The sequence below is a fragment of the Bos indicus genome, chromosome 29 (genome assembly GCF_029378745.1).
Source record: "Bos indicus isolate NIAB-ARS_2022 breed Sahiwal x Tharparkar chromosome 29, NIAB-ARS_B.indTharparkar_mat_pri_1.0, whole genome shotgun sequence".
Lineage (NCBI taxonomy): Eukaryota > Metazoa > Chordata > Mammalia > Artiodactyla > Bovidae > Bos > Bos indicus.
This window is the reverse complement of record NC_091788.1, coordinates 41,122,558-41,194,422: the sequence shown is the minus strand read 5'-3', so window position 1 is coordinate 41,194,422 and position 71,865 is coordinate 41,122,558. Positions and strand designations below refer to the sequence as shown.

The 71,865-nt window shown below is 43.4% G+C and overlaps 2 protein-coding genes and 1 non-coding gene across 4 annotated transcripts; 1 reads left to right on the top strand and 2 right to left on the bottom strand.

Annotated features, from left to right (window-relative positions):
• Nucleotides 1-37,497: 37,497 nt before the first annotated feature.
• Nucleotides 37,498-40,951, bottom strand: LOC109554230 (mammaglobin-A-like). 2 transcript variants are annotated; one of them, XM_019954550.2, is made up of 3 exons: nt 40,805-40,951; nt 38,789-38,979; nt 37,498-37,689 (listed from the first exon to the last, which is right to left on the bottom strand). In XM_019954550.2, the coding sequence occupies exons 1-3, from the start codon at nt 40,857-40,859 to the stop codon at nt 37,657-37,659; spliced, it is 279 nt and encodes a 92-aa protein (XP_019810109.1). In that variant the 5' UTR covers nt 40,860-40,951; the 3' UTR covers nt 37,498-37,656. The 2 variants fall into 2 exon arrangements, with proteins under 2 accessions (XP_019810109.1, XP_070638869.1); XM_070782768.1 differs by having other exon boundaries at nt 38,793-38,979.
• A 15,480-nt stretch (nt 40,952-56,431) lies between these two features.
• LOC109554717 (secretoglobin family 1D member) lies at nt 56,432-59,279 on the bottom strand. The gene is made up of 3 exons (XM_019955385.2): nt 59,124-59,279; nt 57,270-57,457; nt 56,432-56,563 (listed from the first exon to the last, which is right to left on the bottom strand). Exons 1-3 carry the CDS (start codon nt 59,176-59,178, stop codon nt 56,498-56,500), a joined length of 309 nt encoding a protein of 102 aa, XP_019810944.2. The 5' UTR covers nt 59,179-59,279; the 3' UTR covers nt 56,432-56,497.
• A 4,587-nt stretch (nt 59,280-63,866) lies between these two features.
• Nucleotides 63,867-63,939, top strand: TRNAW-CCA (transfer RNA tryptophan (anticodon CCA)). The gene has a single exon. It is a non-coding gene; the product is annotated as a tRNA-Trp (tRNA).
• The last annotated feature ends 7,926 nt before the right edge of the window (nt 63,940-71,865 follow it).

The following is a 71,865-nucleotide window of genomic DNA, read 5'->3' as shown; positions in this document are numbered from 1 at the left end:
TCTGGAGAGACTATTTTAGACAGATATTTCTAAAGAATAATTATTCTTATTAGAGTGTATATAAAAGCTCATATCTCATTTACATTTTTTAGAAGTTTCTTCACTCGAGGTAATTTCCTTATTGAGAAACTTGTAACAGATATAATATTTAACTTATATTAAACCTAGGTACAATGAAAATATTCTACTTAATGTTAACTACTCTAAGACATGTCTATATTAGATAGGTCAACAAACAAACATTAATATTAGGTATTTAATACTGAATATTTCCCAGTTCACATGAACCTGGAATTTATTGTTTAATTTAGAATTATTTGATTTGTAAGCGCTTATCTTTTTTAAGCCAGTTAAATAGAGCTCATTTACAAAAACCTCAAAAATATTACCCAGAGACAAAGACATACCAAGACATATTTAGACAGACACAGTGCAAGATGTAGCTTCATTTTCTAAGTTTAGTCATGAATTAGATATTCAGTTCAGTTCAGTTCAGTTCAGTCGCTCAGTCGTGTCCGACTCTTTGCGACCCCATGAATCACAGCATGCCAGGCCTGTCTGTCCATCACCAACTCCTGGAGTTCACCCAGACTCACGTCCATCGAGTCAGTGATGCCATCCAGCCATCTCATCCTCTGTCGTCCCCTTCTCCTCTTGCCCCCAGTCCCTCCCAGTATCAGAGTCTTTTCCAATGAGTCAACTCTTCGCATGAGGTGGCCAAAGTACTGGAGTTTCAGCTTTAGCATCATTCCTTCCAAAGAAATACCAGGGCTGATCTCCTTCAGAATGGACTGGTTGGATCTCCTTGCAGTCCAAGGGACTCTCAAGAGTCTTCTCCAACACCACAGTTCAAAAGCATCAATTCTTTGGCGCTCAGCTTTCTTCACAGTCCAACTCTCACATCCATACATGACCACTGGAAAAACCATAGCCTTGACTAGATGGACCTTTGTTGGCAAAGTCATGTCTCTGCTTTTGAATATGCTATCTAGGTTGGTCATAACTTTCCTTCTAAGGAGTAAGCATCTTTTAATTTCATGGCTGCAGTGACCATCTGCAGTGATTTTGGAGCCCAAAAAAATAAAGTCTGACACTGTTTCCACTGTTTCCCCATCTATTTCCCATGAAGTGATGGGACCAGATGCCATGATCGTAGTTTTCTGAATGTTGAGCTTTAAGCCAACTTTTTCGCTCTCCTCTTTCACCTTCATCAAGAGGCTTTTTAGTTCCTCTTCACTTTCTGCCATAAAAGTGGTGTCATCTGCATATCTGAGGTTATTGATATTTCTCCCGGCAATCTTGATTCCAGCTTGTGTTTCTTCCAGTCCAGCGTTTCTCATGATGTACTCTGCATATAAGTTAAATAAGCAGGGTGACAATATACAGCGTTGACGTACTCCTTTTCCTATTTGGAACCAGTCTGTTGTTCCACGTCCAGTTCTAACTGTTGCTTCCTGACCTGCGTACAAATTTCTCAAGAGGCAGGCCAGCTGGTCTGGTATTCCCATCTCCTTCAGAACATTAGTGACCTTCAAAAAAATGTTTACGTTTCTATCCAGCAAAACAACTGCAAGATACTGATAGATTAGTGCCATGAACCACTATATTATTGTGTAAAATAGTGGCAAAAGCTCACAGGGCCTGAAGCTTTGAATTAGAGGAAGAAATATGGGGGAGCGGGGACTGGGGGTGGCGGCATTATGCAGAGAGATCTCAGCTCTTTTCTAAGTCCTGGTTTTTCTCAGACCAGGCCAGAAGGTGTCAACAACCAAAGTTATATTATTGACTTTCTGACCTCTGTGGCTAACACAACCCCACATCTAGCAATTGTTATTTATGCAATTCCCCCTAGGCAGCTATTAAGCTGTGAGAGTTCTCTCACTAACCTGCTGTTTTACACACAAGGCACTCTAGAAGCATCTTCCTGTCTCTCCTGGTTGTAGAATATGTGTCATACTCTCAACTGTGGCTTATCTGCAGCTACGTTGAATCCCAGCCTACATCGTTCTATCACTGGGGTACCTCCAGTTTGCCAGCACAAGCCAGGGGATGAATTCAATATCAGATAAAAGCCAAGGATGTGGAAAGGAAGCCTGCTTCAGCCATAAATGTGCTATGCCATAACCTCGACTAGGAAACCTTCAGTTCTTCCTGCTACAATTGTAATTTGCCTAAATTCACCTGTTGAGAAAAGAAATTAAGGCTTCAGTATGATAGAATAACCTAACACTATAGTTGCTTTTCTTCCCCTTCCATGGAGGCTAGATGGTTCAAATAGTGAGTACATTTTGGCTGAAAATGCAGTGTGAATCAAAGCATGTGGGTCAGCAAGACCCAGTCATACATGTAATAATTTCTTTCTTTTTTAAAAACTACATATTTATTGATTAGGTTGGTGCAAAAGTCATCGCAGTTTTGCATTGTTGAACTTTGTTGTTTGATATTGGACTACATTCTTAAATAAATATGGTTATATTATACACCATTTTAATGTGCATTTCTCACTTTATATTTTTGCTAATGACATCACTTGCTGTTTGTATCGTATTTATTTTAGACTAGGGAAATGATGTTAGACAAAAAGCAAATTTGGGCAATTTTCTTATTCGAATTCAAAATGGGTTATAAAGCAGCAGAGATAACTTGCAACATCAACAACACATTTGGCCCAGGAACTGCTAACAAACGGACAGTATGGTGGTGGTTCAAGAACTTTTGTAAAGGAGACGAGAGCCTTGAAGATGAGGAGCGCAGTGGGTGGCCATCAGAAGTTGACAATGACCAATTGAGAGGATCATCGAAGCTGATTTTCTTACAACTGCGCGAGAACTTGCTAAAGAACTCAGTGCCAACCATTCTACTGTTGTTCAGCATTTGAAGAAAATTGGAAAGGTGAAAAAGCTTGATAAATGGGTGCCTCATGAGCTGACTGAAAATCAAATAAATCAGCCTTTTGAAGTATCATCTCTTATTGTACGCAACAACAGTGAACCATTTCTCAATCAAATTGTGGTATGTGATGAAAAGTGGATTTTACGCAACCAGTGATGACTAGCTCAGTGGTTGAACTGAGAAGAAGCTCCAAAGCACGTTCCAAAACCAAATTTGCATCAAAAAAAGGTCATGATCACTATTTGGTGGTCTGCTGCCTGTCTGATCCACTACAGCTTTCTGAATGCCGGGAAAACCATTACTTCTGAGAAGTATGTTCAGCAAATCGATGAGATACACCACAAACTTCAAGGCCTGCAGCCAGCACTGATAGACAGAATGAACGCAATTCTTCTTCACGACAATGCCCGACTGCATGTTGCACAACCAACGCTTCAAAAGTTGGATGAATTCGGCTATGAAGTTTTGCCTCAACCGCCATATTCATCTGAACTCTTGCCAACTGATTACCACTTCTTCAAGCACCTCGAAATTTTTTGCAGGGAAAATGCTTCCACAAGCAGCAGGAGGCAAAAAAATGCTTTCCAAGAGCTCGTCAAATCCTGAAGCATGGATTTTTATTTTTTGAATTTATTTATTTTTCTATTGAAGGATAATTTCTTTACAGAATTTTGTTATTTTCTGTCAAACCTCAATATGAACCAGCCATCAGATCAGATCAGATCAGATCAGTCGCTCAGTCGTGTCTGACTCTTTGCGACCCCATGAATCACAGCAGTGGAGGCCTCCCTGTCCATCACCAACTCCCGGAGCTCACTGAGACTCACGTCCATCGAGTCAGTGATGCCATCCAGCCATCTCATCCTCTGTTGTCCCCTTCTCCTCTTGCCCCCAATCCCTCCCAGCAACAGAGTCTTTTCCAATGAGTCAACTCTTCGCATGAGGTGGCCAAAGTACTGGAGTTTCAGCTTTAGCATCATTCCTTCCAAAGAAATCCCAGGGCTGATCTCCTTCAGAATGGACTGGTTGGATCTCTTTGCAGTCCAAGGGACTCTCAAGAGTCTTCTCCAACAACACGGTTCAACAGCATCAGTTCTTTGGTGCTCAGCTTTCTTCAGTCCAGCTCTCACATCCATACATGACCACTGGAAAAACCATAGCCTTGACTAGACAAACCTTTGTTGGCAAAGTCATGTCTCTGCTTTTGAATATGCTATCTAGGTTGGTCATAACTTTCCTTCCAAGGAGTAAGCATCTTTTAATTTCATGGCTGCAGTCACCATCTGCAGTGATTTTGGAGCCCCAAAAATAAAGTCTGACACTGTTTCCACTGTTTCCCCATCTATTTCCCATGAAGTGATGGGACCGGATGCCATGATTGTAGTTTTCTGAATGTTGAGTTTTAAGCCAACTTTTTCACTCTCCTCTTTCACCTTCATCAAGAGGCTTTTTAGTTCCTCTTCACTTTCTGCCATAAGGGTGGTGTCATCTCCATATCTGAGGTTATTGATATTTCTCCCAGCAATCTTGATTTCAGCTTGTGTTTCTTCCAGTCCAGGGTATCTCATGATGTACTCTGCATAGAAGTTAAATAAACAGGGTGACAATATACAGCCTTGATGAACTCCTTTTCCTATTTGGAACCAGTCTGTTGCTCCATGTCCAATTCTAACTGTTGCTTCCTGACCTACATACAGATTTCTCAAGAGGCAGGTCAGGTGGTCTGGAATTCCCATCTCTTTCAGAATTTTCCACAGTTTATTGTGATCCACACAGTCAAAGGCTTTGGCAGAGTCAATAAAGCAGAAATAGATGTTTTTCTGGAACTCTCTTGCTTTTTCCATGATCCAGCAGATGTTGGCAATTTGATCTCTGGTTCCTCTGCCTTTTCTAAAACCAGCTTGAACATCAGGAAGTTCACGGTTCACATATTGCTGAAGCCTGGCTTGGAGAATTTTGAGCACTACTTTACTAGCGTGTGAGATGAGTGCAATTGTGCGGTAGTTTGAGCATTCTTTGGCATTGCCTTTCTTTGGGATTGGAATGAAAACTGACCTTTTCCAGTCCTGTGGCCACTGCTGAGTTTTCCAAATTTGCTGGCATATTGAGTGCAGCACTTTCACAGCATCATCTTTCAGGATTTGGAATAGCTCAACTGGAATTCTATCACCTCCACTAGCTTTGTTCGTAGTGATGCTTTCTAAGGCCCACTTGACTTCACATTCCAGGATGTCTGGCTCTAGGTCAGTGATCACACCATCGTGATTATCTGGGTCATGAAGATCTTTTTTGTACAGTTCTTCTGTGTATTCTTGCCATCTCTTCTTAATATCTTCTGCTTCTGTTAGGTCCATACCATTTCTGTCCTTTATCGAGCCCATCTTTGCATGAAATATTCCTTTGGTATCTCTGATTTTCTTGAAGAGCATAGGTATACATATATCTCCTCCCTCTTGCAACTCCCTCCCATCTTCCTCCCCATCCCAACCCTCCAGGTTGATACAGAGCCCCTGTTTGAGTTTCCTGAGCCACACAGCAAATTCCCCTTGGCTATCTATTTTACATATGGGAATGTAAGTTTCCACCTTGCTCTTTCCATACATCTTACCCTTTCCTCCTCTCTCCCCATATCCGTAAGTCTGTTCTCTATGTCTGTTTCTCCATTGCTGCCCTGTAAGTATGAAGCATGGATTTTTACATTACAGGAATAAACAAACATTTCTCATTGGCAAAAATGTGTTGATTGTAATGGTTCCTATTTTGATTAATAAAGATGTGTTTGAACCTAGTTATAATGATTTAACATTCATGGTCTGAAACCGCAATTACTTTTTCACCAACCTAAATATGCACTCATCTCACATGCTAGTAAAGTAATGCTCAAAATTCTCCAAGCCAGGCTTCAGCAATATGTGAACCGTGAACTTCCTGATGTTCAAGCTGGTTTTAGAAAAGGCAGAGGAACCAGAGATCAAATTGCCAACATCTGCTGGATCATGGAAAAAGCAAGAGAGTTCCAGAAAAACATCTATTTCTGCTTTATTGACTCTGCCAAAGCCTTTGACTGTGTGGATCACAATAAACTGTGGAAAATTCTGAAAGAGATGGGAATACCAGACCACCTGACCTGCCTCTTGAGAAATCTGTATGCAGGTCAGGAAGCAACAGTTAGAATTGGACATGGAGCAACAGACTGGTTCCAAATAGGAAAAGGAGTTTGTCAAGGCTGTATATTGTCACCCTGCTTATTTAACTTCTATGCAGAGTACATCATGAGAAATGCTGGACTGGAAGAAACGCAAGCTGGAATTAAGATTGCTGGGAGAAATATCAATAACCTCAGATATGCAGATGACACCACCCTTATGGCAGAAAGTGAAGAGGAACTCAAAAGCCTCTTGATGAAAGTGAAAGAGGAGAGTGAAAAAGTTGGCTTAAAACTCAACATTCAGAAAACTACGATCATGGCATCCGGTCCCATCACTTCATGGGAAATAGATGGGGAAACAGTGGAAACAGTGTCAGACTTTATATTTTTGGGCTCCGAAGTCACTGCAGATGGTGATTGTAGCCATGAAATTAAAAGATGCTTACTCCTTAGAAGGAAAGTTATGACCAACCTAGATAGCATATTCAAAAGCAGAGACATGACTTTGCCAACAAAGGTCCATCTAGTCAAGGCTATGGTTTTTCCTGTGGTCATGTATGGATGTGAGAGGTGGACTGTGAAGAAGGCTGAGTGCCAAAGAATTGATGCTTTTGAACTGTGGTGTTGGAGAAGACTCTTGAGAGTCCCTTGGACTGCAAAGAGATCCAACCAGTCCATTCTGAAGGAGATCAGCCCTGGGATTTCTTTGGAAGGAATGATGCTAAAGCTGAAACTCCAGTACTTTGGCCACCTCATGCGAAGAGTTGACTCATTGGAAAAGACTCTGATGCTGGGAGGGATGGGGGCAGGAGGAGAAGGGGACAACAAAGGATGAGATGGCTGGATGGCATCACTGAGTCGATGGATGTGAGTCTCAGTGAGCTCTGGGAGTTGGTGATGGACAAGGAGGCCTCCACTGCTGTGATTCATGGGGTCGCAAAGAGTTGGACACGACTGAGCGACTGAACTGAACTGACCTGAAAGATTATTTATTTGGCTGTGCTGGGTCTCAGTTGTGGCACATGGGATCTTCCATATTCATTTTGGCATGTGCAATCTTTAGTGACAGCATTCGAACTCTTAGTTGTGGCTTGTGGGATCTAGTTCCCTGACCAGGGCTTGAACTTGGGCACCCAGCATTGGGAGCTCAGAGTCTTAGCCACCGGACCACCAGGGAAGTCCCCATGTAATGATTTTTTATACTGGCCTCCCCAAGAAGACAAGCTGGCTGTGTCAGTGATAGTCTCAAGAGGTTTGAGAAGCAAACGGCACTGAATATAGGTCCCTTGTTTTCTTTTGTGTCAGCCTTGACAGCAATAAGCAATCAGTTCTGCTCTGATAGATAAGGTGGGAGGAATTTTGTGAAAGTCAATGTTAGATCTATCTTGGAGGATGGTGGCCCTAATCCTGAACCCTAACCCTGGGCCCCTTCCCATGATGGAAAGGGTGCTAGTCATGACTGAGCCATGGCCTCATTTTACTATCAGAGTCACCTGGAGGTGAAATACAGATTGCTGGGCCCCACTCCAAATGTTTCTGACTCAGCAGGTCTTTCGGGGAGTGGAGTGTGAGGTGAGGGGTGAGGTGGGGAGGTGGGGGCGGGGGGTGGGTGGAAGCCAGGAATTTGCCTTTTTAAAGAGTTCTTAGGTGATGCTGCTGTTGCTGATCTGGGGATTACCACTGTCTGGAAGGAACCATTGAGATCTTGTCCTTTGTCAACTCATCCACCCTGGGACTGATGACAGTTTTCTTCGTGGGATCTAGAATGGGGAATTAGAAGGCTGGGAAATTTGTGCCGTTTTTGGTTTTCCTTTTTCTTCAAGCATTCCATGAATGATGAATGAGCCTTTGTTTCTTAAGAGCCCAGAGTCAGAGTGCTCAGTTCAGTTCATCTGGGTGGGTAGGCTGGGGGTAATTGAAATTGGTTGGGAATGATTAAAATTATTACTCCCTCTTAACATTTCCTTCATCCTTATATATATTGGTAAATTTTGACCTAAACTTTTAAAGAGTTAATAAAAGAAATAGGACCATATTTTATCATACCAGACTCTTCAGGCTCATCACTTTATCTCTCTGGTCCAGTGTAGAGCCTTAAAAACCATGTAACTTGCTTCGGGGGTATTGCTAACTCCCAGCGCTAGCAACCAGTTCTCTGACTCTCCGGATGCCAGCAGGGTGGCCAGCAATTCAGTTCAGTTCTGATACTGTCTACCTGGAGTTAGTGCCAGATCTACAAGTTAAAGGTCTCAAATTAAAGGTGAATTTGAGTTAAGTTAATGGGGTCACACAGGGTTGGACACGACTGAAGTGACTTAGCAGCAGCAACAGCAAAGGTTAAAATTAGGCCCCCTAAATACATTTGCAGCTCTCATAGCAGTTCTCAATGAACAGGCAGCTATTTGAAGAGGGGTTTATCTGTTAAGCTTCCTGCCATGGCATTGCCACATCTTCACAGAAGTTCCCAGCACTGAGTATAGTCCTTTGAGGGACTTTTCTGCCACAGACTAAGCTATGAGCATCTTATGAATAGTTCTATTTGTAACATGAGGCCAGAACAGTGCCTCGCTCTCAGAAGGTCTTCAAGAACATTCGTTGGATAAAAAACAACTGGTTCAGAAACTCAAAAGAGCAAATTTCCAGAAGTCTGAGACAATAGGTCTTGGGAAGAATGAAACTGGCATGGTCTGGGTATTTGTGAACTGATCAGTGAGCATGACTTATTGCCATGGGAGGAAAACACTGGGCTTCATTCAGATGGAGGTGGCCGGAATCTACTTTCCGGGTAGAATCACATCGGTGCCCACTTGGGGGCTGTGTCCTAGAGGTAGTGACAGCTCCATAATGGGTAACAATTGGGTTGTTGTATTCAGTGCTTTATATATATATTATTTTCCATATCATAGCCTTCCTCTAGGCAGATTGTATCTGTATTGTTGTGTATCATTGTACACAACCAGAAACTTTGACTAATACAATCGATCTGGTCTCTACAGCTAGGTAGTAATTTCCCTACAGTCAGTGTGGATCTTTGAGAGCTTTTATATTCCTTGGAGCAATTCCCAGCTCCTCCCTGGGCCTGGCACAGAGGCTGGTACACGGTAACTGCTCAAATGTTTATTGAATAAAAAATGGGCCAACTTCATTCAGATAGGGGGTCTTCAGCATTGCACAGCAGTTGGGCTGAGATTTGGAGTCCTGAGGATTCTGATGGTTGGTAATTATAATTTAAACTCAACATTGGAACAAAAGAACATACTTATTTTACTTGCATAACGGAAGATTCTTCTTTAGACTAATCAACCATGGGAATCCTAAATTGGATGCAAAAATACATTTTCAGGTAAGGGGTGTATTTATTATAGACAGAGAATGGGAAAGTAAAAAGAACCAAATGAAAATGGCTATAATTCTGACCCCTGGAGCTACTCACAGTTAAATTTTTTGATGTATTCTCTCTCTACTAGAATGCTGTATTTTGCACTTTTTTCACCCAGGTAGCATTTGTGAAGGCAATGACAACCCACTCCAGTGTTCTTGCCTGGAGAATCCCAAAGATGGGGGAACCTGGTGGGCTGCCGTCTCTGGGGTCGCACAGAGTCGGACATGATTGAAGTGACTTAACAGCAGCAGCAGCATTATTTGTGAGCATTTCCATGCTATTAAATGTTTTCTATGTTGTGCTATTAGCAATAATACTCAGTGAACATTTTTATACATAAATCCTCATGTGCATTTTGATTAATCCTCTAAGAAAAATCCATACAGTAGGTTTTTGGGGTCAAAGGTTATGATACATGTGGGAGGTGAAGCAGGAAATAAGTTATGTTGCAGGAGTATCCATGAATTATGACTTTCTTTCTACCAAGAATTCACAAAAACTTATGAGAATTGTTTCTAAATAGTTTTGGGGAGCCATAGATTTTAAATGGAGTTTAGAGCTGTGTTACTGCCTTGGACAAGAATCTAGTCATTGGTCCCTTTGGAATGTTTCCCTGTGTCAAATGCACACAGCATTCAAATTGCCGAGTCCAGGAAGGAAGCAGCAAATAAATACACACTTCTGAAATGTGAGACGCTTTAAGGAACCAAGTACACTGCACAATACTTGCTGGAAGTAGGAAACTCTGCAAGGCATGCTGGGTAAATCCTGAAGATGACAAGCTGCTAAATTGTTTTCCTAGGGACAAGAAGGGACCCTGCTTGGCCCCCATTTGGGGAGAAGTGGAGAAAGCACATAGGAGGCAACCAGCCAAAAGCTTTGGTGCCTCATTGGAATTCAGCTGGGGTCTGTTGGGCATCTGCCTTTGGGCTGTTTGTTCACTGTTTGTCCCTGGGCTTGGCAAGGAGCAACAACACCACACTTTAGGCTTCACGACCCTACACCCTCCCCTGACTATGTGCCCCTAATTCCTCTGGGCACAAACCTGATATAGCATGGTCTGCATGGTCTGTGCTTAGAGGAATATAAAAGCTCTCAAAGATCCACACTGACTGTAGGGAAATTATTAACTAGCTGTAGAGACCAGACCACTTGTGTTAGTCAAAGTTTCTGGTTGCAAACAATGATACCCATCTGCCTATATGCAAGTTGTGATATAAAAGGTAATACATATAAATATTGGTCTCTGTCCCTGATTCCTGATTCAAAGCTTCTAAAACAGATGTAGATCCCTAAGTGATAAGAACACTAGGAGAATGTTTTGTTCTAGTCAAGTGACTCTGGGTGGGCTCCTGGGTGTCACCAGAAAGACCAGGCTGTGATGTGAAGTGTAGACTTTTCAGCCCCATCTATTCCTTCAGAGAGGGGAGAGGTGCTGGAAATGGAGATAGTAATTGATCATGCCTGTGAGAGGAAGGGCTTCCCTGGTGGCTTAGTGGTAAAGAATCTGTCTGCTAATGCAGGAGTTGCAGGTTTTGATCCCTGGGTTGGGAAGATCCCTTGGAGTAGGAAATGGCAACTCACTCCAGTATTCTTGCCTGGGGAAATCCCACGGACAGAGGAGCCTGGTGGGCTACAGTCCATGGGCTGCAAAAGAGTCAAACACGAGAGGAAGCCTCCATAAAACCCCAATAATATGCGGTTCAGGTTAAGCTTTCAGGTTGGTGAGTACATCCACATTCCAGGAGGGCAGCACACCCCAACTCCATGAGGACTGAAGCTCCTTCACTCAGGGCCCCCAAACCTCACCCTACGCATCCTTCATCTGGTTCTTCATCTGTATCTTTTATCATATCCTTTAGTAAACTGGTGAACGTAAGTGTTTCCCTGAGTTCTGGGAGCTGCTCTACCAAATTAATTGACCCTGAGGCAGAGATCATGGGGACCCCCGATTTGCCCTCAAGCTGGACAGAAGTTGTGAGTAATCTGGGACCTATAGCTACAATTGGCATCGAAAGTGGATTGGGAGCCGTTGTGGGACTGAGCCCTTAACCTCTGGGATCTGACACTATCTCCAGGCAAATGGAATGGAGTTAAATTGTAGGACAAGAGCAGGCACAGAACATGTGGGAATTTGTCCTGGGAAGGCTCCACACGGTCCTGCCTGGTTACATTTTTTGCCCTCAAGGGGGCTGGTTTGGACAGCATATTATACAGCCCTCTCCTCCTCCAGGCCTTAGCCCAAGCTGGGTCTCCCACCTGAAATGTCCTTCTCTGTTTCCTTCTCCTCTCCCAATTCAAATTATTATTATTATTTTGCCACAGTGTGTGGCATGTGGGATCTTAGTTTTCCCTGACCAGGGATCGAACCTGTGCCCCTGCATTGGGAACTCAGAGACTTAGCCACTGGACCCCAGGGAAGTCCCCTCCTTTCTGTACTTTAAAACCCAGTTTAAATAAAACCCTCTGTGAAGACTTCCCCTCTGATCCCCCGCCCCACTGCACAGCATAAGTCATTCCCCCACTGTATGAGTTTCATATTGCTGCCATAACAAATTATCACAAATTTGGTGGCTTAAAACAGCACAAATTTATTATCTTACAATTCTCGAGGTCAGAAGTCCAAAATGGGCTGCAGGATCGTGTCCTATATGGAGGGTCTAGCAAAGAATCCATTTTCTTGTCTTATCTAGTGTCTAGAGGCCAGGTGGCTCAGATGGTAAAGAATCTGCCTGCAATGCAGGAGGCTGATCCCTGGGTCGGGAGGATCCCCTGGAGAAGGGAATGGTAACCCACTTCAGTATTCTTGCCTGGGGAATTCCACAGACAGAGGAACCTGGCAGGCTACAGTCCAATGGGGTTGCAAAGAGTCGGACAGGACTGAGCAACTAACACTTAACACTTTATTCCTGACTCATGGCCTCTCCCTCCATATTTTTTCTTTTTTAAAAAATTTATTATTTATTTTTGCTGGGATGGATCTTAGTTGTGGCTTGTGAACTCTTAGTTGCTACATGCGGGATCTTAGTTTCCTGACCAGGGATCAAACTCGTGCCCCCTGGATTGGGAGTGTGGAGTTTTAGCCACTGGACCACCTGGGAAGCCCCATCCCTCCACTTTCAAAGCTGACAGCCTAACATCTTTAAATCTCCCTGTCCCCCTTTCTCACTTCTGCTTCCGTTGTTACTTTACCTTTTCTCTTTATTGCCGTCATCACATTGCCTGCTTGACTCTGACCCTCCTGTCTCCTTCTTGTGTAAAGTCCCTTGTGATTAAATTGGTCCCTCTTGGACAATGCAGGGCAATCTCTCCTTCTTAAAGTCCGTATCTCTCTCTCAAATGCACGCTTCGAATATGATTGTTTTGTACTCACGTTGGTCATGTGCCTGTTTCCATCAGAACGCAGCTTATGATTATTTGCGTTCGGCTAGAGGTAGTGCGGAGAAGGCAATGGCACCCCACTCCAGGACTCTTGCCTGGAAAATCCCATGGACGGAGGAGCCTGGTAGGCTGCAGTCCGTGGGGTCACTAAGAGTCGGATACGACTGAGCATCTTCACTTTCACTTTTCACTTTCATGCATTGGAGAAAGAAATGGCAACCCACTCTGGTGTTCTTGCCTGGAGAATCCCAGGGACGGGGGAGCCTGGTGGGCTGCCGTCTATGGGGTCGCACAGAGTCAGACACGACTGAATCGACTTAGCAGCAGCAGCAGCAGAGGTAGTGAGCTGAGTCCTACTCTGTCCCTGACCCTAACCGAGACCCTGACTTGTCTCGGATTCAGCAGTCTGGCGGAGGACTGGGGAAGGTGGCTGACGGTCCCAGGGGTTGGTGTGTGGTTTCTATTTGATCATTTCATCTTTGCCCCCACCCCTGCATTTACTTAGCTTTCTGATGGGCCTCATATGCCCAGTTCCAGTCCAAAGTCTTATGCTCATTTCTTTTCTTGTAAAGATAAAATTCTGGCCTCTGAAGAGGAAGGGTCTTTTTGTCTGACTGTGGGATGGGGGAAGGGATGTAGCTGTTTAACTCCGAATGTAATATTCAACCAACAGCAATTGCATGGATTACAGATTGGGTTCAAAGGCCCCTGACAAAACCTGACCAAGTGGTTTAACCAGGGAAGTGTTGATTTTTCTTTAAAGTATAATAAGAAATCCAGTGGGACTGGTCTGTGGTAGACACTGATGCCCCAATTCCCTCTGTCTTCCTTTCCTGCCATTCTCACCGAGTGGCTTTCATGTTTCTGGCATCTTTCTGGGCCCTCAGATCACTGCTGGGCAGGAGGAATGGGGAAGGGCAAAGCAGGAAGCTCATACCTGCTTAGTTTGCCTCCTTAATTCAAGAAAGTGTCCTTGGAAGTCCCCAAGTGGACTTTACGTTGGCCAAAAGAGGGTTCCATGGCTACCTCTAGTGGCAGGAGAGTCTGAGAGGTAAGGAAGTGAGTGATAGTCCCTCCGTCGTGAACGACTCTTTGCGATCCCCTGGACCGTAGCCCGCCAGGCTCCTCTGTCCATGGGATTCTCCAGGCAAGAATACTCAAGTGGGTTGGCATTTCCTCCTCCAGAGGATCTTCCTGACCCAGGGATTGAACCCAGGTCTCCAGAATTGCAAGAAGATTCTTTACCTTTTTATTTTTAGCAGGACACCCTGTAGCCCATGGGCTACCCTGGTGGCTCAGATGGTAAAGAATCTGCCTGCAATGCAGGAGACCTGGATCAGGAATCAGGATCAGACCCAGATCATGACTGAGTGCCTTTCACTTTCAACAACATCATTTTAGTAAGATTTCGAAGGATTGGTACACCATTTAAAATCAGAGGTTGGTTAAAGCTCCAAAGAGGGGATTCTAAATACAGTGGCTCTGGGCTTTCTAGGGGAAGACATGGGAGGGTTGCCAGGACAGAGTGAGGAGGGGACCAGAGCAGGAGAGAGCAGGAGGGGCAGACGGGGACCAGGGACAGAGCAAGAGAGCAAGGGGGCGGGAGGGAAGGAGGAAGAGATGGAAAGGAGGCTCTCGAGGAGGAGCCGCCAGCGCACGCAGCACAACCTTCATCTCTTTTAACCTGAACCACCCCGAGGACAACCCAAGCGCCCCTGCCCGTTGACCTTAGTGGCCAGAGCGCATCTGCTTCATTATATTGTCTATGTCTTTAGGCGCTCCCAGGGCCACGGGCTAGCAACCTCCATTGGCTCCCAGGTGCCACCAGGGGCACAGTGGATCTATGAGTTCTTTCCGGCCCTTCTAGGGTGTGCAAAAGTCTTGGGGCTTGCTACCTATCCCTCCCCAGGGAGGAGGAACCCAGATCTGGAACCTAGACCTGGAACCCAGACCTGGAACCCCAGAACTGGAACCCAGACCCCTCTATTCTGAGATCTCCAAGTTCATTTAGGAGTTCTAGTAGCCCTGCCTCCAGGAGAAGAATTTGTTGAGAAACAGGTCTCAAGGTGTTTTTAGGATGCCCATGTAAGCATTTCCCATGACTGTTCTTAGAAGATCTTGGAGAGGTCCAGCTTTCTCCTCCTTCCTACTGACCAGAGAATTTTTAATCAGGGTAGGAAATGTGTGAGTACAAATAGATTCTGCCTGTGGTCCGATTCCTAGAAATAGTCTTTATTTATATCTGGACTGTGGTTGAGGTTTGGAAATCTCATTGGCAGTGGAGTCATGATATAAAGAGAAATATGGGAGGGGAAAAGAAAGCGCATAATTTTATTGCATACTGTACAGCTTAAAAAAACCCAAATGATACAAAAGAATTGGAAGTGAAAAGTAACAGTCGTCTGTCCACACCCCCCTACCCCGCCCCACTTCCCCAGTCCCTGGAATTACTGCCTAGAGGCCACTTTTAAAATTTCTTTATTTTATTATTTTATTGCACTATACTTGATTTAAAATATTGTGCTAGTTTCAGGCGTACAGTAAACTGATTCATATATTTACACTTACGTGTGTGCTTAGTCACTCAGTCGTGTCCAACTCCTTGAGACCCCATGAACTGTAGCCTGCTAGGCTCCTCTGTCCATGGGATTCTCCAGGAAAGAACACTGAAGTGGGTAGCCATTCACTTCTCCAGGGGATCTTCCTGACCCAGGGATCAAACTAGGGTCTCCTGCATTGCAGGTGGATTCTTTACTGGCTTAGCCACCAGGGAAGCCCACATCAGTCATGTCCAACTCTTTGCGACCCATGGACTGTAGCCCACCAAGTTCCTCCATCCATGGGATTCTCCAGGCAAGAATACTGGAGTGGGTTGCCATTCCCTTCTCCAGGGGATCTTCCCAACCCAGGGATTGAATCCAGGTCTCCCGCATTGCAGGCAGACGCTTTAACCTCTGAGCCACCGGGGAAGCCCATATATATATAAACTCTTTTCCAGATTCTTTTCTATTATAGATTATTACAAGATATTGAATATAGTTCCCTGTTGTTTATTTGACATCTGTTTTGTATCTGTTAATCCCATTTGTTGCTGTTCAGTCGCTTGGTTGTGTCCAACTCTTTGCAACCCCATGGACTGCAGCATGCCAAACTTCTCTGTCCTTTACTATCTCCTGGACTTTGTTCAAACTCATGTCCATTGAGTCGCTGATGTCATTCAATCATCTCATCCTCTGTCACTCCCTTCTCCTCCTGCCCTCAATCTTTCCCAGCATCAGGGTCTTTTCCAATGAGTCAGCTTTTCTCATCGGGTGGCCAACGTATTGGAGCTTCAGCTTCAGCACCAGTCCTTCCAATGAATATTTAGGATTGATTTCCTTTAGGATTGACTGGTTTGATCTCCTTGCTGTCCAAAGGACTCTCAAGGGTCTTATCCAGCAGCACATATTTAAACCATCAGTTCTTCAGCATTCAGCCTTCTTTATGGTCCAACTCTCACATCCATACCCAACTACTGGAAAAACCATAGCTTGGGCTAATTGGACCTTTGTCAGCAAAGTGATGTCTCTGCTTTTTAATATGTTGTCTAGATTGGTCATAACTTTTCTTCCAAGTAGCAAACATCTTTTAATTTCATGGCTGCAGTCACCATCCACAGTGATTTTGGAACCCAAGAAAATAAAGTCTGTTACTGTTTCCATTGTTTCCCCATCTATTTGCCATGAAGTGATGGGACCAGATGTCATGATCGTAGAGTTCTAAGTCACCTTTTTCATTGTCCTCTTTCATCTTCATCATGAGGCTCTTTAGGTCCTCTTCACTTTCTGCCTTTAGGGTTGTTAACCTCTTACTTCTAATTTATCCTTCTCCTCCCTTCCACCTTTGGTAACCATAAATTTGAACCATGACTTGTTCTCCAAGTCTGTGAGTCTGTTCCATTTTGTGAATAAGTTCACTTGTATCAGGGCTCCCCTGAGGCTCAGCCGGTAAAGAATCTGCCTGCAATGCAGGAGACCAGGGTTTGATACCCGAGTTGGGAAGATCCCCTGGAGAAGGGAGTGGCTACCCACTCCAGTATTCTGGTCTGGAGAATACCATGGACTGTATAGTCCATGGGGTCACAAAGAGTTGGATACAACTGAGTGGCTTTCACTCACTTGTATCATGCTGTAGATTTCACATATAAGTGATATCATCTAATATTTGTCTTTCTCTGACTTAATAAGATAATCTCTAGGTCCATCTATATTGTTGCAAATGGCATTGTTTCATTCTTTTTTGTGACTGAGTAACATTCCATTGTATATATAAATACACCACACCTCCTTTACCCGTTCCTCTGTTGATGGACATTTAGGTTGCTTCCAGGCTTTGACTATTATAAACAGTGTTGCAATGCTTATATCCAGATATATGCCCAGGAGTGGGGTTGCAGGATCATATGGTAACTCTATTTTCAGTCTTTCAAGGAACCTCCATACTCTTCTCCACAGTGGTTGTACCAATTTACATTCCCACTAACAGTGTAGGAGGGTTCCCTTCTCTCCACACTCTCTCCAGCATTTATTGTTTGTAGATTTTTTTTTGATGATAGCCATTCTGACTGAATGGCTCATTATAGTTTGACTTGCATTTCTCTAACAACCAGCGATGTTGAACATCTTTTCATGCGCCTCTTGGCCATCTGAATGTCTTTTGAGAAATGTCTATTTAGATCTTCTGCCCATTTATTGATTGGATTGTTTACTCCTATAATATTAAGCTGCATGAACTGTAAATTTGGAGATTAATCCCTTGTCAGTTGAATCATTTGCAAATCTTTTCTCCCATTCTTTGGGTTGTCTTTTTGGTTTGTTTACCGTTTGCTATGCTGTGCAAAAGCTTTTGAGTTAACTAGGCCCCATTTTGGAGAAGGCAATGGCACCCCACTCCAGTACTCTTTCTTGCCTGGAAAATCCCATGGACGGAGGAACTTGGTGGGCTCTAGTCCATGGGGTCGCTAGGAGTCGGACACGACTTTCATGCATTGGAGAAAGAAATGGCAACCCACTCTGGTGTTCTTGCCTGGAGAATCCCAGGGACGGGGGAGCCTGGTGGGCTGCCGTCTTTGGGGTCGCACAGAGTCGGACATGACTGAAGCGACTTAACAGCAGCAGTAGCAGCAGGTCCCATTTGTTTATTTTTGTTTTTATTTCCATTACTCTGGGAGAAGACTCAAAAAAGATATTGCTGCGATTTATGTCAGAGCATGTTCTTTGTTTTCCTCTAAGAGTTTTATAGTGTCCGGTCTTACATTTAGGTCTTTAATCCATTTTGAGTTTATTTTTGTGTATGTGTTAGATATTTTTGAATTATGGTGCTGGAGAAGACTCTTGAGATTCCCTTGGACAGCAAGGAGATCAAACCAGTCAATCCTAAAGGAAATCAACCCTGAAGATTCATTGGAAGGACTGATGCTGAAGTTCCAATACTTTGGCCACCTGATGCGAAGAACCTCCTCATTGGAAGAGACCTTGATGCTGGAAAAGACTGAGGCAAAAGGAGAAGGGGGTGGCAGAGGATGAGATGGTTAGATAGCATCATTGATTCAGTGGACATAAATTTGAGCAAACTCCAGGAGATAGTGGAGAACAGAGGAGCCTGGCATGCTGCAGTCCATGGGGTCATGAAGACTCAGAAATGACTTAGCTACTGAAAACTGCATGGTGTTAAAGTTTGTTCTAATTTCATTTTTTACATGTAGTTGTCCAGTTTCCCCAGCACTATTTATTGAAGAGACTGTCTTCCCTCTATTGTATAGTCTTGCCTCCTTTGTCATAAATTAAGTGCTTTGATTACAGATTGACTCTGAAAGTTGAAGATCAATAACTCATGTTTGCATTAATGACTGTTCTTCCATCTTCAAGCCTTGGGATCTCTCTGTCTTAAATGATTCAGCACCTCCTTCCCTTCTAATACTGTAACTCACTTAAATAGTTTTTGGAAAGAACTGATCTGTAAATCATAAATAAATAAAATCCTGTTTGTTCTATTAATGTATTACTAAGCCCCTGCTTTGCATTTGTCAATATCAATATCTTTCCATCTATCATCTTCTCATCCTAGACTGTAGTTCTCCTGGGGCAGAGGTTGTGTTTGGCACTCCCTGGTCTCTTTGGCAAGGGCTTTTTGCCAAGCAAGTTATTAATACTTTTTTTGCTGTGGCTGATAGATGAGGATGAGCAGCCTGGTGATAGCAGGGTTTGAATCTCAGCTTTTTTCTAAAGGGATAAACGAGACTGTCTTTTGGAAATTTAGACTAGGCTGAAGGGACTTCTTTCAGAACGGAATCATTTCTTACTGCCTTTCCCAGGCGTGGATGAAATTAAGCCGGTGTCCTCCAGGACCTGCCTCAGTCATCCACTTCAGATCAGAGGCACGGGACGCAATTACAGCGCGCGGACCACAAGGTGGCAGTATTCCCTTAAGAGTGGGCTGGTGGAAGACTTGCGATTATAACGCTGGCCACTGGAGGGCGCCTCCTCCATCTGCAGCCATTCTGATAGCAGATAAAATCATGTCTTGCGTAGAGTTCCCTAGCTTCCTCTTCTCACTCAGTACTGCATCCTGGACCCTTTTCTGTATCAGCGCGTGTATAGCAGTCGGTTATTTACATTGGTTATAGCTATTGGCAACTGTAAACATAGTAGAGCTGCTTATAACCCCACTCTTTGTCTACCTGGAGGAGAGAGGTCTTCATCCTCCCGCAAGGAGAAAGTGAAAGCCAAGTCGCCCAGTCGTGTCTGACTCTGCGACCCCATGGACTGTAGCCTACCACACTTCTCCGTCCATGGGATTTTCCAGGCAAGAGTACTGGAGTGGGTTGCCATTTCCTTCTCCAGAGAATCTTTCCAACCCAGGGATCGAACCCGGGTCTCTTTCGTTGTAGGCAGACGCTTTACTGTCTGAGCCACCAGGGAAGTCCCTGCGAGGAGAACTGGCTGTGAAATTGGGCAATGGATTGCTGAGTTTGTGAGCCACACCCCTCCTTAGAGCTCCTTTAGGATCTAGCCTGCCTGCAGGCTCTTTTCTCATCTCTACTCGTTCCTTCACTTGGAGGTTATTCTGGGCTGTGCGTGCGTGCGTGCGTGTGCGTGCGTGCGTGCGTGCGTGCGTGCGTGTGTATGTTAGCTGCTCAGTCTTGTCCAGCTCTTTGCGGGAGTCGGACTATAAACCACCAGGCTCCTCTATCCATGGAATTCTCCAGACAAGAATATCGAAGTGGGTTGCCATTTCCTTCTCCAGGGGACCTTCTCCATAGAGGGATCGAACCTGGGTCTCCCACATTGCAGGCAGATTCTTTACCATCTGAGCCACCAGGGAAGCCCTATTTTGGAGTATAATTGTCTGCAGTTCTTATAACACTCTGGAATGTAGGTGTTAATCATTCTCCTTGTTCGTTCATTGCTGCTCTGCTTCTGCCATCTTTTTTTGTTTGCTTGTTTTATTTTTTCTTTCTTTTCTCTTTTTTCAATTGTTTCTTTTTTCTTTCTGCTCCCGCCTTGTGTTTAAGCTCACTGGGGCAGGCCAGGGGGTGGAGCCAGAAGACAGTAGCTATTCAGTTATGCTTGGGAAAGTTCATTTTGCCCTAGAATTCAGCTTTCTGGAGCTGATCTTTTGACAGCTATTTATATTTTACGCCTGTGGATATTTTTCATTTGATTCAGAGCTCGGAATGAATCACAAAGGGATGTAATTAGTCAACACTCTCACAAACAACAGTATGGATTCTGGAGACAGGAGATCCAGGCTAAAAAACCAATCCTTTCATTCCCTAGCTTTGTGATCTTTGCCAAGTTACCCTCTCTGAACCTCAGTTTACTCATCTAGAACATGGGAAGCATACTAATTGGAGCTGTTTAAATAGTGGGTATAGTAAGCTTGATACATTTCTTGACACATTGAATGCTCTGTAAATGTTCATTAGTTTGACCTGTGCTCAAAAACAGTTTAAATGTCATAGACATTATCTGATTCTTGCAGGTTAGTGAAAATCATTTAGTAAATCCATTTGGGCTGGGGGCTTTTTGTGAGTTAGGTCAGGGGTCAGGAAACTATGGCCCATGGGTCAAATCTGGCCCTACACCTGTTTTTGCATGGCCTGAAAGCTAAGAATGGATTTTATGCTTTTATATTATTGAAAAAATCAAAGGAAGAATATTATTATTCATTTTTTTATCTTAGAAACTTATTTTTATGGAAAAAATGTAGCACATTGACATATGTTTTTGTGTGTGCATGCTCAGTTGCTTCAGTCGTGCCGGAATCTTTGTGACCCTGGGTACCATAGCCCCCCAGCCTCCTCTGTCCATGGAATTTTCTCAGAGGGATACTGGAGTGGGTTGCCATGCCCTCCTCCAGGGGATCTTCCTGACATTATGCAAATTTAAGGTGTACAATAGGTTAATTTGATCCACTTATACATTGTAATATGATAGCCAGGATAGTAAGAATTAGCACCTCTGGCACATCACATAATTATCATTTTTTTCTTTTTAAAATATTTATTTGTATTTATTTATATAGTTTTGGCTGTGTTGGGTCTTTGTTTTGCATGGGCTTTTCTCCAGTTGCAGCCAGCAGGGGCCACGGTCTTGCTGCAGGGCGCAAGCTTCTCGTTGCAGTGGTCTCTCTTGTGGAGCACGGGCTCTAGAAAGCATGGGCTCTGCAGGTGCGGCTCCTGGGCTCTAGAGCACAGGCTCAGTAGTTGTGGTGCCTGGGCTTAATTGCCCAGCAGGCATGTGGAATCTTATTGAATCAAGGATTGAATCCATATCTCCCGCACTGGGAGGCAGATTCTTTACCACTGAGCCACCAGGGAAGCCCTTATCGTTTCTTTCTAGTGGTTGGAATGGGTACGTTCTAGTCCCTAGCCTCGCAGCAATATTATAATACAAGACTGTTGTCTATGTGCTGACCCTGCGCCTTAGTTCACAGGACTTATTTACTACGCTTGTCGCAGGTTTGTGTCTTTAAACAACGTCTGCGTTATACCCTTAAGCACCATCCCCTGCTAGGCACCATTTACTTTCTGACTCTACAAGTTTGGCTTTTTTAGATTTAACATATGAGGATGTCATACAGTATTTGTGTTTCTCTGTCTGACGTACCTCACTTAGCATAATGTCCCCAGGGTCCATCTATATTGTCACAAATGGCAGGATGTCCTTTTTCATGGCTAGGTAATATTCTGTGTTATACACACACACACACACACACACACACACACACCTCATCTTCTTTATCCAGTCATCCACTGATGGGCACTTAGGTTGTTCGAATATCTTGGCTACTGTGAATAATGCTGCAATGAACCGGGTTACAACTTACTCCTTGTGAGACTGGGTGGTGAGCAACATTCTTTGTCTGTCTTTAACACTGCTCTGTGTGAGCAGTGTTAGACACTTTTTTAAAATCACAGTTAAAAAAGTGTGAGACACTTTTTTAAAATCACAGTTGATCCTCTGAAATGAACGTCCATTTGAGAGTTCTGGCCAGCGGTTCGCCCACTTGCTCATGCAATCAAATCATGTGGGAGCTTTTAAAAAATTCCCCATGCTCCCCTCTCTGGAGATTTTGACTCAGTAAATTTGAGATAAATTCCAGACAAATTCCATTTATTAATATTTAAACCCCACCAGTGACTCTATGGGGGCAGCAGGGCTGAGAACCAACAAGAAAATCCTTAACTAATGAGGGCCACATTTATGAGCTGTGTTATCAGTGAGCACATTAGCAGGGTTTGGATAAATCCCAGTTGGAGGCAACCGTGGTACTCCCTTAATCCCGCAGGATATCCAGTTGAGGAGATCCTTTAGCTAGCTCTACTTCCACCCCCAAGGAGCCAGGGGCACCGTGGCGAGGATCACGGAGACTGGAGTTCAGACAGTTTGCGCTCTCAGATCTTAGGGTCTCAGATCTTAGGATGATTACTCTGTTTATATAATTTAATGCAATTTTCTCATTTGTACAAGGCGGCTAATAACACTGCCACATCATAGGTTTTATATGATGAATAAATGTATGGGTGTATATGTGTGTGTGTGTGTAACATTTACCAGGGTCTGACACAAACTAAACTCTCAATAAACACTGACCACTATTTTCTTGTCCTTTCTGTCAAATGAGTCATAGGTTGTCAACAGTTCCTGGTTTAGAGCACCAGTGAAAACCATATAATCACCAATTTTTAGAACTAGAAAGGAAACCTAGATTCACTTCCTGTGTCTGAAATAAATGGAGAAGTAAACCCACCTCATGGTCTCTGAGTCTGTAGATCCAGGGTCCCAGGTAGGTAGTCAGAGCTCTCTCTCTTTTTTTTTTTTTATCCGAGAACTGTTTGCCTTTATTATGGAAACATAGCAAAGAGCAAATTGTTTGGACTTTTTAAAGCTATTAAAGACAACACAAAGTATATGGATATAAATGGAGTTACAGACCCCATCCTTCCTTTCCAAAATAGGAGGAGGCTATCACCATGCATCATACATTGTTTGATAAAAAAGTTGCAAATTTCTAATGTTTTATTTTGGAGATATATATGCAATCTCATTTGAGATATCTTCTGTGAGATAACGCTGAATTTGTTTTCATTCACATACGCTAATCAAGCAAAATTTTTTATTCCTTTTTTGTGTTTTGTTCAAAAAGCATATTCTTGTTTCCTGCCCTCTTTTTAAAAAATTAATTTATTTTAATTGAAGGCTAATTACTTTACAATATTGTAAATTAGCCATGTGTTCCCCATCCGGAACCCCCCTCCCACCTCCCTACCCATCCCATCCCTCAGGGTCATCCCAGTGCACCAGCCCTGAGCACCCTGTCTCATGTATCAAACCTGGACTGGCAATCTATTTCACATACGGTAATATACTTGTTTCAATGCTATTCTCTCAAATCATTCCACCCTCGCCTTTTCCCACAGAGTCCAAAAGTCTGTTCTTTACAGATGTGTCTCTTTTGCTGTCTCACATATAGGGTCATCGTTACCATCTTTCTAAATTCCATATATATGCATTAGAATACTGTATTGGTATTTTTCTTTCTGACTTACTTCACTCTGTGTATAATAGGCTCCAGTTTCATCCACCTCATTAGAACTGATTCAAATGCATTCTTTTTAATAGCTGAATAATATTCCATTGTGTATATGCACCACAGCTTTCTTATTCATTCGTCTGCCGATGGACATCTAGGCAGCTCTCTTATAGCCCGTGGAGCTGTGAGGAATTCTCTGTATCCAAGAACAGAGCTAGTGCAGGCACAGGTGTATTCCATCACGAGCGGGGGTGGCTCTCAGAGAAGATTGTTTACACATGTTTTATTACTCCACAAGCTCTTGCCGCTTGCTAAGGACCTTTTATTTTTAAAGTTCATAGTTTATGTTTTTTTCACGTCTGTCTTCCTCTTTGCTTAGTTGACTTGAGAGCCCATGGACTGCATCATGCCAGGCTACTCTGTCCTCCACTATCTCCTGGAGTTTGCTCAAATTCATGTCCATTGAGTCAGTGATGCTATCTAACCATCTCATCCTCTGCTACCCTCTTCTCTTTTTGCCTTCAATTTTTTCCCAGCATCAGGGTCTTTTCCAATGAGTCGGCTCTTTGCATTAGGTAGCCAAAGTATCGGAGCTTCAGCACCAGTACTTCCAGTGAATATTCAGGGTTGTTTTCCTTTATCAGTTTTCCCATCCTTTTGGAATTGATCACTGACTACCAACACTGCTCGCTGTACGACAGGCCAATAAATTGAGAGAGGAGTTATTGGGACAAAGCATAGTGACTTTACTTGGAAAACCAGCAGACTGAGAAGATGGTGAGCTACTGTCCCAAAGAACCATCTTCCCTGAGTTAGAATACAGGCTTCTTTTACACTAACTTGGAGAGAGGGGTGGAAAAGGCAAGCATTCCCTGGTTCCAGTCAGACTCTGAAGGGGATGGGTTAATTTCTTCCTTCCCGTAGCCGTTCACAGGTGGGCTTTGTCAGGAGGTTTCTCGGGAGCTAAACAAAGGTATTTTAGGTTTTATTTTTCTTTATTGGAGTATAATTGCTTTACAGTGTTGCATTAGTTTCTGCTGTACAACAAGGTGAATCAGCTGTATGTATACATATATCCCCTCCCTCTAAAGCCTCCCTTTCACCCACCCCCACTCCAGCCCTCTGAAAGTGAAAAGTGAAAGCAAAGTTGCTAAGTTGTTTCCGACTCTGTGACTCCATGGACTGTAGCCTACCAGGACCTTCCGTCCAGGGGATCTTCCAGGACTGGGGTGCCATCCCAGCTCTCTAGGTCATCACAGAACATGGAGGTGAGCTCCCTATGCTACATAGCAGCTTCCCACTAACTATCTATTTTACACTTGATAGTGTATATACGTCAGTCCTACTCTAACAATGAAAGGTATTTTAGCTTAATTCTCATGACATGGGAGGTTGTGTTCCCAGAGATGGACTGTTATGTATAATTTAAGCTTGTAGGCAATATCCCTTTATGACTAACTTGTAGCAAAGGCAACAGAATATAAAGGTTAAAGTAAAAGAAGCAGATCCAATATGGAGTCAGATTTAATCTTACCTATTGCAAATGGCAACCCACTGCAGTATTCTTGTCTGGAAAATTCCATGGACAGAGGAGCCTGGTGGGCTACAGTCTAAGGGGTTGCACAGAGTCAGATGTGACTGAGCACAGCGTACGCACACACACACACACACACACACACTACAAATGTAGATTCATCACCGGAACAGTTGAACCATCTGATGAGATCTGTTGATAGTGGGAGAGGCTGTGCCTGTGTGGGGGCAGGGACTATATTGAAACTTGCTACTCAATTTTGCTGTGGACCTAAAACTGCTCCAAAAAATAACGTCTACTTAAAAAAAAAAAAAAAGAGGGACATATGTTGTTTAAATACTCTCTTCAAACAAGGGGGGGAAAAATCCATGGGAAAAGAAAAATCAAGGAATCTGTCGCCCCTTACAGACAGCTGATCAAAACTACCAGGGAATTAAAGACATCGTATTGAAAACACTATTAGAACTCATGAGAATTCATCAGATTAGCTGAATACAAGATCAAGATCAGCATACAAACATCAAGTACAATTGATAAACCAACTGCCATGGGCATATAACATAATGGAAATAATGATAAATGGACAAAGGTAATGATAGCAACAACAAAAATATGCTGAAATATATTTAATCAGAAATAAGCAGACCTTTAAAGATAACATCATGAAACTCTACTTCTGGATTAAAAACCTATCATGAGGTTTTGTGTAGTAGTCTAAATAGATACTTTTATATATGTGTGTGTATTATATATATTTATATGTGACTATTCTAAGTAGCTGATCTTTTAAAAGCCCTGCATTTGTATGCCCCTCCCATCGCAATGACTGTTTCATTTTTGTTTTTTTTTGGTTGCACACTGCATGTGGGATCTTAGTTCCCTGACCTGGAATTGAACCTGAACCCACAGCAGTGAAAGAACGGAGTCCTGCCCACTGGACCACCATGGAATTCCCTAAATTACTGTTTTTGGCATCATATTTTACATCTGTTTGTGTATCCCTTAACTACTTATTGTGGCTACGGAGGAGTTCACTACTTCTGTCTTTCACCCGCCCTCCTGGCTTTGTATATGGACGGTTTCCTGCTTTTACTGTATGTTTGCTTTACTGGTGAGCCTTTTCATTTCATAATTTTGTTTCGAGTTGTGGCCCAAAAAGGACCTAATAAATACCACCTTGTTTCCAAGGAAATGAGAAAACATCTAATGATGTCAACTGCTTTCAAATTGCTCTACAGATTCAGTGTAGCCGCCATTAAAATCTTAACAGGATAGTTGTGGGTTGGTTTTGAGTTCTAAAGTACTGTTTGAATGTCTCAAAATTAGCATGGGCTCGCTTGCTTAGTTGAGAGGAGGGCCTGATTTTGGTCCCAGACTCCCTGGGTTCAAGTCCAGCTCTGGCACTTTCTGCGTGTGGGGACGCCAGCAAGGTGCTGATCCTCCTAGCCTCAGTTTCCCCATCTGTAAAATAAGGCAATAAAATATTGCCTGCCTCATGGGATTTGTTTTAAGATAAATAAATTAATAGGGACGAAATGTCCAGCACAGTATCTGGTGGTAAATGTCAGTTATGACACTTACATAATAGGGGGGAAAAAGAATATAACTACTAAGTCAAACAAAATAAATCACCGCATTTCCAAAGTCCAGTGTCAAGGCGAGCTTACCTGACTCTGCCAATGAAGAATGTTTATTTATCCTCAGTGCTAACAAAGTGTGCTTCAGAATTTGTCTCTGGTTCCACTGGGATTTCTCTCAGTAAAGAAGAGGCCATTACTTTTCAATCACTTTTATTTACTGTTTAATGGCCAGTTCTAAGTACCTGTCACTGTGGTTTTAATATCCTTAATACTGACTATTGGAAGGAAGGTTATAGGAAGTAGTAGGTGGAGAAAGATTATTTATCCCAAGACACACAGGGACTCTGGGGACTCAAGTCCTTAACACAATGTTCTGGACGCTCACATCCTTTTGGCTGAGGTTGAAATCCCAGGGATTCTCTAGGTCTTTGTCAACTACAAATTGGCCCTTGTCATTGGCACTTGCCATCTGCCTCTACGAGGACTGAGTTGCATGCTGCTGCAGCTTATGCTTTTCAACACCCCCGAAAAAGATTTTAGGGTGGAGAGCAGAAACGAGGCATTCTGTGCTTGGGGTTGGGGGGAGCGGGGAACTGGCAGTCTTCAGATAGTTAGATGCTTTCAGGATTTTGTGAGCCCAATTCTTGTATCTTTGCATATCTAGAAAAGCACCAAAATCCTTCATGGTGACGATTGCTCCTTATGACTAGCAGAAACCTTCTGAAAAAGTATGTGCTTGATTGCATGTATTCCTCCTTCACCAAAATTACATGTATACTGACTTTCCCCCACCTGCCTTTTTGGAGCAATGTCTCAGAGCTCTCTGAGGGGCTGTCTCCTGGGTTATAGTCCTCATTTTGCCCCAAATAAAACTTAACTCACAACTCTCACATTGTGCTTTTTTTTTTTTAATTCCACATCTTGAAACTGATGAATATATCTCCCACCTCCCCTTTCACAATCCCTCTTGTTCCAACTTACCGAAGACAGTAGGTCTCTGCATCATCCACCAGAATCTTAACACGGAGCCTTGACCCTGTCTTTAGAAATTCCTAGACCTCAAGGAAACAGTTTAAAGTCTTATTTGGTGATACAGACCAAAATTTTTTTTAAATGCCAATATATATTTTTATTGGATTATTTGAATAATTGTGTTGGAATTTGGCTTAATAAATGCTATAGAGAGAAGAGAGACAGAAACTTCAAAATTATTCATTGGACCTTTTGGTAGTAAAAGTGCTGATAACATAAATCAGGACTCTAGAAGTCCAGATCTCTAGATCTCCAACTCAAATATCACTTGTCAAAATACCAATAATAACATTTAATATTCCTGACAGTATACTACAGTAGGGAAACAAAAATGAAATACATCACAATATAACAAAGTGCTGCCGTTGTTATTTAGTTAAGTAGTGTCGGACTCTCTGCAACCCTTTGGGCTGTAGCCTGCCAGGCTCCTCCATCCATGGGATTTCCCAGGCAAGAATACTGGAGTGGGTTGCTATTTCCTTTTCCAAGGAAAAACTGTCTCTATCAAGTGATTTCTACTTCTTTGCCTTAATAAAATCCAAAGAGGACTTAATTTAGCTGTGACTGATAAAATTATTAAAAATCATTTTGAGTGATAAATCACCACACCATTTTTAGACTGTTGTTCAGAATGACTGAAAGATTTAAACAGCATTGCTATTACAAAAATTGTTTATTCTACAACTGCAAATCATGTGACAAGTGTTTTCAGAGTTTACATCCATGACGATGAAATACATGAATAAAAGTACCTCATTTTAGCAATAAGTGATTCCCTGGTGGCTTAGATGGTAAAGAGTCTGCCTGCAATGCAGGAGACCCAGGTTCAATCCCTGGGATGGGAAGATCCATTTGGGGAAGGAAATGGCAACCTACTCCAGTATTCTTGCCTGGAAAATTCCATGGACAAAGGAACCTGTCAGGGCTACAGTCCATGGGGTTGCAAAGAGTCAGACGCGACTGAGAGACTCCACTTTGCTTTCTTTTTTCACAATATCTATGCATATATAAGGATAAGGCAATGGCACCCCACTCCAGTACTCTTGCCTGGAAAATCCCATGGAGCCTGGTGGGCTGCAGTCCATGGGGTCGCTAGGGATCGGACACAACTGAGCGACTTCCCTTTCACTTTTCACTTTCATGCATTGGAGAAGGAAATGGCCCACTCCAGTGTTCTTGCCTGGAGAATCCCAGGGACGGGGGAGCCTGGTCGGCTGCCATCTATGGGGTCACACAGTGTCGGACACAACTGAAGCGACTTAGCAGCAGCAGCAGCATGCATATCTAAAATCACAAAGAGTCCTCATTCAGCTCATGAAGAGATATATTTATCAATAGCATTTCACTTCATAAATTTAAAAAGTATCAACAATTGAAATAAATATCTGGTCTTTGTCCAAAGCTGCAAACATCTTTGCTACTGCTGCTAAGTCGCTTCAGCCGTGTCCGACTCTGTGCAACCCCATAGACGGCAGCCCACCAGGCTCCCCCGTCCCTGGGATTCTCCAGGCAAGAACACTGGAGTGGGCTGCCATTTCCTTCTCCATCTTTGCTGGTCCCCAAATCGCCAATGCACCTTGTCTTACAAACTTCACGAAGGCATTTTATTCCTTCTTCCCTTGCGCTTCTGCATTGTGGAAATTATGAGATGTATATCCTGGGGTTCCCCAGGGAAACATGTGAGTGGTGTAGTCACTCCTTTCTACTGCCACAGACCACCTGCCCACCGCTGTCCTATGCCTAAAGCAGCTCAGATAACTCTGGGCCGTGGCTGTGAGCTGCAGATGGACGTGGGAAAGGCGATGGAGCATCAGAGATTGTTTCCGTCTCCTTGTTCATCAACTCCTGCCATGAAGTGATGGTCCTGTGATGCCTAAATCTCTTGTCTGTGTCATACCCTAGGCAGAAGGAGATAGGAAAATATTAGAAATGCTTGATTTGCTCCTGAATTCCCTTAACACTTACTCCTTGTGTGCACTGAGCTACTTGTGCTGTTCACAGTGCTGGGTATCCAGCCAGGTATCAGTGGAGACACCACCTAGACTTTGGGGACCACTCGTCCACTTGTAAACTGACTTCATACACCATGAAGCATCAGTGGGGTACCCCCCCGACCCAGGGATATCAAGTACCCTCTTTGGATGGCCTAAGACCTCCTTTCCTGAGAAGGCAGAAGCTGTGTTCATCACAGTACATTTTGTATTTGGAATTAGGTTCAAACATACAGAAACACTGTAAGGATATGTATAGCAGAACACCAGCATACCATTACCCTGACACATTTTTTAAAATATTGAAATATAGTTGATGTGCAATATTTTTTAAGTTGGAAGTACATGATATAGTGATTTGCAATTTTTAAAGGTTTTATCCCATTTATAGTTATTATAATATTTTGGCTATATTCACTGTGTTGTACAATATATCCCTTGTAGCTCACTTTATACCTAGTAATTTGTGCTTTTAATCCCCTACCCCTACATTGCCCCTCCTGCTCTCCCCCTCCTCACTGGTAACCACTAGCCTGTTTTCTATACCTGTGAATATTTCTTTTTTGTTATATTCACTAATTTGTTTCTTTGTATTTTTTAGATTCCACATATAAGTGATATCATACAGTATTTGAATTTCTCTGTCTGACCTTTCACTTAGCATAATGCCCTCCAAATCCATACATGGGATTGCAGATGGTAAAAGTTCCTTCTTTTCTATGGCTGAGTATAATTCCATTATATAGATATATACCAGATGCACTTACTGTTGATGTATGACTTGATTTACTTTATTCATTTGGAGACTTCTCACAAAGATGCAGCCCTAAGCTTTCAATACATGGGCTGAAAATTCCAACAGACATGCCCAGCTTCAAATATGAAATTATACCCATATATTCCACCTACCCCAGAGCTGTAGCAGGGCTGTACATACATAAAACCAGGGACAATGTAAGGGCTAAAGAAACTACAATAAGCAGATCTTGTGTAGCTGCGAACCCTCCCAGGTCAAGAACATGTAGGATGCATTTAGAAAGATCTGAGGAGTATTGCATAGTGAAACTCTCAAGGGCTCTTGATTTCCAGGCAGAGTTCCAGAAGTTTTCTCTACCAAGTAGAGGACACTTGAATGTCGAGGACTCTCCCTCCATTCTAAGTTGTTTTCTGCAGGAGTCAGGATTACCAGACCAAGGTGAGGCACTGTTCAAATAAGTCTGTTCTTCCTGGGGATTGGATGTTACCTGAAGCAATTCCAGAGGGCAAGCTGCCTTGCAGGAGTGGAGCCAGGTGCTAAAGGCTCTTCCTGCCCCTCCCACAGTCAATAAGGTGAGCTGCCAGGTCCTTGAGGTACATGCTCGTCATTGTAGGTCAGCCCTACAGGTGCAGGAGACCTCTGGGGACAGCAAATCACAACCCCATCACAGGTCCCTTCCAAATAGGCGAGTCTGAGTCCTCTGCAAACACAGGTGCCACTTATGATGATGAAATTAGCAGTTTTTTTCCATCTTGCCCCTTGAGGAAAAAAAAGAATAATGCTATGGCATTCATGACATGTTAAATGTACATTAAAAAAAAAAAAAAAAGAATTCTGAAAGAACAGTGTGGAGAAGGAAGCCAAACAACCTCAGGACCAGGGAACTGTTGAGCTCACAGTCACTGTAGGAGCCCCAAGGCTGTTGACTTTGATCGCTAGAAGGACTTTCTGCTCCCAACAGTCTTTTGTAGTGGAGGGGATAATGAAAGATTTTTGTTTCTTGTTTCTTGGCCCTCATTCATCTCCATTATCATCTAACACTTACATACGTGTAGCCTTTGCTTCTTTCCCCAAATCTCATTGTAGATTTGCTACTTTTTGCTGCTGCCACTGCTGCCAAGTCGCTTCAGTCATGTCCGACTCTATGCGACCCCATAGACGGCAGCCCACCAGGTTCCTCTGTCCCTGGGATTCTCCAGGCAAGAATGCTGGAGTGGGTTGCCATTTCCTTCTCCAATGCATGAAAGAGAAAAGTAAAAGTGAAGTCGCTCAGTTGTGTCCGACTCTTCGTGACCCCATGGACTGCAGCCTATCAGGCTCCTCTGTCCATGGGATTTTCCAGGCAAGTGTACTGGAGTGGGGTGCCATTTCCTTCTCCAGAGCTACTCTTCAGGTATAAGACAAAAGACATAAGATCTTACAGGGGCTTCCCTGGTGGCTCAATGGATAAGAATCCACCTGCGAATGCAGGGGACACAAGTTCAGTGCCTGGTCCAGGAAGATCCTACACGCTGTGGAGCAACTGAGCCCCTGTGCCACAACCGCTGAGCCCGAGGGCTGCAACTACCGAAACCCAAGTGCCTTAGAGCCTGCGCTCTGCAACAAGAGGAGCCACTGCAATGAGAAGGCCACGCGCCACAATGAAGAGTAGCCCCACTCACCACAACTAGAGCAAGCCTGTGTGCAGCAGCGAAGACCAGTGCAAAGGAAACTAAATGAATAAATAATTTAAAAATTTAAAAGCATCTTATAGGAATTTTAAGCATATGTGTTGGTTAGTTGATACACTTACTATGCTAATTAAGTCTTTTTGTCATGTCATGGGCAAAAACTTACAAGCTGTTAATTTTGTTATAGGTCAGATGTTCGCCTTCACTGTATCAAAGATCTAAGACCAAGACTGTAGATTGCAATCACTGTGTGCCTGGTAGGGTCTCTATTTATTTAGTTGCTGAGTTAGTTCCTTTTTCCTACCTGTCTCTCATCTGCTGGAACTGAAGACCCATGTGCGACACATCCCAGGCTCTCTTGCCAGCCGCCTTCTCGTTAGGCTCTCCAGGGAAGGGCACTGATGAAGATCGGAACGGGGTAGGGGGCAGCAGTCATGTGTTCTGAGCTTCTGACATCACCTCTTGAAGCGGTTGTGGCAGCAGTGGGTAGAGCAGACCAGCAGCCCAGCTGCGGCCATGTTTACAGCCATGGCTTCATGTCTTGGGCCTTGGTCCTTTGGTTCTTGCTCAGGAAGCTCAGTTTCGACAATAGCGACTTCACCTTCACCTGCACCCATGGGATGGGCAAGACCTTTTAGTTTTCAACTCCAGTTTGAGAGGCAGTATTATCTTCTGTAATTATCAATCCTTGTGGATCCTTTATGCTCCCTTATCCCTATTCCAGCCTTTCACCTTCATTATCAACTCCTGTAGGAAATTTGCTCTGCTCAATATACCTAGAAGGTTTTCTGTTTCTTGATTGGACACTAACAGACAAATGGATGCTCCTCAGAACCCAGTGGGTGCTGAGGTTGGGCAGTGGGAGTATTTTCCCTGGGCATGTGGGCATACAGAGATGCCGTGCCTGTGGAGCATTTGAAAGTGATGGGTAGAAGTGAACCTACCCTGGAACCTACTTTTCTAAATCCCATAAAGTACACCTCCCTGAAGAGATATAGGTGTAGGTTCAATATCTGTTCAATGTTCCTTTGCCCTAGAGCAGATCACTTCTAGCACCCTGTCCTTGAAACTCTTCCAGCTTCATGCAGTCATTCAGGCACTCAGGCTTTATCACTGAAGCATCTGATAGAACCTTAGGACTCTCCTGGATCTTGGTGTTCGGTGGCAGAAGAGGGAATAAGGAGGGGAGCTTTCTGGGACAGGCCTGGAGGAAATGTTTCTCATGGCCCCCACATTCCACTGGCCTGAACTCAGTGAAAAGAAGATCAGCCGTGTGTCCTGGCTCCAGAGGAGAAGGGCTTGGTAAATAGCTCTCTGATATCTGTTTTTAATATCCTTACTATTTAGAGCATAACTATTTTGTAAATTGTTGATAGTCAAAGCTATGGTTTTTTCAGTGGTCATGTATGGATGTGAGAGCTGGGCCATAAAGAAGGCTGAGCACCAAAGAATTGATGCTTTTGAACTGTGGTGTTGGAGAAAACTCTTGAGAGTCCCTTGGACTGCAAGGAGATCCAACCAGTCCATCCTAAGGGAAAACAGTCCTAAATATTCATTGGAGGTACTGATGCTGAGGCTAAAGCTCCAATACTTTGGCCACCTGATGTGAAGAGCTGACTCATTGGAAAAGACCCTGAAGCTGGGCAAGATTGAGGGCAGAAGGAGAAGGGGATGACAGAGGATGAGATGATTGGATGGCATCACCAACTCAATGGACATGAATTTGAGCAAGCTCCGGGAGATGGTGATGGACAAGGAAGCCTGATGTGTTACAGTCTGTGGGGTCGCAAAGAGTTGGACATGACTGAGCAACAACAAAAGAGCATAAACTATTTTGTAAATTGTTGATCCTGGTAGGCAAACACTGTATTTAATTTCTTTATTCCTTTTTAGAAAAATACCTTTAAAAATTATTATTATGTTTAAAATTTGTTGACCATGCCCCGTGGCATGAGAGATCCTAGTTCGAGGACCGGGGATGGAACTCACACCCCCTCCATCAGAAGATCAGAGTCTTAACGACAGGACCACCATGAAAGTCCCTATGTTTCATTTCTAATCCCATCACCCTCAGGAAGACCTGTTAACAAAAGCACATTTTTTTTTCAACAGCTTTATTGAGATGTAACTCACACATCATAGAATGCATGCATTTAAAGGGTACCCTTCAGTGGTTTTTAAATATATTCAGAGTTGTGCCATCATCCCCACAGTCCATTGTAGAACATTTTCATCACCCCCCAAAAAGAACCCTCCAGACAGCAGTCATTCCCCATTCCCATGACCCCTTCAGCCTTGGGCAGTAAGTAATCAACTTTCTGGTCTTCCCAGGTGACTCAACGGTAAAGGATCTGCCTCCCAATGCAGGAGACACAGGAGATGTGGGTTCAGTCCTTGGGTCGGGAAGATCCACTGGAAAAGGAAATGGCAACCTGCTCCAGTATTCTTGCTTGGAAAATCCCATGGACAGAGGAGCCTGGCAGGCTACAGTCATGGGGTCTCAAAGACACGAGTGAACGACAGAGTACACACATGCACACAATCAGCTTTCTGTGTCCATTCTCTTTTCATGCTGCTGTTGAAAAGTCTGATGTGAGTTCTACTTATTTTGTGGGAAACATGTAGGTTTTTCTTTTCAACCCTGAATTTCTGAATTTTATTCATGGAAACTAGGATTTATTCAGATGTGAGTCTTTTCCATCGATCTTAGTCCTTACTGAGCCCTTTTAGTCAGAAACTCATAAAGCACATTTATTTTTATTACCATTCCCAGGCAATTGGCATCCGCTTTGTGTATTTTTTTTTTTACTGAAATATAGTTGATTTATAATGTTGTGTTCGTTTCAGGTGTACAGAAAAGTGATTCAGATCTGTATCTATCTATCTCAGATGATTTTTGATGCTGTTCATGCATTTTGTGAGAAGTGGTTTAACTTGAGTGTTAACTTCCAAGAGATGTAATATTTGCTTAAGTCCAAGACATATGTTAGAAGTATAGCAAGAATGATGCATTTCTGCCTGGAGAGATGTCACTGTCCTGTCTCCAACTCTAGGCAGGAAGAGTCCTACAGAGTGTAGTTAGAAGGAAAAATAGGAGAAACAGTTCTACGAGGTGTTTTCTGTATGTTTACCTTGCCAAAAATCTTGAACATGACACTCATGATTCCAGCCTCCTCACTGGTCTCTAGGATTCCTGTTTCCACCAGAGTTTGTTAGCAGTGCATTTTCCGCAGGAATTTAGCTCTCGTGTACCTACCATCTGCTCCCCGTTCCTTATCGCCTTAGTGCTGATGCTACATGTTAGGTAATGAAGCCTGCAGTTTGCACAAGACCACCCTTTTCCACCATAGGGTGACAGGTCAGTGCTGGGGACAGACACTTAAAAAAAATATTTAGGAAGTATTTGATGATTCATTGGTTTTTAAAGGAGTGTGTATGTTTGTGTGTCTCTTTTAGCCAAGTGATTAGAGGTTTTCCTATGATCATTCTGTTCTTGGTTTTCAGTGTGATTCCATGGTGGTCAGAAAGTACACTGTGTCTTCTGCTGTGGCCAAAGTCGGTTGAGTGACCTGCTGACATGGACATTCCAGAAAGCTGCTTCCATTTGCTCCAATCTTTGGTGTTTCTTCCAACACTCCCATCTGCTGGATGTCTGGCAGTTGCTGGTGTTGTCAGCAAAGTCCTCCGTCATCCTCTTGGGCTCTGCATGGCTTTGCAGGCATCAGCCCCTCCAGCAGACATTCTTTGGTTATATCCTCAGCCGGGTGGTGTGCCTGGCAAATGCGTGACTGTGTTGAACAGGAATCTTCACTCCACTGGGACAGCTCTCTGATGTCCTGGGGCAGATGGAGGCCAAAGCTGTCGGAGTGCTGAGACTGAGGCTGGGGAGAGGCTTGCTTGCAGCTGGGAGCTGCCCTTACTTCCAATCCTAAGACCACCTCCCTTCAAAGCTGAGACTGGTCTGACCAGAGAATGGCTCCCCATCGTAGGACCTCTCTCGTGCCTCTTTCCTGTACACATTATATAGGAGGGAAGAGTCAGAATTTCGGGGAGCTGAATCATCCCAAGAAAGGGCCAGAGGTCTTCCTGGTAGAAGGGATGGCCCCAGAAGGAAAAGGGACTCTGGGAGGTGCGAGCAGAAGGGCAGTAACTTATCTTTGGTGAGAGGGTTGTGGGGACTGGTAGAAGTAAAGGGAGCTAAGGTGCGATTTTAAAATTTCTTGTTTTGCTTTGTTCCAACATAGTGCACATTTCCCCCTGATCTTCCTGACTTCATAGGTCCTTGTGTGAATGAGGGGATGAGTTACGCTGCCATTCAAGGGACACATGTGGGGACAGTCCTACAGTTCTATTAGGGGGCATCAACCATCTGGTGGCTCAGACAGTGAAGAATCTCCTTGTAATGCAGGAGACTCGGGTTGGACCCCTGGGTCGGGAAGATTCCCCTGGAGAACGGAGTGGCTACCCACTCTAGTATTCTCGTCTGGAGGATTCCATGGACAGAGGAGTCTTGCGGGCTACAGTCCATGGGGTTGCAAAGAGTCGGTCAGGACTAAGCGACTTAAACTCACTCAAATCTCAGGAATTAGGGTAAACAATATTTTTGTGAACTAATGTTAAAAGTTAAGATTAGTGCCATATATCAGATTTTAAAATCAAGACAGGATTCACCCTGGCTTTGCCTGAGTTACCTCTCTCAATGGCTCTGTTCCCAGCCCTGCACACTTGGGGCAGAGACAGAGAGAGCTGAGAAAGCTGCCCCCCATGGCCAGCAGGGTTCAGAATGAAGATGAAGACTGAAGCAGGTCAGGGAACTTGGGTATGACCCAACCACCGGAAACTCCCCTCTAGTTCCTGGGGAGATGGGAATGAGGAGGGGAGGAAAACCGCTTTTCCAGAGAGACAATTAATGTTGGACTAGAAATGGTAAGAGACAAAGTGCCTTTCAGATACCTCCATCCTTCACCCATGAGTTATTTAATGAATAATTCTGTGTGTGTGTTATATGTGAAGCTCTCTAAAGTCTCTATTTGAATCAGATAACAAAAAAGAACTTTAGATATGCAGACATTTTATTGAAATGAAAATGTATTTGAGGTTTCAACAATTGTCTTGCAGTGTGTAGATTAAAAGACAAAAAAGACAGACAGCTTGTGGTATATACTCATCGCCAGTTGACATTTCTGAGCCAAAGGTCTTGCAGAAAGTTAGAATTATTTACAGTATATACTGTCGTATATGATTTGCTGAAAAACAAAAAAAAATCACTTAGATTTTCAGCTCCCTCTTGCAAAATAAAATCTTGCACAATAAACATTTCTTCTAATTGTTATCTTGAATGCGTTCACACACATCTGACATTCAAGAGAATTAGTCCTGGAAGTTAAATCAGAATGATCCCATTTATCTTATCATTCAGGAGACATTTATCAATGCCAAAGAAGTGCTGGTGCTTCCAGATCTTTTCCCCACCAGAGGTCCCTTGAGTAAGTTCTTTTCTGCACATTTCTTGCTGTAATAACTTATCTATAACGATGCTACATATATTATCAGTTTTCCATAGAATCGTGACAATCTCAGCACCAATACAAGGACCCAAGGAAGTTTTGAATTCCTATGCAGACTTTCTGTCATAAATATAGAAAATAGCCGGGACCTTCATCTTTGACTTTGTAGCCTGTAAAATCTTGAGGCTGTGACTCAGAAAGATCCATCTGAGTTAGGCTTTTCAAGAAGAAAAGCCTAGCATCCTTCATTATAAGGATCATAGTAAATGATGTAATTTAAATTACATAGTAAATGATTCAATTTACCATTTTCACCATTTCAAATATACCTAATACTATATTCACTCTGCAGTCAGTACAACCAATCTCCAGACTGTCTTCAGGTTACAAAAATGAAACTATATACCTGTTAAATAACCCCCATTTCCCCTCAATATCCGACTTCTGAAAACCACTATTCCACCCTGTGTTTCTATGAGATTGGCTACTCCTGAAACCTGGTATAAGAGTTGAGCTACCTTTGTCTTTTTGTGACTGGTTTATTTCACTGATCATAATGTGTGTGTGTGTCTGCCTCTGTGCCTACTGGGGAAATGTGGTTTAGGTAGACCCTTTGCTTTTCCCTCTTCTGTCTTTTAAATTTATTATTCACTGAAGACTTCAGCACTGTAGACTTGGACATCTTTCTTGATGTCAAAGTCATCAGACTCACCACACAATGAAATAAATGGAAATGAAACACATTCATCACTCGCTTTAGTGTAATGAATAACAAATGTAGAGTCTATTTGTCCCTGTCCCTTGGTTGTAAAAGCACATCAGAAGAAGCTGAAATTACCAACATCTGTTTGAAATTGGCCAGAGTTTCATTTGACTGCTGGAGAAAACATTGCTTTAATTCATCTGCAGCCTTTTTCTCAACGTCAGTCTGTGCGAAATCTTTAAGATATGCTCTATATTCATCCTTGGACACAGTGGGATCAACTGATTTTTCAACCACATTGTCAAGAAGGGAGCAGCCAGAAGAACCTGGGAAGAAAGAAGGCAAACATGGGCTCCATTATGGATGCATGAACATCTTTGGAGGGCAGAACCATGGTGGTTGTCATTTAGGAGCCTGGTGGGCTGCAGTCCATGGGGTCTCTGAGTTGGACACAACTGAGCGACTTCACTTTCACTTTTCACTTTCATGCATTGAAGAAGGAAATGGCAACCCACTCCAGTGTTCTTGCCTGGAGAATCCCAGGGACGGAGGAGCCTTGTGGGCTGCTGTCTACGGAGTCGCGCAGAGTCGGACACGACTGAAGCGACTCAGCAGCAGCAGCAGCAGAGATGTCTATTCATAAAGATTATGGCAAATGGTCTTCAGTTCTCTATTCTACAAGAGTAAACTTGGGATCTGGGATTTCTCTAAGACCTAAAACATCTGTGCTTCCTTTTGCTAGCCTCTAGAAGCCAAACCTTATGTAACCTTGACTAAGGAGGGTGTTGAGGAAGTGAGATGCTCTGACTCAGGGCAACATATTAAACTTTATCTGGTCTTTCTTTGTTCAGAGTCATACGATGTTTCACCATTATCATTCCAAGTAACAAGTAAAATTTCCCAGGATTGTACATGTACTGCTTCTAGAATATTGTCCATTAGCTCTGTTGATGCTAATGATTTTCTGAAACAAACAAACAAAATAATGTACAAATGAAATTCTTGTTTGTGAAGTGATCTGTTGTGGAGATTTCAGTTGGGTAGGAGAAAGAGTTCTGGAACTGGATTAGAGAGAACTGGCTTTTATTCTTGGGTCTGTAATTTTTTATTTAGTTGACCTTGAGCCTGTCACCTTGAACACATCTGCAAGTACTTGAGGAACAAATGAGGTGAGGATATTTAAAAGAGCTCTGTAGGACTTCTTTGGTGGCACAGCGCATAAGAATCTGCCTGCCAATGTGGGGGACGTGAATTCGATCCCTGGTTGGGGAAGATTCCACACGCCTTAGGGCAGCTAACCCTGTGTGCTACAGCTGCTGTGCCCACGCTCTACAGCCCTTGCTTTGCAACAAGAGAAGCCATCGCAATGAGAGGCCCTCGCACCCCAGTGAAGGGTTGCCCCCACTCGCCACAACTAGAGAGAGTCTGGGCAAAGTAATGAAGACCTAGTACAACTAAGAATAAATAAACAGAAATGAAAGAAGAACAAAAGAGCTTTGTAAGTTGAATAAAGTACACTATGTCTGTGACTTATTACCGATGACTAGACTAGCCGCCAGGGCATTATTCTCGAACTGGATCTTCACTCGGGAAGGAGACCTCCAAGGAGGTGTGAACTCCCCTCTTCAGTCAACATTGAGCAGGGAGGGACTGGGAGGAAAGGCATTCCAGAAGGGCTCAAATCAACTGTGAAAACTTGTGAAGAGTTGGGACTCCCCAACTGGGTGCAGGACCCTGGGTCACCCACCGCAGCCTAAACTTTACCTCCTGGCAGATTTCCTGTTTCTTTTCATATTTAAGGAGACTCCAAGAGTGCCTCTTTCAGGAAACCCATCTGGTATAAAATCAGGAATCATCAGAGCATCTCTTCCCCTTGCCCTGCTGAAATGCCTAATTCTAGTAGTCAGTCCCTAGCCTCATCCCATGGCACCTGTGATGACGGCGGGACACCCTGAATGTCGTCAGACACTACGTGCAGCCCCAGGGCAGAGGCAAAGCTCACAAAGGGCTTCTTTCAGATGTTCTGGAATGAGTGATGATGCTTAGGTCTCTGGTGGGCAGGCCTGTACTGGTGCTTGGGGGTTGGGAGCTCTTGCACAGGGAACCAGACAGCAACCTTAGCCCCACATCTGTGCGCCCGTCAGTACTCACCTGCATAGCAGTACAGGGGGAGGGCGACCAGCATGAGGACCGTCACCAGCTTCATGTTGGAGGCAGTTGCTGCTGACAAGTCAGTCTAATGTCAGAGCAGAAGGAACTCACTTTAGAGGTGAGTGCCCAAAACGCCTCCTTTTATTCTCCAGGTCACCACGCTAATCCTTCCCACAAATGAGGAAATGAGTCACAGGATAAACCTGGCATTGGACCAGGAAACAACAGCAAGAACCAACAAGAACCCAGACAGCCTATTTTTCTGTTGGTAGAAACTGAGGAGACAGAGTCTTTGGGACCCCAAACAATTTCAGAACTGCCATCAAGATATATGACATTCAGTTCAGTTCAGTTCAGCCACTCAGCCATGTCCGACTCTTTGCGACCCCATGGACTGCAGCATGCCAGGCCTCCCTGTCTATCACCAACTCCCAGAGTTTACTCAAACTCATGTCCATCGAGTCAGTGATGCTATCCAACCATCTCATCCTCTGTCATTCCCTTCTCCTCTCACCTTCGATCTTTCCCAGCATCAAGGTCTTTATAAATGAGTCAGTTCTTCACATCAGGTGGCCAAAGTATTGGACTTACAGCTTCAGCATCAGTCCTTCCAATGAATATTCAGGACTGATTTCCTTTAGGATGGACTGGTTGGATCTCCTTGCAGTCCAAGGGACTCTCAAGAGTCTTCTCCCAACACCACAGTTCAAAAGCATCATTTCTTTGGCACTCAGCCTTCTTCACAGTCCAACTCTCACATCCATACATGACTATTGGAAAAACCATAGCTTTGACCAGACAGACCTTTATTGGCAAAGTAATGTTATGCTTTTTAATATGCTGTCTAGGTTGGTCATAACTTTTCTTCCAAGGAGCAAGCCTCTTTCAATTTCATGGCCGCATTGTATGACTTGAAGTAAAATGAATGCAAATCTGCTTTCTGAATAAAGCAAAGCACAGCATTGCGAGCCTGTGTTGTCCTCCTTGTTTTTTATTATTATTGTGATCATCATTATCTCTTCTTCCTCCTCTTCCTCTTCCTCCACCTCTTGTTTCTACTCTCTTCTTCAAAGTACAAGTAGCATATGCTGTGGGTCTGTTCTGCGGGTTTACCGAGCACAAGAGCTGGGTGTGATACCACATACCTCCTCTGGGAGGCAGAGTTCTCTTGTCTATAGAAGATTTTTTTCTGTAAGGTGCTTTAAATTTGGGAAATGTTAAAAATTAAAAACACTAAAAATCTGCAAGGAGATCAAACCAGTCAATCCTAAAGGAAATCAGTCCTGAATATGCATTGGAAGGACTGATGTGAAGAACTGACTCATTGGAAAAGACTCATACTGGGAAAGATTGAAGACAGGAGGAGAAGGGGAGGACAGAGGATGAGATGGTTGGAAGGCATCACTGTCTGGTTGGACATGAGTTTGAGCAAGCTGTGGGAGTTGGTGATGGACAGGGAAGCCTGGCGTGCTGCAGTCCATGGGGTGGCAAAGAGTCGGACATGGCTGAGAGACTGAACTGAACTGAAAAATTAAAAATGTCTTACCTCTGTGAAGTTTGTTTTATCAAAGACTATCTCATTAGTTCACTCAGTTTCATCAATTTATTCTATTATAAATCTATGAATGAATTTTCATCTACTTTTAGTTAGGTTTTTAAGGTTTTTCTTCCACTGACACAAAGGATGTTGTGAAGTAGAAAAGCTGATTGCTTAGGGGAGGCAAAGCTGAATGGTGGAATGGCGATGGGATCTGGGTTCATACAGACGTGGATTTGAAGCATGGATGCAACACCTAATCACAAAGTGTCCTTGGACAAACTCGTGGTCATTCTGAGCTTCCTTTTCCTCACTGCTAAAAGGGGCATGAATGATGCCATGCTTGGTTTTGTCCAGATGTATGTATGTTTGTCTCTATGTAAAGAGCCTATCACAGGGCTTAAAACAGGGTATCATGTATTAGTGGGAGGTTCATTCATCCACCCACCCATCCATTCATCTATCCACCCATCCATTCATCTATCCATCCAGCCCACCACCCATTCATCTTTCCATCCATCTGTCCACCCATCCATCCATTCATCATTTAGCAATACCAGGAGCTTCTACTCTGACTGGGCCCTTTGCTATGTGTCACACATTCATCTGCAGGGATAAGTTAGACCCGGACCTTGCCCTTGTGGTGCTTACGGGGCAGGCAACAGACAAACCTTCAACCGAATGAGTGATATCACAAAGCAACAGCTCTAATAAAAAACCACTAAGGACAGCGTCCTGTAGGGAGGTCCAGGCAAGTTGTAGGAAGAAGGCCTTCTAAGCTTGGATGAGTGAACAGAATATCCAAGGGAAGTTCCGGGAAGAGTGTTCTATGCAGAGGGAACAGCAAGTACAGAGGCCCTGAGGAGCAGATTGTACTTGTCATGACAAGGAAAGCAAGAAATGTGTATCTCTTGGTGTCACAGGGGGGACAGGCTAGCCTCATAAGAGATAACCCACACCAGTTGAAATAGGGGTAATAGAAAGAGAATAGGAACAAGAGAAACAAGCTCAGCTTAGGTTTAAGGACTAGAGAGTCAGAGAAAAGAGTCAATAGTTAACTACCCATGAATGTATTACTTGCTCTTTGGATTATCTGGGACTCACCCCTTTCTGTCATTCAGCTGGAACATAAATTGCCGAGAACACTACTGATTTAGCCAGAGGGTGAGAAATAAGGAAGAAGGCTATGTTCTTACATACGTATTTTCCCCCAGGTGACCATTGCTGGTGATCTGCCTTCCAAAGACAAGTGAAGGACATTGGTAATGAAATCCCTGACCAGGACTTAATGGAGGCTCTGGCTGGTCACCCAGTTGTTGGGACATGCCTGTTATCTGCAAGGACCCTGGACCCCCTCAGAGGTTTATTACTCTGAAACAAATCCCACATCATGTATGTGGTGCCCACAATAAAGAGGGGTGTTCTCCATAGCAAGGGATGATTGTTCTTAAGTGAATTAAATAACAGCTCGCCTTGCAAAAGACTGCTTTGCAAGCCAGCATTTACAAGGAGAAATAGAAGAAATCTAAAGGTCAGGATGCTTGTGTTGTTGGCTTGATTTTGTTTTCTTTCCCAAAGGGATTTTGACCCAGGTCCCCAGATTAAGTCCTGACACTAGAGGAGTGAGGGGCCTTCAGTTTCTGTGTTTGAGTGACATTTATTGACCATCTACTATGATAAACCGCAGTGTAGAGATGAATTACTCACAAATTTTACCCTGACTGCTGGAGACACGGAGATGTGGGTTCGATTCTTGGGTCAGGAAGATCCCCTGGAGGAGGATGTGGCAATCCACTCTAGTATTCTTGCCTGGGAAATCCCGTGGACTGAGGAGCCTGGTGGGCTATAGTCCAAAGGGTCACAAAGAGTCAGACACGACTGAGCGACTAACACACACTTTTTCCCTGACTACCTTGTGTTTTGGGGGAGAAAGCATTTGGTAAGGGAGTATTATATTTGGTCTGGTATTGAGCTTATAGAAGACCTGAGATATGTTCATACTCATATTTTGGTCATTGGAGGCCGTGGCATATTTAATGTAAGTAATAACATTTAGTGACAACCATTTTGTCCCCCCCAGGGATTCATCCATTGACCCAAAAGTGTACCAAAATCATTTTGAAGTTTGTGTGCTCTATGCTCAGTTGTGTCTGAGTCTTGTGACCCCATGGACTGCAACCTACCAGGCTCCTCTGTCCATGGGATTCTCCAGGCAAGAATACTGGAGTGGGTTGTCATACTCTACTCCAGGGTATATTCCTGACCCAGGGGTCAAACCCGCATCTCTTACGTCCCCTGCACTGGCAGGTGGATTTTTTACGACTGCACCATGTTTTGAAATTTAGATGATCATGAAGTTATTTTTTTTTAATTGTAAGTGACCCAGATGAATCAACTCCACAATATTCTGGGGACAAGATAACATCCCTATTTCTTCATCTTCATTCCTTTGGTAAAACTGGTTCTGCTTCTCACCTCCAGGGCTGTGGGAACATTAACCCGGGGCATGTTCTTTGGAGGTGAGTCTCTGCTTCCTTAAGATCCTGCCAAAGTCTAAAAGTCTTGAGAACTAAAATATCACCAGTCATGTCAGTAAACAAGGATGTTTTTCTGGTGGAGAGGCACTTAACCAGGCCAGGAACTGCAGGACAGGCCCTGGCTTGGGAGACAATTTTGTCGTCAGTGAGTTGTCTGTTGTTCAAGCCATCAGGCCTTTCCTAGACCGGATGCCCCCCTTGCCTTGGGCTCAGCCCACTGTCGGGATTTCACAGCTGTGCCTCCGTGCACAATGGGAATAGTCTTAGGGATGTTGTACGGTCCTAGCGTGTTACAATATGTAAGTGCTTAGAACAGGACTGGGCACAGAGCAGGAACGGCCTACATGTCAGCTGCTAGCGATTAATTTTATAAAGTGGAGAAATGCCTTATGATCAACTTGGAAAGACTACTAGGACCTTTCGAGATGACTGAACTCTCTGCTTCAGCTTTACCTTCTCTAAAATACCCACGGAAGCCTTATGGTCAGATCCGAGGTGAAAGGGAATGAGTTTGAAAATAAAGCATTGTACCTTTTTTTAATTGGACTTCCCTGGTTGCTCAGTGGTAAAGAACCTGCCTGTTAATGCAGGACATGTGGGTTCAATCCCTGGGTCAGGAAGATTCCCTGGAGAAGGACATGGCAACCCACCCTAGCATTCTTGCCTGGGAAATTTCAGGAACAAAGGAGCCTGGTGGCCTACAGTCCATGGTGTCACAAAAGAGTAGGATATGACTTAGCAACTAATTAACTACAATCCCTTTTACTTTTTTATTTGGCTGCACTGGGTCTTAGTTGTGGCACATAGGATCTTTAGTCAGGGCATGTGGGATCTAATTCCCTGACCAGGGATTGAACCTGGTCTGCCTGCATTGGGAACACAGAGTCTTAGCCACTGGGCCCACCACCAGATGGCAACCCACTCCAGTATTCTTGCTTGGAGAATCCCATGGACAGAGGAGCCTGGCAGGCCACAGTCTTTGGGGTCGCAAGAGTCGGACACGACTGAGCAGCTAAACACACCAACACCAGGGAAGTTCCTAAAGCACTCTATCTTGATTCCAACATTCCACAGTGGCTACACCGATTTACATTCTCACCAACAGTGTAGGAATGTCGGACTGCAAGGAGATCCAACCAGTCCATCCTAAAGGAAATCAGTATTGGATATTCATTGGAAGGAATGAATTACAGTTTTGTCTGGTTATATGCCTGGGAATGGGATTGCTAGATGATAACGCAATTCTTTTTAATTTTTAAAGAAATCTCCATACTGTGCTCCACAGTTAGTTCCATTCAGTTTGGTGGCTCAGTGGTGTCCGACTCTTTGCAACCCCACTGCCTGCAGCACAACAGGCTTCCCTGTCCTTCACGCTCTCCCAGAGTTTGCTCAAACTCATGTGCATAGAGTCAATGATGCCACCCAACGATTTCATCTTCTGTCGTCCCCTTCTCCTCTTGCCTTCCATCTTTCCTAGAGTCAGGGTCTTTCCCAGTGAGTCAGCTCTTCACATCAGGTGGCCAAAGTATCGGAGCTTCGGCTTCAGCATCAGTCCTACGCATTGTTTTACAGCATTGACTTTATTTTCACCACCAGACTGAGTGACGCTTCCACTTTAGCCCAGCCTCTTCTTTCTTTATGGAGCTGTTTCTCCTTTCTTCTTCCGCAGCATATTGGACACCTACTGACCTGGAGGGCTCATTTCTGGGGTCATATCTTTTTGCCTGTTCATTGTGTTCATGGGGTTCTCAAAGCAAAGTCATTATAAAGAATGAAATTATGCCATTTGTGACAGCATGGATGGACCTGGAGATTATCATACCAAGTGAAGTAAGTCAGAGGGATTCTTGTGACCTGGACTTACACAACTGCCCCGTGTGAACTACGGACTGACCTCCGTGGGGGTCTGATAGTTTTCTTCTCCAGCTCTTTGCTCCCTGTGAGCCCTCCTTCCTCACTGTTCTTGCCTCAGTCCATCTGAGTTGAAAATCCTTATTTATTCCTGATGCCTCATCAAGGACAGCCGCGTGTTTTCATGCCCTTTCCTGGCCCCTCAATCTATGGAGATCTCCCTTCCAAGGTCCCTTTGGCTCTCCATGGTGAGCTCTCTTTTGATCTCTGCAGAATCTTGAATCCATGGCCCTTTCCTCCCTGTTCTGTTCCTTGAGGGCATGGCCGGTGCACCTCTGATTTTTGTGTGAAGGGAACTATGGTAAGTGCTTAATTAATCACTGTGTCAGTGTTTTTTTGAGATAGATCTTGAATTGATACAAAGACTTCACTGATGATAATACCTGCTTTTACTACTAAGTCTATTTAGAAAGAGAAGCTTATTTAAACTTGACTCTCTACTAAAGGATCAAACTCAACATTAAAAGCAGGCATTAGCCTGACATCCTGGTGCTAACACTATCTTCTTTATGCTCTGGATGAGGACTTTGGAGTCAAAATAAGTAGAGGACAGGTCAAGAGAGAAGGAAGTTGGAACCCAAGCCGTCCGCGGACTGTGTCACCTCCTTGTCTCCAAGAAGTAAGCGTTACCTTGATCCAATCTAACCTGGATCCATCCACGGACTTAGAGTGGTGAGCCGGATTTGGAAGCTGAGCCAGGATCAAGAGTCACCTCCAGCTAATTCTTTTTGGCTCATCCACCAAAATCCTGCACTTTACACAACTGACATTTCCAAAAACTCTGTGGTTAAGCTTTTAATCCCCATACCCATGTGATAGCTACATGGCTAATTAGGTATTTACGCCATTCTCTTCTCTGTTCAGCTGGTAACTTTCCCCTCACTTCATGGCCACTTTTTGTTGCTAACCATTGACATCCTCAGTTGTGAACCTCTGGTCCTTAGGGACATTGTGAAGGGTATATGGAAGAACTTGTATGAAGTATTTCCATTGCTAGAACAGTGATTGTCTACTGTGGCTGGTACCCATGCTCCTTCCTCCAGCACTGTGGACATTTGTCAGTGGTACCCCACTCCAGTACTCTTGCCTGGAAAATCCCATGGACAGAGGGCCTGGTGGGCTGTAGTCCATGGGGTGGCTAAGAGTCGGACACAACTGAGCGACTTCACTTTCACTTTTCACTTTCATGCATTGGAGAAGGAAATGGCAACCCACTCCAGTGTTCTTGCCTGGAGAATCCCAGGGACGGGGGAGCCTCGTGGGCTGCCGTCTATGGGGTCGCACAGAGTCAGACATGACTGAAGCGACTTAGCAGCAGCAGCAGCAGAGATGTTTTGGGTGTCAACACTGTGGACATTTGTCAGTGTCTAGAGATGTTTTGGGTGTCCGCACAGGGTGGATGGTATGTTGTTTGCATCAAGTGGGTAGAGACCAGGGATGCTGCTGGACAACCTGCAATGCCCGGGCATCTACTCAAAGAAGACTTCTTCAGCCTCAGATGTCAGTAAAGCCATGGTTGAGAAATTCAAGACTAGGGAAACATCTAAGTTGTTTGTCCTTGTGATGATGGATCAATAGGTCTAGGTAGCTACCTACTCTGGGGCTGTAAGTGCAGCCCCAGGGCAGACAGATGCTGGCAGGAGTGTGGGCATCTGCAGCCTCCAGTATAGGGGTGTTCAGCTTCATATCCATGGCTTTTCCCCAGTTTGTCCTCACTCCTGGGGGGGTGGGTGGGGAGGGTGGGGGTAGGGTTCTTTCTCCTCTATTATACTCATCCACTTTGTCTTTCAAGATCTGACTCAGCCACCACCTGCCTAAGCAACTCTTTCTTCCCAGAGGATGCAAACTCTTAGGAGCTTTGTTCATCCTTGAATATCTAGTGGTTGCTCATTTCTATAATTGACTCTCATTCTCAGTGATATACCTCTTACTTTTCTTCAGTTCTCACTCATGTCTTGTCACTTAATGATAATTAATTCCTTAAGGAAATTCAGTAATTCTCTCAACAGAACACATCCAGCTTCTCCTAAGTTTGGTGTAGCATAGATTCCAAGTTGACCATAGATAATTTTAAGCATTGTAACCAACTTTTAGGGTCAGACTTTGCTACAAACCATTTTTTCAGCCCCCTTTCTTCTATCCAGGCTGTTCTTTTCATTTGTCTTACACCTTCCTGTACTTTTCAGAATTTTTGTTTAAAATAACAACATCATATCAGATCAGATCAGTCGCTCAGTCGTGTCCGACTCTTTGCGACCCCATGAATCACAGCATGCCAGGCCACCCTGTCCATCACCAACTCCCGGAGTTCACTCAGACTCACATCCATCGAGTCAGTGATGCCATCCAGCCATCTCATCCTCTGTCGTCCCCTTCCCCTCCTGCCCCCAATCCCTCCCAGCATCAGAGTCTTTTCCAATGAGTCAACTCTTCGCATGAGGTGGCCAAAGTACTGGAGTTTCAGCTTTAGCATCATTCCTTCCAAAGAAATCCCAGGGCTGATCTCCTTCAGAATGGACTGGTTGGATCTCCTTGCAGTCCAAGGGACTCTCAAGAGTCTTCTCCAACACCACAGTTCAAAAGCATCAATTCTTTGGCGCTCAGCCTTCTTCACAGTCCAACTCTCACATCCATACATGACCACAGGAAAAACCATAGCCTTGACTAGACGGACCTTTGTTGGCAAAGTAATGTCTCTGCTTTACAATATGCTATCTAGGTTGGTCATAACTTTCCTTCCAAGGAGTAAACATCTTTTAATTTCATGGCTGCAGTCACCATCTGTAGTGATTTTGGAGCCCAAAAAAACAGTCTGACACTGTTTCCACTGTTTCCCCATCTATTTCCCATGAAGTGATGGGACCGGATACCATGATCTTCGTTTTCTGAATGTTGAGCTTTAAGCCAACTTTTTCACTCTCCACTTTCACTTTCATCAAGAGGCTTTTGAGTTCCTCTCCACTTTCTGCCATAAGGGTGGTGTCATCTGCATATCTGAGGTTATTGATATTTCTCCCGGCAATCTTGATTCCAGCTTGTGTTTCTTCCAGTCCAGCGTTTCTCATGATGTACTCTGCATAGAAGTTAAATAAACAGGGTGACAATATACAGCCTTGACGAACTCCTTTTCCTATTTGGAACCAGTCTGTTGTTCCATGTCCAGTTCTAACTGTTGCTTCCTGACCTGCATACAAATTTCTCAAGAGGCAGATCAGGTGGTCTGGTATTCCCATCTCTTTCAGAATTTTCCACAGTTTATTGTGATCCACACAGTCAAAGGCTTTGGCATAGTCAATAAAGCAGAAATAGATATTTTTCTGGAACTCTCTTGCTTTTTCTATGATCCAGCGGATGTTGGCAATTGGATCTCTGGTTCCTCTGCCTTTTAGTATTGTTCAAAAACAAAAATATTGAAAAACAGTTTTCACAGAATAGAGAGCCCAGAAAAACCCCACACTCCTACAATCAATTCATCTTCAACAAAGGAGGGAAGGATATACGATGGAGAAGAGACGGTTTCTTCAGCAAGTGGTGTTGGGGAAGCTGGACAGCTGTATGTAAATTGATGAAGTTAGAGCACACCCTTATGCTATCCAGAAAAATAAACTCAAAATGGCTTAAAGGTTAAATGTAGACATGACACCATGAAATTCCTAGTTGAGAACACAGGTATAACAACCTCTGACATGAATCATAGCAATGTCTTCTTAGGTCATCTCCCAAGACAAGAGGAGTAAAAGTGAAGTAAACTAACGGGGGAGCTTCTCTGGTTGCTTGGTGGTAAAGAATCTGCCTGCCAACGCAGGAGGTGCAAGTTCAATCCCTGGGTCAGGAAGATCCCCTGGAGAAGGGAAGGGCACCCACTTCAATATTCTTGCCTGGGAAAATCCCATGGACAGAGGAGCCTGGTGAGCTACAGTTCACAGTGTTGCAAAAGAGTTGGTCAGATACAACTTAGGGACTCAACAACAAAACTAATGGGACCTAATTAAACTTAAAAGCTTTTGCACGGCAAAGGAAACCACAAACTAAATTAAAAGATAGTCTATGGACTGGGAGAAAATATTTGTGAACTGTGCATTCAACAAGGGCTTAATTTCCAAAATATATAAGCATACAACTCAATATTCAGAAAAAACAAGCAAGCCAATAAAAAAAAAAGGCAGAAGATGTAAATAGATATCTTACCAAAGCAGACATACAGATGGCCAATAGGCAAGTGGAAAGAAGCTCAATATTGCTTATTATGAAAGAAGGACAAAGCAAAACTACAATGAGGCACTGCTTCACACTGGTCAGAATGGCTATCATCAAAAAGTCTACAAATAATATACACTGAAGAGGTTGTGGAATAAAGGGAACTCTTCTACACTGTTGGTGGGAATGTAAATTGGTGCAGCCACTATGGGAACAGTAAGGAGATTCCTTAAAAAACTAAAAATAGAGTTGCCATATGATCCAGCGATCCCATTCCTGAGCATATACCTGAAGAAAACTCTAATTTGAAAAGTACATGCACTCCAATGTTCATAGCAGCACTGTTTACAGTCGCCAAGACATGGAAGCAATCTAAGTGTTCACCCACAGATAAATTGATAAAGAAGGCGTGATATATACCTACAAAGGAATATGACTGAGCCATAATAGAGAATGATATAATGCCAATTACAGCCACATGGATGGACCAAGAGATTATCATACTATGTGAAGTAAGTCAGACAAAGACAAATATTATATTACATCACTTCTATGTGGAATCTAATGAATGATACAAATAAACTTCTTTATGAAACAGAAACAGATTCACAGATACAGAAAGCAGACTTATGGTTACCAAAGGGAAAAGGGGGTGAAGAGGATGGGGGAGGAATGAATTAGGAGTTTAGGATTAGCAGATACAAACTATGATGCATAAAAGAGATAAACAACAAGGCCTCACTGTATAGCATAGGAAACTGTATTCAATATCTTATAATAAACTACAATGGAAAACAATCTGAAAAAGAATGTATATAGATAATCGAATCACTTTGCTGTATACCAGAAACGAGCACGACATTGTGAATCAATTATACTTCAATTTAAAAAACAAAAGAGCAAATTCCCTGGTGGTGCGGTGGTTAGGAATCAGCATTTTCATTGTTTTGGCACTGGTTCAATCCCTGGTCAGGAACCTAAGATTCTGCAAGTTGCACAACAGGGCAAAAGAAAAGAAAAAGATGAACATTGGGGTACACGTGTCTCTTTCCCTTCTGGTTTCCTCAGTGTGTATGCCCAGCAGTGGGATTGCTGGATCATAAGGCAGTTCTATTTCCAGTAAAGAATACATTTGAATCCAGTAAAGTTCTAATGAGGTGGATGAAACTGGAGCGTATTATACAGAGTGAAGTAAGCCAGAAGGAAAAGCACCAATACAGTATACTGATGCATATATATGGAATTTAGAAAGATGGTAACAATAACCCTGTGTATGAGACAGCAAAAGAGACACTGATGTATAGAACAGTCTTGTGGACTCTGTGGGAGAGGGAGAGGGTGGGAAGATTTGGGAGAATGGCATTGAAACGTGTAAAATATCATGTATGAAACGAGTTGCCAGTCCAGGTTCGATGCACGATACTGGATGCTTGGGGCTGGTGCACTGGGACGACCCAGAGGGATGGTATGGGGAGGGAGGAGGGAGGAGGGTTCAGGATGGGGAACACATGTATACCTGTGGCAGATTCATTTTGATATTTGGCAAAACTAATACAATTATGTAAAGTTTAAAAATTAAATTAAATTAAAAAAATATCAAAAAAAAAGAAAAGAAAAAGAATATTTAAAACTTAGAGAGAAAAGGAGTTCCCAAGGAACAACATTAGACACCTTCCATTCCCATCCTCACCATGTACCCTCATTCTCATCTACCACTTTTTTAATTGTCTCCTGATGTTGACATGTTCTCAATATTTTTTCTGTTCTCTACTGGTTAATATATAAAAATCCATGTTATTTCCTGTATATACAGGATTGCATGCTTCTTTCCACAGGCTTCCCTGGTGGCTCAGTGGTAAAGAATACGCCTTCCAGTGCAGAAGATGTGGGTTTGGTCCCTGGGTCCGGAAGATACCCTGGAGAAGGTGATGGCAAACCATTCCAGTATTTTTGCTTGGACGGTCCCATGGACAGAGGAGCCTGGTGGGCTACAGTCCATGGGGTTGCCAAAGGGTCAGACGTGACTCAGTGACTAAACAGCAGCATACTTCTTTCTTCATCTACTTCCTCTTTTTTGTAATGCACATCCTCTAATACCTTTTGACAAAAAGCTCATTGGAGGCAAAACTTTTGAGGATTTGCACTTCTGAAATATCTTTATTTTCATGTTTAAATGATAGTTGATTGCATATAGAGTTATATTTGTATTTAGCTTCAGATAAAGAAAGCTGAGCGACAAAGAACTGACATTTTTGAACTGTGGTGTTGAAGAAGACTCTTGAGAGTCCCTTGGACTGCAAGGAGATCAAACTAGTCCATCCTAAAGGAAATCAGTTCTGAATATTCATTGGAAGGACTGATGCTGAAGCTGAAACTCCAATACTTTGGCCACCTGATGTGAAGAACTGACTCGTTGGAAAAGACCCTGATGCTGGGAAAGATTGAAGACTGGAGGAGAAGGGGACGACAGAGGATGAGATGGTTGGATGGCATCACCGACTTGATGGACATGAGTTTGAGCAAGCTCCAGGAATTGGTGATGGACCGGGAGGCCTGGTGTGCTGCAGTCCACGGGGTTGCAAAAAGTTGGACGTGACTGAGCGACTGAACTGATAGCTGCAGGTCAGAGCCTTTGAATTTTTAGTTTTACTTCTGTATCTTCTAGTTTCGTGTTTTTTTACAGTTGATTGTTAATTGGAGGATAACTGTTTTATATGTTGTGTACAACACCATGAATAAGCTATTAGTATACATCTATCCCTTCCCTCTTGAGCTGATTCCGTTTTTATTCTCCATCTTCGGGTATGACTTAGTGTTTCTTTCTGAAAGCAGCATCTTTCTTTAGAGTAAGTTAAAGTCACAGAAAGTCACAAAATGTGTTTGGTTGTGGGGAGTGAGTGGATTATTCAATTTCATATTCTTCATTTATAGGAAATTTTCTCACAGTATTTCTTTGGAGATTTCCTTATCATTGTGATCTCTTCCATTCTGGAATTCTACTAGTTGGATTTCTTGGATCGACACCCAGGGACTGAGTTGTGGAAGTCCTCATGTGTAGTGTCCACGGTGGGCCTTGATCCTCCCAGCAATGATTCCAATTTGGGTTTCTCAGAGTGTTGCAAGAGCTCCATGAATCCCTGTGTCCACGAAGCATCGTGTGTAGACTGAATATGTAATGTGTTTCACAAAATAAGGACTAAATTAAGCACGTGTATTTCCTGATGTGATTAAAAATACACTTATTATAAAAACATTGTTATTCATTGATAATCATTATCTTCTGTTTCTCAATTAAGTGATTGTGTAAATATACCCCATGTAATTTGAGAGTGCTGTCAAATGAATAATAAGTTCTGTTACTTGAAGCATTTGGAAACACGTACCCTTGTATTTACAGAAGTGGTCTCAGATTCACATCCCAATTTTAGAAGGCTCACTTTGGCATCCGTGAGGAGGTATCACAGGAGGGGTATCACAGAGCCCAGGAGACCATTTAAGAGACTTTGGTCCAAGCCGGGAAGGATGAGGGCTGGATTGTGACGATGGCTGTGGGGATGGAAAGGAGGGCCTACTCAGAAGCCACAGTGGAGGGGGCAGAACTTAGTGAATCTGCAGATGTCAGAGGCGAGATGAGCTGTAGTAAGCTGACAAAGCTCCTTAAAGATATCCATATCTTAACCCCTAAAATTTGTAACATTATCCTTCCAAGGCTCAAAAAAAAAAAAAAAAAAAAAAAGACTTCACAGATGTGATAAAGTTACAGATTTTGAGATGGGGACATTTAACCTGAATTCTCAAGGGTCCTCTAAATGCAATCCCACGTGTTTTATATGAAGGAGGTAGAGGGAGATTTGGCAATGTGATCCCACAGGGCAGAGATCGGAGTGATGTGGGTGCAAAATAAAGAATGCTATCAGTCATCAAAGCTGGAAGAAGCCATAACAGATTTCTACCTAGATCTTCCAGAGGGAGCATGGCCCTCCTGACACAATGATTTCAGTAAAGTGTAACAGATTTGGGGGTTCTGCCCTCTGAACTTTGAGAAAATAATTTGACTGAAGTCACCACGTGTAGGATCGTGTGTTACAGCAGCCACTGGAAACTGGTCCAGAAGCCTATGATATCTTCCAGTTTTCACTAGATGATGGGTCAAGTAGCTGGGAGGGGGTCACCTGGAAGAGGAGTAGGTTACGGGCAGATGGTGTTTTCAGTTTTATACTTTCCTTCAGCTGTAACTGTGGAGTGCTTGAAGGGTGTTGTCCAGGTGGTAGCTGGATGCTTGCTTCTGGAGTTCTTGGGACAGTTGGAGAGAGGAAGCATTAAGCCAAGAGGTTGGTGAAGGTAGAGATGCCGATGATCAATGTGATTGTGCAGAGTGAGAAGGAGTTAACCGTTGGCTGAGCCCTGAGTATTCACTAAAAACTGAGAAGAAAATGGAGAACAAATTGCACTGGACAATTCATAGGTTTGAAACCACAGTGAAGGTAAAAGGACCAAGCAGTTTGGTTATGGTTAATATGAGGACAAAGTATGAATGATGCTGCTGGTTGGAGGTCACGTGACTGGCCAGATATGTTGTGCATACTGCATGCGTGCTCAGCCGCTTCAGTCGTGCCTGGCTCTTTGTGACCCCATGGACTGTAGCCCTCCAGGCTCCTCTGTCCATGGGATCACCAGGCAAGAATACTGGAGTGGGTTGCCATGCCCTTCTGCAGGGGCTCTTCCTGACCCAGGGATCAAACCCACATCTCCTGCATCTCCTGCATTGCAGGCAGATTCTTTACCCCTGAGCCACTGGGGAAGCCCCAGATATGATGTGCTGCTGCTGCTGCTAAGTTGATTCAGTCGTGTCCGACTCTGTGAGACCCCATAGATGGCAGCCCACCAGGATCCCCCATCCCTGGGATTCTCCAGGCAAGAACACTGGAGTGGGTTGCCATGATGTGGGTATCCCTCAAATCAAGACCAGTAACAGGAATGTTTAACTGCTTTTTACCCTTAAGTATCCCTTCATCCTCTGGTGGCTCAGTGGTAGAGAATCCGCCTGCCAGTGCAGGAGCCGTGTTTGATCCCTGGGTTGGGAATATCCCCTGGAGAAGGAAATGGTAATGCATTCCAGTATTCTTGCCTGCGAAATCCCATGGGCAGAGAAGCCTGGTGGGCTATAGTCCATGAGGTGGCAAAAGAGTCAGACAAGACTGAGAGACTAAACAGCAGCAACACCCCTTCATCATGGCACCATGAGTGGAAAACCTGCAGAGAAATGCAGACTGATACATAACCAGATATTTCTTCCTGAGAGCCCTGCACCTCAGGTTTCTGTGGCTAACTGGATATTGGGCCTCTAAAATTTACTAGTCATGACGCTCAATGGTCACTTCATGATGAAAACCACCCCTACTCAAAGCCAGAAACAGCTGAATAATAACAGGACAAGCAGAGAAGTGCAGGGTAAATCATTTATTGAGCAAGATGTTGAAACCTCTACATTTTCAATGGAAGATCAGGTGATTATGCAGAAGAAGGATTTAGTACAGCTTTCACATCTGTGACAGTACAATTCAGCAGTATTTTCCCCTGAAACAGAAAAAGAAAGAAAGAAAGGAGAGATCATTCTTGTTGCTGGAGATGACACATTAACTACATTAACACAGACTCTCATTCACAACTACATGGTCGATGAAATTTCAACCAGCCAAAGGCAAGTGGGAGGGCCCGAGGCAGGAAGCCAGAGTGTATGGTCAATGACATGGACCTGGTACAATCACAGCAAACCACGCAAGTCAGGAAAGAATCCTTTCCATAGACAAGCAGATAAACCGTGAGGTGGTCATCATGGGCAGGACTTGGGTTTCCAAAGGAGGGAGGAGGATGAAGTTTGGAGCGGGCAGTCCAGGCATTCTTTTCTCTGATCTCCCAGGAACCCCACATGTTCAGTCCAAAGGGGACACAGGGTTACAGGATCGGGGCGGGAGTGAGGGGAGAGTAGGACAATCTCCTGCTGCTCTGAGCCTTACGATGGGGCCAGGACAGCACACGTCCTCCTCCTCAGGACACTCTGGACCACTTGGCACCCAGGGGAGTGACCCCAGAAGGAGGAACATGTCCAGAGGCCCTGTGCAATCTTCCCTAGGGGAGCTCGGCAGGCGGGATGTCACCATCCAGCCGGTGGCCAAGGGTCGGAAGTGAGCAGTGACAGCTGCCCGCTTTGGACCAGCCCGCTGAGCCCACTCCTGGCATGTGTAGCTGAGCAGAAGCTTCTGTGCAGCAAGAAGGATATTACCAGTATGTTGGTAATGATTAATCTGTTTTTGACTGAGAATCTATCCGTGCATTGCTTCACTTCCATCTTGGCAGCCACGGCTTCTGGAGGTGCATTGTACTTGGCAAGTGACAGCCTGTACAGCAGGTCAGGAAAGTAGAAGAACTCTGTCAGATCCGCAGCAAACGTTGGACAGACAATTGCATTGGCTGGAGCAGAAGGAAAAGAGATACAATTGATGTAGGGAAAGTCACTTTCCCCCGTGGTTCTCTGAATTAGAACAAGACAGCAACCCCAAGGGTGTTACAATCTCATCTGGTAATTGTGCCAATGGCAGCGTGGGACCCTAGGGCTGTGACTCCTCAAGACCCCGGAGCAAGTGGCTGAGCCAGGACTAGAAATCAGTTTCCCTGAGTTCAGTTTTTTTCCTTTTTTAAAAGTACACCCACTACTTTCCAAAGCTCCCTTGCTTTGCTGAAATTCACTTTCCTTCGATTTAAAAAAAAAATCAAGTTTTGCCTATCAGTTGAGTGACATCGTATTTTGTCTTGGATACTGGGGAAGAGGAGATTCTAGGAACTGAGTTTTCAAGTGAATGGTAGAATCAGATCTTACCAGCGATCACAGAAGGGAGGAAGAATAAACCTGGAGAAGAGTATGTAAACTATATGCTACTTTGAGACTAAATCAAAGCATAGGTTTCTATCATTGGATGCAGATGTAGCTAAAAAAAAAATCTAATCAATTTGAACACATTTGAAGCTTATACACAAAGTGATGATTGACTCTTGTATTCTGTAGTGATGTACAGAATTCTTAGAGAAGGTGAGAGGTAGGAATGGGTGCTCATTCCTGACCCCACCAGAAGGGTGCTGAGGCCAGAAGTGATCACCTTTTCCTGGTCTGGATTGTCCATCCCCACCAACTCTTGACAACCACCTGGCAGCCTGGGATGTATTCTGTCAAGGCTCTGATCTGCCCCCTGGTCAGACATCAAACTATGCAGGGAATTTGAAAGGGCAGCACAGGGAAAGAGAAGGACGTTTAGCAAGTTCGATAAAAGAGAAACACTCAAAGAGACTTGCACCAGTATTGACGGCATGAAGCAGAGCAAAAGTATGGATGAACAAGTGGCTGGAATTAATTGTAGAAAAATGAAGTCTGTGACTCTAATGATCACACTAGTTCTACCATCATTGGTGGAAAGACTCCTAGGAAACAAGTGGCATTTGTAGATATACTGAGTGCTGCTTATTTGCAGACCCCATTTGAAGATCTTATATTCAGAGATTCAGAGAACACTGACTCTTCCTGAAGTAAAAATCTCTCCCCAAAACCCTTCCAGCTGTAACATTTTCTGAGTCTGAGTCTATTAGTTAAAAAGGCTGTCAACTCAGCTGTCACCTAAGAAACTCTAGGAGCAAGAACAGTGGTAACTACTAAATATCTAGACTCTTGACACACTTAATCCCACTTTATTGTGGTAAACTACTCTTGCTGGACCCTGAAAAATGGAATGAGAAGAGGATTATCTGGAGAGACTAAGCATTTTGTTCAAGGTCAAAGTACTGTGATTCACATCCAAATCTTACTAGGTCACACTGCTTCTGAAACACAGATCACAGACGAGGAGTGAGACTTTGGGTAGAAAGCTTTTAAAATTTGCCTGCAATGAGTTTTTGGTAAGAGTTCTAGAATATATTGGAAATTGATCAAATGGGGCCTGGGCTGGTGGGGGACTCACTGTCAAGTAGAGGAAGAGGTTTGGATTCTGATATGTTGCTTCCCCACTCCCCAGATAAGTTCACCCAGTGAAAATACAAGGGAAAAGTTCTCACCAAGGCTGGTGCTGGGCAGATTAGAAAGGATACTCACCCTCGTAGTAGCAAAGGGCCAGAGTAACCAGCAGGGCAGTCACAGACAGCCTCATGGTTTATTTTGCTTTGAGTTTTCAGCCTTGGTGAATGACAAGCAATCAGGAGCTGGACTCAGGAGCCTGGGGAGCCCAGGGCTATTTGTACCTGGAGAGCTCTGTTGGCCCTGCCCACATGGACATACGGCAGGTGGCAAAGTCTGGCTTCCAGCCCTTCCTTCTTCACTCAGGGCTTGATGCCATCCACAATGTCACAATGGCTTGGCCAAAGTCCCATTCACAGATACCATACACCTCTGCTTTGTAGTAAAAACCAAGGTTGTAGTTTCACAAATGTATAATCGGTTAATGGATGCAAAACCCCCTGGGTGTCGGTGCTTGGAACGGAGAAGAGGATAAGCACATCTTCCTTGAATAAATTAATGAATAAGGATGAACAAAGCTTTAGCTCAGTTAGGGTACATCTTTAGTGTAAGATTATGCCTTAAGGAGAAAGGTTAGTAGCATGGTGACAACTGTGAAAGAAATCGGTGATTTTCAGTATCCCAAGAGAAAAAGGTGTGAAGACTAAGAACATCCCCCAACTACTAATTTTTTCTACTCTGTTTCAAAAAATATCACAAGAGATTTCATATCAAATTAAGCTCTAATTTGATGAAAAGGATCTCCTCTTGACTTTTCCTTGTCAAATAAGAGAGTCACACCTTCTGAGTCACAGGGTCCCAGCAGCAGAGAAGCCCACAAAGGCTCATCCTCTCCCTAGTCATGAGCAGAGGCCTTGTGGAAACACAGGGAGAGACTTAGACAATTCTCAGTAAAGGCATTGGGAAGTCAGGCTGCTTGTGTAAGGGGACATATTTGAGTGGCACTCAAGAATATATATATAACTGGGGGACTAGAGAGAAGCCCATATGCTGCAGTGAAGACCCAGCACAGCCAATATATATATATTTTTAAAAGAATATGTAGAATTTTGACATGAAGGAGTGCTTGCAGGGGGGATCACAGGGCAGCACAGCGTAAGAGAGGACAAGACGGCATAAACTGTGGGACTTGTTGGGGGACATCAGCTACCCAGGTTACCCCAAAACTTACACATGGTGGAATGGGGTAGAGTTTTGACTGGAGAGACAGGACTAGCCAAGTCAGGAGCGTTTCCATTGCCTTCTATGACAATGGTGGCAGAATGGATGGGTGAGATGTGACACATGTGGATTTTTTTTTTTTTTTTGCCTCAATGCTTTCATGCTGGCTTTCAGATCTCAAGTCAAAGTCTCGTGGGTTTTTCCTACCCATGATGATGGATAATATAAAAAAAAAAAAAAGAAGGGAGGCAAAGAAGGAAGGCAGGAAGAAATGGAGGGAGGAAGGAAGTAAAAGAAAACACAGTATCAGAAAAGATGTGGAGAAATCGGAACACAGTTGCATTTTTGGTGGGAATGTAAAATGGTGCGAACACTAAAGAAAATAATGTGGAGGTCCCTCAAAAATTCAAAAGAATTATGATCAATCAATTCACCTCTGAGTATACATGCAAATGAATTGAAAGCAGGGTGCACATACTTGCTTCCCCATGTTTACAGCAGCATGATTTGCTATTGCCAAGAAGTAGATTCGACCCAACAGCTGAATGTTGAATGAATCATCTATAAACAGTTGAACGAACCATCACAATGTGGTAGGTCCATAGAATGGAACATTACTCATATTCAACCTTATGAAGTAGGGAAACGGTGTCACATGCTATCTAGGGATGAAACTTGAGGGCAGATAGTACACTAAGTGGAATAAGGCAGCCACAAAAGGCCACCTCATGCGAAGAGCTGACTCATTGGAAAAGACTCTGATGCTGGGAAGGATTGGGGGCAGGAGGAGAAAGGGACGACAGAGGATGAGATGGCTGGATGGCATCACTGACTCGATGGATGTGAGTCTCAGTGAACTCCCGGAGTTGATGATGGACAGGGAGGCCTGGCGTGCTGCGATTCATGGGGTCGCAAAGAGTCGGACACGACTGAGTGACTGATCTGATCTGATCTGATATGACATTTATGTAAGTTATCTATAATAGTTAAATTTATGAAAAACAGAGCAGAATGGTGGTTGCCAGGGCTGGGGGAGGAAGAGTATAATGTCCAGTAAAAATTGAGTCCTCAGGGCTTCCCTGGTGGCTCAGTAGTAAAGAACCCACCTGCCAATGCAGAAGACATGGGTTCAGTCCCTGATTTGGGAAGACCCCACATGCCTCGGAGCAAGTAAGCCCTGTGCCACGACTATTGAGCCTGTGCTCTAGAGCCCGGGGGCCACAGCTACTGAGCCCATGTGTTATAGCTATGGAAGCCCGTGCTCTCTAGAACCCATGCTCTGCAACAAGAGAAGCCACTGCAATGAGAATCCCACCAACTGCAACCAGAGAGTAGCCCCCGCTTGCTGAAACTAGAGAAAGGCCCATGCAACAACAAAGACCTAGCACAGCCAAGAACAAATAAAATTATTTTTAAAAACAAAAAATTTGAATCGTAAAAGTCACAATGAGCTGATTATAAACAGAAGCATACCATTGCTGTCTTCCATAGAGTTTCTTTGGGTGGCAAAACCTTCTGTGGCTAGTATTAGTGGTCATAAAAAGAGTGGCAATGTCTTTTGGTTAGACAATGTGCAAATATAATTTATCATGTTCGATCATTGTTGCAAATCTATAAGCTATTACACTTCCCATTCTTACAGGTGAATCACATAACTTGGAGACAGTAAGAAACTTGCTTAGACTCGCAGTTTGGAAGCCAGTAGGTCTAGTCCGGAGAAGGCAATGGCACCCCACTCCAGTACTCTTGCCTGGAAAATCCCATGGAGCCTGGTGGGCTGCAGTCCATGGGGTCGCTAAGGGTCGGACACAACTGAGCGACTTCACTTTCACTTTCCACTTTCATGCACTGGAGAAGGAAATGGCAGCCCACTCCAGTGTTCTTGCCTGGAGAATCCCAGGGACGGGGGAGACTGGTGGGCTGCTGTCTATGGGGTAGCGCAGAGTCGGACACGACTGAAGCATCTCAGCAGCAGCAGCAGGTCTAGTTCAGGCATTGTTGGTGTGTGGATGGTAAAGTAGCAGAGTGGTACTTTCAGTAGGGGAGTCTGGTGGTGGGAATCCATCAGAAAATATATCAAAATATACGTAAATGAAAATTTGCAAAACTTTCAGGATACGATCATGAAACCTTACTAACAGATATAAAAAAAGTATGTTAAAAAGACACAAAAAACTCAGAGGAACACATTTTATGTCTGAAGGAAATATTAGAACATTTGAGGAAGTCAACTATTCTCAAATAATTCTACAAATTCAATCCAGGCCACCGCAGAATCCTAACTGGTCAGTTTTACACTGTTTTGAATTCTGAAGTGCTGTTTGGATCTTTCCAAATTAGAATATATTCATTTACTGAATAGTGGGAGGAGCTCAACTTTCATGCCCAGCTCTGGTGCTTTCTACTTGTGGGAACACCAGCAAGGTGCTCACCCTCATAGCCTCGATTTCCCCATCTGTAAAACAGGTGTGACATAATACTGCCTATCTCATAAGATTTGTCTTAGGATACATGCATTAATCCAGGGAAAATGTATAGCAGTGTCTAGCAGTAAATATCAGGCATTAAACTTATGTAACAAAAGGAAAAACTATAAATATGAAGTCAAACAAAATAAACCACCACATTCCCAAAGTCCCAAAGTAGGCTCAAGGTGAGCCTACTTGACTCTGCCAGTGAGGAATATTTATTTAACCTAAATGCTAACAAAGTGTGCTTCTGAATTTGGCTCTGGTTCCATTTGGATTTTTCTCAGTTAAGATGAGATCACTTGATTTATTGTTTTATGGTCATGTCCAAGTGACTGTTATTGTGGTTTAAATATCCTTAACACTAATTCTTGGAACCAAGGGTATAGGAAGGTGGTGGGTGGGGACCGATATTATTTATTCCAAGACACACAGACTGTAGGCTCAAGTAGTTAGCAGGATGTTCTTGTCAATTTTGGCTCATGCCCCTGTCCTTTTGGCTGAGGCTGAAATCCCAGGGATTTTCTAAGGATTAAGTCTCTAGGCAGATTAATACCTACACAGGTGATGGGAACATTTAGGACTTCACTTCTTGATCAGGACACTCACAGATACATTTACACTAGTGTATTGTATGGTTAGACAGAATCTGTACAGTTCATCCATCAGATCTTACACAGCACTGACCTGCAACAATCTCTAGACTCCAAAAAATAATTTAGAGTAATATTAATATTCTGTGTTAATATTAAATTAATATAATGTATAAATTATGATATAATTTAGAGCAATACTAATATTATTTTAGAGTAATATTAATATTCAAATTAAAATTTTTTCCATAGAAAGTGATTTCTGATTATTTGCTTTGAATAAAATCAAAGGAGGACCTAATTTAGTCATGGTTGATAAGTCATTATGAATAAACCTGAGTGACGTTTCATTATGTCGTTTTTAGTCAATTCCCCAGAGGAATTCAAAGAATCAAGTGATGTCATTGCCACAAACTCATTCCCGTCACATCTGCAAACTCATATGACAAATATTTTTAGAATTCATATCTGTAAAAATGAGTTGCTCCATTTTAGCAGTAAGTGGCATTATCCATGCATATATAAAGTAATTTAGCTTATTGAGATACATTTATCAATTACATTTTACATCATATATTTAAAAAGTATCAACAGACACTTCCCTGGTAGTCCAGTGGCTAAGACTCCATGCTCCCAATGCAGGGGGCCCAGGTTCGATCCCTGGTCAGGGAACTAGATCCCACTTGGCACAACTAGAGGTCCCACATGCTGCAGCTAGGACCTGGAACAGTCAAATAATTAAAGAAATATACATTCTCAAAAGTATCAACAATTGAAATAAATGTCTGGTCTTCACCAAAGCTGTAAATATCTCTGCTGGTCCCCAAATCACCAGTGCACCTTGTCTTACAAACTCCTCAAAGACCTTGTATTCCATCTCTCCTTCCCTTGCTTTTCTGCATTGTGGAGCCCATGAGATTTATGCCCTGAGGTTCCTCGGGGAAACGGTGAGTGATGCAGCCACTCCTTCCTACTCTCACAGACCACCTGCCCGCCCCCCTCCTACACCCAGAGTGGCTCAGAGTTCAGGCCACGGCTGTGAGCTGCAGACAGATGCATGGGAAAGACCATTGGGCATCAGAAATTGTTTCCGTCACCTGTTCGCCAACTGTTGCCATAAATAAGTGGTCTCAAATGTCTGAATTTCTTTTCTGTGTTGTACATGGGGAAAAGAAGGGAAAAGTAGAGATACTTGGTTTGTTCTGGAATTTTCTGTAACTGTTTCTCATTGGGTGCATTAACCTACATGTATATTTTCTAATGCTGGGGATCCAGTTCAGGTGCCTTTTCAGACACAACCTAGCATTTGGGGAACCTTCATCCAGCTGCATATTGACCTTGTACCTCGTCTCTGATCTGCAGATAATCCGACAACCCAGTGATATCACATACTCTCCCTGGGTGGCCTGACCCTCCTTTCCCCTGAAGGCAGAAGTATGTTCATATTTTGCCTCAATAATACCATTTTAAACTTTGTATTTGACACCAACTTCAAACTTACAGAAAGGGTGCAATGATATTTCCATTAGAATACCTGTACTCCTTCACCCAGATCCACCCCTTGCTGATATGTTACTTCATTCGCCCGAGTATAGAGTCTCTTTGAGGGAATTATGCTCCAACAAAAGACTAAGACCAAAGGTCTTGTCTTAGGAGACACCTTTTCCAACAGATGTGCAGTCTTACAAATCAGCTTATAACCACATGGGTGCATGCTCAGTTGCTTCAGTAATATTCAACTCTTTGTGACTCTATGGATTATAGCCCACCAGGCTTCTCTGCGCATGGGATTCTCCAGGCAAGAATACTAAAGTGGGTTGCCACGCCCTCCTCCAGGGGATCTTCCCAACACAGGGATTGAACCCACAACGTCTCCTGTGTTGTAGGTGGATTCCTCACCTTTGAGCCACCACAGAAGCCCTTATAACCACTATCCCATCTCAATCCCAGAACTCTGGCAAGATTATCCATGAATCTAGCGGCAAATCAAGGACTAACTAAATTACAAGGAACAACCCTAAAGTGGTCAAAAGCCCTCTCATTGACACAAGAGACATCCAGGTTGCATGCCAATGAGCTCTGGGACATTGCACCTACGGAATTGTCATAGGCCCATGAGATTTCCAAGGGTCTAATCCAGTGAATTTCTTCCACCATTCCAAGACATTTGAATGTCAAGTACTCGCCTTCCCTCCTAAGCTCCTTTGCTGCAGGAGTCAAGCCTGCCAGACCAAGAAGAGGCTCTGTTCAAATATGTCTGTTCTTCCCAGGGAACGGATGTCACCTGAAGCAATTCCAGAGGGCAAGCTGCCTTGCAGGAATGGAGCCAGGTGCTAACAACTCTTCCTGCCCGTCCCATTGTCAGTAAGGGGAGCTGGTGTGTCCTTGAGGTACATGCCCCTCATTGTAGGTCAGCCCCACAGGTGCAGGGGAACCCTGGGGGGAGTAAGTCACAATTCCACCACAGGTCCCACCCAAATAGGGGAGTTCAAGTCATCTGCAAACACGGGTGCCACTTAACGATGATGAAAATAGCAAATTTTCACCATCTTTCCCCTTGAGAAGAAAGGAGTAATGCTATGGCCTTCATGACAGGTTGCATGTAGTTGGTTTTTTTTTTTTTTTTAATAAAGTTTGGAAGAAGCACATGGAGGAGGAGGCCGCATAACCTCAGGACCATGGAACTGCTGAGCCCAAGTCACTGTAGGATCCCCGAGACTATTTGGTTTGCTTAACATTGTACTTTGCTCACCATTAAGACCTTTCTTTGTGAACAGTATTGGTAACAGAGTGGGCAGCAAGTCTTCTGCTCTTTGTGAATTTGGTCCTCATTAATGCCCATTGCCACCTAGTATTTATGTCCTCAGAGCCTTAGCATCTTCCCCCCAACCCCATATCCCTTTCATTGTAGATCTGCTGCTTTGGGGGTTTAAGGCTTAATAGATCTTTGGCCACCTGATGAGAAGAACTGACTCGTTGGAAAATATCCCGATGCTGGGAAAGATTGAAGGCAGGAAAAGAAGGGGACGACAGAGGATGAGATGGTTGGATGGCATCACTGACTCGATGGACATGAGTTTGAGCAGCTCCTGGAGATGGTGAAGGACAGGGAAGCCTGGCGTGCTGCAGTCCATGGGGTCGAAAAGAGTAGGACATGACTGAGCGACTGAACTGAACTGAACTGAACGGACATAAGATCTTACAGGAGTTTTTTCTGATCCCGGCATTACTTAGCACACAGGTATTGACCAATAAAGCTTTCTCCATATCTTCACCAACATTTATCATTTGCTCTTTTTGATGATACCTTTCTGACAGGTGTGAGGTGACATCTCGTTATGGCTTGGATTTATATTTCCCTGATAATTAGCAACATGGAGCATCTTTTCAGGTGCCTGTTGGCCATCTGCCTTTCCTCTTTGGAATAAGGTCTATTCAATTCTTCTGCCTATTTAAAAATTTTTTATTTTATATTGTTGTTGTTTTAGTCACTAAGTCATGTAGGACTCTTTTACGACCCCATGAACTATAGCTCACAAGGCTCCTCTGTCCATGGGATTTCCCAGGCAAGAATACTGGAGTGGGTTGCCATTTCCTTCTCCAGGGGATCTTCCTGACCCAGGGATCGAACCTGAGTCTCCTTCATTGCAGGCAGATTCTGTACCACTGAACCACCAGGAGTATAGTTAATTTACAATGTTAGTTTCAGGTGTACAGCAAAGGGATTCAGTTATACATACACATATATCCATTCCTTTTCAGATTCTTTCCTCATTTAGGTTATCACAGAATGTTGAGTAGAATTCCCTGTACTATACAGGAGGTTCTTGCTGCTTATCTATTTTATATATTGTGCTGTGTACATGTTCATCCAAGCTCCTGATTTTTCCCTTTCTCCAACATTTCCCCTTTGGTAACCATAAGTTTGTTTTCAGTATCTGTAAGTCTGTTTCCAGTTAAAACTTTTTTATATAGTAAGAGGTAGAAGTCTCCTTTTCTTTCTTCCAGATGGTTTTCAGCAACCTGTGACCAAAAGATAAATAATCGTTAAACTACTGAATTATAACATTGTTTATGCTATATGTTAAGTTTCCTAGGTGTATGGGTCTTCCCTGGTGGCTCAGCGATAAAGAATCCACCTGCAATGCAGGAGACCAACGTTCTATCCCTGGGCTGGGAAGATCCCCTGGAGAAGGGAATAGCAACCCACTCCAGTGTTCTTGCTTGGAAAATCCCATGGACAGAGGAGTCTGGCAGCTACAGCCCAGAAAAAAAGAGTTGGACGCGACTTAGTGACTAAACAACAACTAGGTGTGTGGATCTATTTTTGAGTTATTTTGTTTCACAGCATAGTCATTTCTGTGCCAACACTAACCAGAATGGAGGTGAACATTTTAGCAAGTTTTAAAATCTGACACAGCAAGTGTCTGACCATTCAGTGTTTTTCCCAGTCTTGGTTATTTTCAGGCATGTATTCTTCCATGGAGAAAGTAATGGCACCCCACTCCAGTACTCTTGCTTGGAAAATCCCATGGACGGAGGAGCCTGTTAGGCTGCAGTCCATGGGGTCGCTAAGAGTCAGACACGACTGAGCGACTTCACTTTCACTTTTCACTTTCATGCATTGGAGAAGGAAGTGGCAACCCACTCCAGTGTTCTTGCTTGGAGAATCCCAGGGACGGGGGAGCCTGATGGGCTGCCGTATGGAGTTGCACAGAGTCGGACACGACTGAAGTGACTTAGCAATTAGCAATTCTTCCATATGAATTCAAAAATAATTTTTATCCGGTACCTGATAAAACTCCAATGGGATTCAGGTTTCAAGTGCTTTACATTTGCATGTCAGTTTTGGAAAGATGATCATTTTTATATTTTGGTTTCCAAAGATACATATGTACCTCACTTGCTGGATTTGCTCTTAGGGAGTTTATGATTTTGTCACTTTTGTAAATGGGATACCTTTTTCCTGTATAATTCTCAAGGGTATGTCATACATCATGTAAAAGCTGTCATATTTTTATACTGAGCATGCATCCAGCCACTTATAGCATTGCTGATCTTTTTACTTTAATATTTCTAGTAGTGCTCTGTATGTCTTCTATCTCCTGGTAAAAGAATCACATTGTGAAAGGTTGTTGTTGAATCACGCGAATACACCGGGATTCTTGGCCCCCGGAGGAGAAGAATTCAATCCGGGGCCAGAGACGAGGCTTGATCGCTCAGAGCTTTTGTGTAGTAAAGTTTTATTAAAATATAAAGGAGATAGAGAAAGCTTCTGACATAGGCATCAGAAGGGGGCAGAAAGAGTACCCGCTTGCTAGTGTTAACAATGAGGTTATATAATCCAAAGAATGTCTGGAGGTTGTAAAGACCTCCTCCGACCTACTCCCATAATTTACATTTTAAGATAACACTGTCCTCAGGCAAGATACATCCTTGTAAAGACCAGATATACTCCCACAATTAACATTTTAAAATAACAGAAGGTTGAATCAAAGACTGTCCTTAGGCAGGATACATTATTGGTATATAATCCTAAGGAATGTGGAAAAAGAAAAAAAGTTTGTCCTTTTTTCCTCCTTGAGAATTCCAGACCCCTCTCTCCTCGGGGACCCCTAGACTCCCTATCAACCTGCCTAGGAAATGACTCTCTCAATTGTCTGCAAACAAATATTTTTTATCTCATCTTTGGTGTTATTCATGATTGTTTCCTTTTCTCATTTTATTTTAAGTTTTTATGTTGGAGTACAGTTGATTAACAATGTTGTGTTAGATTTAGGCATACAGCAAAGTGATTCAATTATCCATATTCATGTGTCTACTGTTTTTCCAGTCCTTTTCCCATTTAGTATTGAGCATTGTTCAGAGTATTGAGCAGAGTTCCCTATGCTATACAGTAGGTCTTTGTTGGTAATCTGCTTTAAATATAGCAATGTGTATGTGTCAATCCCAAACTCCCAATCTATCCCTACCCCCTGCCCTTCCTCCCTGGTAATCATAAATTCATTCTCTAAGTCTGTGAGTCTGTTTCTCTTTTGTAAATAAGTTCATTTGTATCATTTTTTTTTGATTCTGCATATAAGCAGATGATTTTGAAATGGATGCCTTGGCAATCAAAGCTTAATGTCAAGCATTTACACCATACCACTAATTAAGCCACTCCAACTCTCCACTTCTATCTCTTTCTATATTCTTGTTGCCTTCTAATATACCATATAGTCTACTTCAGCTAGGAGATCTGGACAGCACAGACTTATCTGCGGTACAGCTGCTGGGCACAGGATGGGTTTTCAACCTCTTTTTCTCATTTTCATGTGACACTTAGAACTTACAAGTCAGTTGACTACTAACGGACATATCAGTCATTTTTGTTTTACCCTGATTTTAATGGAAGTACCATTAGCACTCATTGTTTTAAAGTCATGTTCGCTGTTGACTTTGAAAACTGATTATATTGGTTCAAAAGGTTTCTTCCCTTCTTACTTTGTTTGCTGTTCAGTCGCCAAGTCGTGTCCAACTCTTCATGACCCCAAGGACTGCAGCATGCCAGGCTTCCCTGTCCATCACCATCTCCCAGAGTTTGCCCAAGTTCATGTCCATTGCATTGGTGATGCCATCCAACTCTCTCATCCTCTGTTGCCCTCTTCTCCTTCTGCCTTCAATCTTTCCCAGCATCCAGGTCTTTTCCAATAAGTCGGCTCTTTGCATCAGGTGGCCAAAGGATTGGAGCTTCAGCTTCAGCATCAGAATTTCCAGTGAGTATTCAGGGTTGATTTCCTTTAGGATTGACTGGTTTGATCTCCTTGCTGTCCCAAGGACTCAAGAGCCTTCTCCGGCACCACAGCTGGAAAGCATCAATTCTTTGGCACTCTGTCTTCTTTATGGTCCAGCTCTCACAACTGTATGTGACTACTGGAAAGACCATATATGTAGCCTTGATTATACGGACCTTTGTTAGCAAAGTAATGTCTTTTCTTTTAACACACTGTCTAGGTTTGCCATAGTTTTCCTGCCAAGAAGCAATCGTCTTTGAATTTCATGGCTACAGTTACCATCCACAATGATTTTGGAGCCCAAGAAGAGAAAATCTGTCACTGCTTCCACATCTTCCCCTTCTATTTGCCATGAAGTGATGGGGCCGAATGCCAATCTGAGTTTTTTTGTTTTTTTTTTTTTGTAATGTTTAGTTTTAAGCCATCTTTTCCACTCTCCTCCTTCACCTTCATCAAGGAACTTCTTTAGTTCCTCTTCTTACTTACAGTTTTACTAAGAAAGGTCACCAGAATTTATCCATAACTTTAATCTATTCATGTAATTAAGATGTTTTCTCCATTGTTAATTAAAATTTTTGATGTTATTTCTGGAATCCCCTATATATGTTCAACCTTTTGAGCCAGGACTCCTCTCTGGCCTTCATTTCATTGGCATACAGAGGGAAAAAATTACTATATATACACATATATTTACATATTATAGCAATTCCAGGCATGTTTGAGGAGACTCTAAGTCTCTTTCAGGGGATCTGAGAGAACAAAACTGTTTTAAAAGTAATGCAGGGAACCTCCCTTTGGTCCAGTTATTAAGAATCTGCCTTGCAACACAGGGGATGTGGGTTTGACCCCTGGTCAGGGAACTAATATCCCACTAATATGCCTTTGGGGGCAACTAAGACCTGATGTAGTCAAATAAATAGATACAAAAAATAATACAGTGATGTTATCTGCTCATATCAGTCTCATTCTCTAGCAAGTGTTCAGTGGAACTCTCCAGAGTCTAATGACGGGTGATACACGTGATGTCGCAATAGAGTAAAGACTGAAGCAAATATGTGAATTCAACTGCCTTCTATTGAGTCAGACACCAAAGAAACGTGGGAAAGTGTAAACAGTTCTATTCTCATGGAGAAAGTCATTTGGGTAAAGGCTAAAGAAGTAAGAAAAATTGAAGAGAGAGTAAAACAGGATTTAAGAATTGCTGCACTTTGCATATTCTTACATGTTAAAAATGCAACTAAAAATTATTTTTAAAAATATTATTCAGTTGTTGGACTGTGTGTTTTGGAAAATACACTGCTCAGAGAAAGGACCAGGTGGGTAATTTATTTGATTAGGTGGCATTAGTTTTTCCTGAGTCTCTGATCTCCTTCCTTGACCTCCAAAACACATACATACCCCCATCTTTTTACTTATTTTTTTTAAATCTCAGTGGTTTTAAAAATAATGGATTTTTAAATATTATTATTACATCTCATTCCTCTGTGATTGGCCAGGACAAGGGAGATGCTACAAGATGAGCTGAAGTTCTGAGGGTGGGGCAGCGAGAGTATTCCCACAGGAAGTGGGAAAAATGGAGTGCCCCATCTGTGGAGAATTTGTAAATGATCATAAAGTGGAATTAAAGGTCAATTGCCTTATATTCCCCGTGAGTTCGTTTTTCTAATGAGAATCACTGATTACATACTCCTCCCTGACGGACAGTCTAAATAATTATTATGATCACCTGCAGCAGATTGCTCCCAGGGGCCTATCCAGGACACACCCTGACCACGTGGGGATCATTCAGGGATCCAGGCTTCTTCCACTGAGTGACTCCAGCATC

Coding starts and splice junctions, on each gene's coding strand:
- LOC109554230 (XM_070782768.1), bottom strand. CDS start 40,859: ATGAAGCTGGTGACGGTCCTCATGCTGGTCGCCCTCCCCCTGTACTGC. Junction 38,980..40,804: donor CCCCCTGTACTGCTATGCAG/GTGAGTACTGAC, acceptor CTTTCTTCCCAG/GTTCTTCTGGCTGCTCCCTT. Junction 37,690..38,792: donor CTGGCCAATTTCAAACAGAT/GTTGGTAATTTC, acceptor TTTGTTTTTCAG/CAAATCATATACGACAGTAT.
- LOC109554717 (XM_019955385.2), bottom strand. CDS start 59,178: ATGAGGCTGTCTGTGACTGCCCTGCTGGTTACTCTGGCCCTTTGCTAC. Junction 57,458..59,123: donor GGCCCTTTGCTACTACGAGG/GTGAGTATCCTT, acceptor CTTCTGCTCCAG/CCAATGCAATTGTCTGTCCA. Junction 56,564..57,269: donor TAATCATTACCAACATACTG/GTAATATCCTTC, acceptor TTTCTGTTTCAG/GGGAAAATACTGCTGAATTG.